Here is a 68,047-nt window from a genome sequence, read left to right as displayed (position 1 = left end):
ATAAGCAATGGCACTGGATTCACCACTGACACCAGGTGAACTCCAGGAAGCCCTGATAAGTATGCCCAATAATAAGGCTCCAGGTCCAGATGGCTTTCCTGCAGAATTCCACAAAGAATTCTGGACGATTCTAGCACCAGTTTTTTACAGAACGTTGTTGGAAATCAAAGAAAAGGGCAGACTTCCATCAAATATGAATTCTGCAAACATTAATCTCCTGCTAAAAGCAGGCAAAGATCCCTCAAGCTATCGTCCAATATCCCTTATAAATGTAGACCTTAAAATAATCTGCAAAGCTCTCTCAAAGAGATTAGACAAAATAACCCCCCTCTTAATTCATCCTGACCAAACTGGTTTCATAAAAGGTAGGCACTCATCAACAAATACACGTAGATTACTTAATTTGATAGACTATTCATACAGTAAAAACATCGAAACTACAATATTTTCTTTAGACGCAGAAAAAGCATTTGACAGAGTTAACTGGAAATTTCTGTTTGCAACGTCACACAAATTTGGTTTTGGAACCTCTTTCATAAACTGGTTAAAAATATTATACAATTCCCCAACAGCTTGTGTCAAAACAAATGACCAAACATCCTCCAGCTTCTGTCTCCTGAGGGGCAGGCAGGGATGCCCACTCTCCCCTTCACTATTTGCAATTTTTATTGAACCACTAGCAGCAGCAATTAGACAGAATTCAGTAATTAAGGGCATAAAATGCAAGAAAGTGGAACATAAAATCAGCCTTTATGCGGATGATGTGTTACTCTTTCTCCAAAATTCACAAACCAATATCTCTGGGGTGATTGAATTGAGAAACTCTTTTGCAAGAATATCAGATTACTCAATTAACTGGTCAAAATCTACAGTCCTCCCGATTAATTGCTCCTTCCATAATTCTTCTTCTACACCACTGCAATCGGGAAATATAAAATATTTAGGTATTAATGTTTCTCCCAAGCATACAGATCTAACTAAATTAAACCATATCCCACTTTTAAAGAAAGTAGAAGGCGATCTGGCTAGATGGAAATGTTTACCCATATCACTCATGGGAAGGGTTGCCACTATAAAAATGATGGTCTTACCAAAATAAATTATTTATTCTCAAAGATCCCAATAAACCGCCACAAGATTGGTTCAGATCTCTGGATTCATATATGTCCAAATTCCTTTGGAAAAATAAACCCCCACGTATAAGCTTAAAAACACTACAAAAGACCAAAGATAAAGGATGATTAGAACTACCTAACTTTCAGCACCACTTCTTAGCCAACAGGCTTCAATTTATCTCAGGATGGCTAAAACACACCCTCTTAGATCAACCTTGGCTAGATGTAGAACAAGCACTTTGCAATAATCTAGAGATTTCAGACCTACCATTTATCAGCTCAAACATCCAACAACATGAATGCTTCAAAAGCGTCAGCATCAGCTCTTCTCTGACAGCATGGTGGGAGTTTCTAAAATTGACGGAGTCTTCATTAATCCCATGCAAACGTACACCTATCTGGAACAACCCTGACATATTACCAGTGTTGGGACTAACGCGTTATTAAGTAACTGTCACGATCTGGTACAGGGATTCAAGCGCAGAGCGGTAAGGTATCTCCAAGGTGTGGTTTATTTACAGTGCAGTGCAATATATGTACAGTGAAGGGATCCAAAACTCCGGGGGGGAAATCACAGGGTAACTCGCTCACGTCTTCTTCTCTCACACTCACACACTTTCCCGCAGCAGGGAGGGATCTGAAGCAGACGAGAAGGCAGGTCACCAACTAATCACAAGTCACGGATATGAAGCACAAGAGCTGTGAGAACACTAACGTTAGGGGTACAATCATCCAGCGACGAGAGGATCTGTGTTCCAGCCTCAAATAGTGCTCCCGGTGATGATGGGTGAGTGTTGTCAGGTGTGTGTGTGGGCCAAGGGCGGGAGCCCACAGTGAGCTCCGCCCAGGCAGAGAGGGAGAAAACAGCAACAGCAATTGTAGCCTTGTGGGGCCGACCGGGCAGGCACGGAAACCATGACAGTACCCCCCCCTCAACGGGAGCCTCCCGGTGACCCACCAGGCTTACCTGGATGCCTGCGGTGGAAGTCCCGGAGCATGGCACCATCCAGGACAGCAGCTCGAGGCACCCAGGAGCGTTCCTCTATCCCGTAGCCCTCCCAGTCAACCAGGTACTGAAAACCCCGACCCCGGCGCCGGGAGTCCATGATGCGGGTGATATTGTAGACCAGCTGACCATCCACGAGCCGGGGGGGTGGCGGGGCCCTGGAGGGAGGGCACAACGGGCTGGAGAGCACCGGCTTGACCTGAGACACATGAAAGACATTGTGAATGCGCATGTTGCGCGGCAGCTTGAGGCGGATAGACACAGGGTTCACAATGGCCTCAACGGGAAAAGGGCCAATAAACTGAGGAGACAGCTTCTTCGACTCAGTCCGTAGCGGCACAAAACGGGTAGCCAGCCATACTCGTTGACCGATGGTGTACACGGGGGCCGGTGTCCGGTGACGGTCAGCGAGGGTCTTGTTCCGCTCCTTAGTACGGAGCAGGGCAGCCTGAGTCGCCCGCCAGGCACGACGGCACCCGCGGAGGTGAGCCTGTACAGAAGGAACGGAGTGCTCACCTTCGATGGCCGGGAGCAAAGGTGGTTGATAGCCCAGGGACGCTTCGAAGGGAGACTTGCCCGTGGCGGAGGATGTGTGGCTGTTGTGGGCGTATTCGATCCATGGAAGCTGTTCACTCCAGGTCGATTGGTTGTGCGAAGTGACACAGCGGAGGGCAGCTTCCAGCTCCTGGTTGGCCCGCTCCGATTGCCCGTTACTCTGTGGATGGAAACCGGAAGACAGACTGACCTTGGCCCCCAGTGCGGAGCAGAACTCCCTCCAAACACGGGACGTGAATTGCGGCCCCCTATCCGAGACGATGTCCTCGGGGATCCCGTGAAGACGGAACACATGGGAGGTGAGTAGCCGGGCCGTCTCCAAGGCCGAGGGGAGCTTCGGGAGGGCGACGAAGTGTGCAGCTTTGGAGAAACGATCGATAATGGTAAGTATGGCGGTGTTACCAGCGGAGGGCGGCAGGCCCGTGACAAAGTCCAAAGAAACATGGGACCATGGTCGAGCTGGTGTAGGGAGAGGCTGCAGAAGACCCGGTGGAGGGCGGTTCGAAAGCTTATTCCGGGCGCAGGTCGAACAGGCGGCTACATACTCCTTGGCATCCCTAGTCATAGCAGGCCACCAGAAGTAACGTCGGAGGAACGAGCAGGTGCGGAGGACCCCAGGATGGCATGAAAAGCGGGCGGTGTGAGCCCACTGGAGAACCTGAGAGCGGACGGCTGAAGGAACGAAGAGGCGACCAGGTGGACCAGTGCCAGGATCCGGTTCGGTCTCCTGCGCCTCTTGGATGAGCCCCTCGATCTCCCAGGAGATGGCTCCAATTACGCAGGCGGCCGGGAGGACAGGCTCAGGGTCCGAGTCCTCCCCAGTGATGGAGAATTGCCTGGACAGGGCGTCTGGCTTTACGTTCCGTGTTCCTGGCCTGTAGGTGATAGTGAAGTCAAAACGAGCGAAAAACAGTGCCCACCTGGTTTGCCGGGAATTGAGACGTCTAGCCGAGCGCAGGTACTCCAGATTCTTGTGATCCGTCCATACGATGAATGGTTGTGCTGCTCCCTCCAACCAATGTCTCCACTCCTCCAGGGCCAGCTTGACGGCCAGAAGCTCCCGGTCCCCGATGTCATAGTTACACTCTGCTGGGGAGAGACGGCGAGAATAAAAGGCACACGGGTGCAGCTTACCGTCCATCTGTTGAGACAGAACTGCCCCAACCCCGGAGTCCGACGCGTCCACTTCCACAACGAACTGCCGTGTAAGGTCCGGTTGCCGGAGTATGGGAGCGGTGGTGAACCTGTCCTTGAGCAGGGCAAAGGCTCGCTGAGCGGCAGAATCCCACTGGAAGGGAACCTTGGGAGAGGTGAGTTTAGTGAGAGGGAGAGCGATTCTGCTGAAATCACGAATGAACCGTCTGTAAAAGTTGGCGAATCCCAAAAAACGTTGCACTTGGCGGCGGTCAGGAGGAGTAGGCCATTCCACCACAGCCCGCACTTTCTCCGGATCAGTCCGCAAGTCCCCCTTCTCGATAATGTGGCCCAGAAAACTCACTGACGCCACGTGGAAATCGCACTTCTCCCCCTTCACAAAGAGCCGGTTCTCCAGAAGGCGTAGCAGGACCTGCCGGACATGGACCTTGTGCTCCTCGAGTGTCTTAGAAAAGATCAAGATGTCATCCAAGTACACAAATACACAACGGTTAACAAAATCACGAAGGACATCATTAACCATCGCCTGAAACACTGTGGGGGCGTTAGTCAGCCCAAACGGCATCACGAGATACTCAAAGTGGCCCCGATGCGTATTGAACGCGGTCTTCCACTCATCCCCCTCCCTGATGCGCACCAGGTGGTAAGCGTTGCGCAGATCCAGCTTGGTAAAGACGGTCATGCCTTGAAGCAGTTCAAAGGCGGAGGAAAGCAACGGCAAAGGGTATTTGTTCTTAACAGTGATCTGATTAAGGCCCCGAAAGTCAATACACGGCCGCAGCGAACCATCCTTCTTATCCACGAAAAAAAACCCAGCCGCGACAGGGGAAGAGGAGGGGCGAATCAACCCTGCCGCCAGCGACTCCGAGATGTAACGCTCCATAGCATCCCTCTCAGGCCGGGAGAGGCTGTACAGGCGGCTAGACGGCAGCGGAGCTCCAGGAAGAAGATCGACGGCACAATCGTACGGGCGGTGCGGGGGAAGGGACCGCGCCCGATCCTTACAAAAAACATCCCGCAGATCATGATAAACCCGCGGAACCATCGAGAGGTCCGGGGCGTCCGACGGCGAGGCCGTGGGTGGGAGCGAAACGGGGGAAGCCGCAGCCCGGAGGCAGTTCATATGGCAGGCCACACTCCAACCTAGTACGGCACCCTTCTCCCAGTCGATATGCGGGTTGTGGAGGACAAGCCAGGGGTGACCCAGAACCAGCGGAGTGAGAGGAGCCTTAAACGGAAAAAAACAAATCCTTTCTGCGTGATTGCCAGAGAGAGATAATGAAAGGAATTCAGAAACATGAGTGATGTCAGGCAGGCGCTGGCCCGACAGTGCGTGAACGCGGAGGGGGCGTGACAGAGGCTCCAAGGCGATGTTCAGTTTGGCGGCGAGTGAGGTGTCAATAAAGTTCTGCTCAGCCCCAGAGTCAATGAGAACGGAGAGAGAATGATCACTGGTGAGCGCGCCCTTTTGCCAGCGTTGGGCAGGAGGAGACAGAGTGGCCTTTACGGCTGCAATAAACGCACTCACCGGAGGCAAGACGGCGCTGGCGCTCCGCGGGCGACAGCCGTGAGCGCCCAAGCTGCATGGGCTCTTCCCCATCCCCGGTGTCGGCGTCACACGACCCATGGGCTGCAGTAGGGGTCCCACAAAAGTCCAGCGGGGCATGCCCCGAACGCGCGCGTGCGCTCCGATGTGCGCGCACCTGATCGTCCACCCGCATACACAAAACCAGAAGCGCATCCAGGGAGGAAGGCAGTTCATGGAGCATTAGTTCATTCTTTATTTCCTCATTAATATTAGTGAGCAATGCACTTTTAAGGGCCTCTTCCCCCCATTTCGCCTGTTCAGCCAAGGTAGAAAAGTCAATAGAAAAATCAGCCATGCTGCGTTTACCTTGTTTAAGCGCAAGCAAGCGCTGGCCGGCGGTGGCAGTTGTGGCTTTCCTGTCAAACACACCTTTAAACTTAGTAAGAAAGTCAGAAAAGGTGATGTCCGGCTCCGCCTGAAGCGCAGCTTGAGCCCAGGTTAGAGCACGGTCCTGGAGTAACTGGACGATATAAGCGATTTTCGCACCATCAGTAGAAAAGGTTTGCGGTTGCTGGCGAAACTGAAGGGCACACTGAGTGAGAAAACCAGCACATTTATCAATCTCTCCCATGAAAGCCCTGGGAGTAGGGAGGAATCTGTCAACGTGAACAGGTGGCGCGACACTTACAGCTGGAACTGGCGCCTCCAACGGAGGAGCGGCGACCAGAGGAGCGGCCGGTAGCGGTGTTAGCCGAGCCACGGCCTGTGTGAGGTTCGCGAGCTCTGCTCGAAGGTGAATGAACATCTGCTCGTGGCGTGCCAGCATCGCGGCCAAAGTGGCGAGGGTGGGAGTCGAGACCGCTGGGTCTGCTGAATCCATTTCCGTGGCTGGATGATTCTGTCACGATCTGGTACAGGGATTCAAGCGCAGAGCGGTAAGGTATCTCCAAGGTGTGGTTTATTTACAGTGCAGTGCAATATATGTACAGTGAAGGGATCCAAAACTCCGGGGGGGAAATCACAGGGTAACTCGCTCACGTCTTCTTCTCTCACACTCACACACTTTCCCGCAGCAGGGAGGGATCTGAAGCAGACGAGAAGGCAGGTCACCAACTAATCACAAGTCACGGATATGAAGCACAAGAGCTGTGAGAACACTAACGTTAGGGGTACAATCATCCAGCGACGAGAGGATCTGTGTTCCAGCCTCAAATAGTGCTCCCGGTGATGATGGGTGAGTGTTGTCAGGTGTGTGTGTGGGCCAAGGGCGGGAGCCCACAGTGAGCTCCGCCCAGGCAGAGAGGGAGAAAACAGCAACAGCAATTGTAGCCTTGTGGGGCCAACCGGGCAGGCACGGAGACCATGACAGTAACGCGTTACAGTAACTACGTTATTATTGCGGTAACGAGCACGGTAACTAGTTATTATGCCAAAATCAGGAACACGTTACTCGTTACTGGGATTTAGATAGGGTCGTTATTCGTTACTTCGTGTGTTGCGTTCGACTTACCTCGGAAATCGGAACACGAACCTGGGAATAATGTCACACTTGAGTAAACGGCATTCTGGTTAGCCTCGTCGGAGAAGTCTGGATTCCAATATGGCGACGCCCTCGAAAACAGTTGTTTTGCTAGCCCTCTACAAAAACAAATTACTACTAAACACATATGCAGCTCATCTGCAGTCTGACTTCCTACTGGGAAGGCAGAATTTCCGAGGCCCGAGTACAAAGGAAAGCACCACGACTGCAGTTTCCATGTTGGACATAAAAAGCGCACATCACACTGTGACGAAAGCTACAATCATGGCGGCAGTCAAAGATGGTCCAGGCATGGGTTTTCTCTCCTGGAAATATTCACATTATTTCTCCTTTCTGATGGTAAAAGACAGGAATATTGTCGTGAACTGTACTCTCTGTGGAGGTTCTAAAACTCTTTCGACATCAAAGACTAGCAATTCTAATCTGATGAAACATCTTCAGAAACAGCATGCATCTACCAAGTTAGTTGAAAAAGAACCCGAAGGCAACGTCGGTGACTTTAGCTCCGTTGACGCTATTCCAGCAAAACAACGAAAGCTTGATTTCGGACAGCCTGCTGCACAGTCCATCACCCAGCCCCAGCTACACAGGCTGATTGCCAGGTATGTTGTTGAAGACATGAAACCCATCTCAACGGTTGAGTCCCATGCTTTCAGACAACTGATTAGTCATATACCTGTGCGAGGGAGAGCTGGGAAGGCACTATCCAGAAAGACATTTTCCAGTTTCCTAGACCAAGAATATGCCAACATGGAGTCAGAGCTCAAAAATACACTTGACATGGTAGAATACATCTCCACAACAGCAGACATTTGGACTGTGCATAATAAAAGTTTTCTTGGTGTGACCGCGCATTAGATAAATGCACAAAACATGAAACGTGAGAAAGCAGCGCTGGCATGCAGGCGATTTATGGGTCGACATACGTATGACAGTATTGCATCTGAGCTGGACAACATTAACTCATCTCATGGCCTATCGTTTAAAATCACATCAACTGTAACGGATAATGGCTCCAATTTTGTCAAGGCTTTTAAAGTGTACCAGCCACCACCTGAGTCAGATGACTCTGAATATGAGGAGGATGAGGTGACTTTTGTTTCGATTGGGGATGTGCTGCAGAATGGTGCTGATAATGTTGATGATGCAATTTCTTTACCGCCACATCAGAGATGTGCATCGTACACAATGAATCTTATCTCTTGCACTGATGTGGAGAAGTGGCTATTGTCTGAAGCTGCAACAAAAACCATCTACAGAAGTGCCACCACAAAATGTGCAGGGCTGTGGAACAAGGCCAGTCGTTCCACAGTGGCTGCTGAGATTGTGGAAGACATTATTACAAAGAAGCTACTAGTACCTTGCACAACAAGGTGGAACTCGTTCTATTATACTCTGGAGAGAATTTCAAAGATACCTTTGGTGGAGCTGAACACAATCTCATCCACATTACAGTTGAAATGATTCAATGAGAGGGAGCATCAGTGTATCAGAGAGTACTGTGCAGTCATGAAACCACTTACTGTGGCACTGGACATTCTTCAAGGAGAAGACCATTGTTTTTATGACACACTCATACCCACACTGGAATCGCTGATGACCAAGACTGGCTATAAAAAATGGTCTGCAAATTATTGTTGGGCTACCAGATACAGTTGTCCAGGTAAGAGATGATATTTTCATTTGTGTTTATCTTTAATGAAATGTATTACTCAATTGCTTTTTATATTGTGCTGTGCTGTTGTGTCACATGCAAGTGAATGCTGTTACAGTTACAGATACTTAACCCCAATAAATAAATAAAATAAATACAACATAGTAAAATACACACTATTTACAAATTAAAATACATTCTATATAAAACTACAGCATGTTTTTAATGTTTAATTAATTTAATGTTGAAACAATGCATACTTTCTCATGCAAAATGTTTTTTGCACTTTTACTGTGTCATTATTACAGGCAGTCAAAACAAGGTTTGCACATGTCCTTGGAAGGGAAGATGCTTTGCTGGCTGCTGTGACACTACTAAAATTTAAGCTTCGTTGGTTACATGACCAGGCGCGGAAGGACCTCGCAAAGGCATGTCTGCTGGTAGAGTGTCGAAAACTTCTCCCTGAGCAAGATCAGCTACAACCAGGTACCAGCGTCACCAACACAACACAGCACCCGGGTTATAGCAAAGAGGATGAGTTCTTCTCCTTTGAAGAGAATGAGGACATATATGCCACTGCTGAAGGTGAGGTAGCCGAGTACCTCAAATCAGGAGCAACAGGGTTAGACTCTCTGAATCATTTCCCGATGATAAAGAAACTCTCTCTTAAACTTAATGCAGCCACTCCTTCAAGTGCCCCAGTTGAAAGGCTTTTCAGCCTGGGAAACCTGATTCTCACTCCAAAGAGGAACAAGTTGTCTGATCATAAGTTTGGGAAGCTTCTCCTCTTGAGGTACAATTGTTGGTTTGATGGAACCAAAGTTGAGTAGTGCTCATATGATGATGATGTGTTGCCTTCAGTTGTGCTCTACAAGGTAAAGTAGGTTAATATTTCCAAGTGAAACTTGGGCTTCTGAAGCACTTAAAATACCACTATATTTTATTTATCTACATGGCCTGTATGGAGGAAATATTATTTTGGTTTGACTGTTTATGAAGCTGAAAATACTTATTATTTATTTTATTTCTGTTTGTGGGGCTGAAAATACTTATAATTAATTTTATTTCTCTTCTCTTTCTCTGAAAATACTTTTATTACTGAACATGAGGTCTCCAGTTGGTGCAATTCAGCAGTTAAGTTTACAAAGTTGAGTTCAGTTAACTTTACAAAGAATGGACAAACCTCACCGTGTTTATGTTAAATCATTTTTGCACTACATTTTTTGCACTTTGATACCTACTTTGATACCTACAGCTCCTAAATGGTCTGAGGTACAGTTTAATGTTGGCACTGCTAAAAGCATACTTTCTGTCCATTTAAATGGCAAAAATAAATATCTTTCAAAAGTTTCAACACACTGTATGTTGTGTTTTGTGATCCACTGCTTCTTCCTAGTGATACTACATACAATGATTAGATTTATAACACTGCTGTAACAAACCCAAAATGATGTGATTGCATTTGTAGAGGGTTGAAACAATAGAAATTAATTAAAACAGACAGATAAAAAAGTGACACATAAAACAAACTTTGTTAATTTCTAATTTAGTTTCATTCATTTCATCATTAACTTGCACTCGCACTACTACACTGCCATTTTAACCATTTTAGGTTCAGGCCATTAGGTGGCACAGTGTACTTGTGGAAGGATAGTGCTAACATGTAAGCAAGCTAGAAGACTGGCATCCTTGCTGGGTATCCAGTTAGGGAAGCAACACATTAATAAGAAAATTCTGGGTAAAACCAAAGTTACTTTCCCTAGTAACTAGTTACTTTAAAAGTAACTAGTAACTTGAAGTAACTGAGTTACTTTTGATAGGAGTAACTAGTAATGTAACTAAGTTACTAATTTAAAGTAACTTACCCAACACTGCATATTACAAAACAATAATATGATAAACTTTCCAGATTGGAGTGGTAAAGGAATCAAATACTTAAAACATATATTAGAAGGAACAGAATTTATTCCATTTGACAGACTAGTTACACAATATGGGATCAACAAGAAAAGATTTTTAGAATATCAACAAATTAAATCCATAGTAAAAAAGAAATTTAAACCGGGTCAAGTTGAACTACAAACACCACCAAGTGTGGTTCAATTTCTTACTCTTAAAACCCCAAAATCACTTTCCAAAATATACAGAATGCTTTCTAAAAGAGATGAATCAATATCACTTCCTATTGCAAAATGGGAAGCGGATTTATCAGTTAACTTAGACCAAAACTTCTGGTCTCAGATTTGCTTAAAAACCTTTCATCTAATTAGAAATCCCAGTCTTCAATTAATTCAATACAAAATACTACATAGAGTGCACTATACAGGTCATCGGATGTTCAAGATGGGCTTTACGTCTACCAACAACTGCTCACACTGCCAAACCAATTCACCGGACAATTATATCCACGCTCTTTGGTTCTGTCCACCAGTTCAAAACTTTTGGCGCGAGATATGTGAAGACTTATCAAAGTGTCTGAAATGTAACATTCCAACTTCCCCTTTAGTGTGTTTGTTGGGCAGCTTAGATAATGTCACTACAGAAAAGAATATAGCCCATATGGTTTTCACTGCCCTATGCATAGCCAAGAAAACAGTCCTCATGAACTGGAAAAATAAAAATAATCTTAATTTTAACCAATATAGAAATTATCTATTAGATTACATTAGTCTTGATACAGCCTCTGCCACCACATCAGATCAATTGCTCTGGGCTCCTTTGATCAGCTCCATCACCTAGTGGGGGTGGGGGGGTCATAGTTTGGTCCCACCTTCACTGTTGTGATTGGTGTGGGGGTAGGGACAGGCTTGGGGCGTCGGGGGATTCCCCAGGACCATCTTCCTTGGAGGGCTCAACCCGGGGTTGCGGTCATGGCCTATTAAGGGCTCTGTTGGCTCTTAGGTGACTGTTTCCTCGTGGCTGCGTGCAGCGGGGCTAGGGGAGGGTCTGTGCTGACGGATGTGGGTTACTGACCTGGTAGCCTGGCTGCCCCTGGGTGGGTCTGGGACAGGCGTGAGGTTCTGGGGGTGCTCCGTCTCTGGGCTGGGGCCCTGGCTGGGCCTTGGGGGCTTGGGTCCTGGTTGGTGTGTTGCCGGGGTTGTGGGCGGGTGGGTGTATGGGGGCCCAGCCCTGGCATCGGGTGCCGCCAGTGCATCGAGCCACCTGGGGGGCTCTTCAACTGGTGGGGGAGGCTGTTACATCTTGCAGGTGGTCTTCTCTCTTCAGGAACTCACTCTGCAGGAGGGGGAGATAAAGGAGAGGTGGAGGAAGATCTCAGCCTGGCCGTCTATCGTCTTGTGTAGTCTGGAAGATGAGTGTATGACGGGGTGGGTGCAGTTTTCTCTGTGGTGGGGTTGGGTGGGCTGTCCCGGGCTCTGTGGGGCCAGGCGGCGCTGCTGAACTGGGCCCCGGTCTGGATGGGCCTGGGCCCCCTTTCCCTCATGGGTTGCAGAGTATGGGGGTGCCTATTGGGGTCAGCGGGGGAGCTGGCCCCAGGGAGGGGTCACTTGCCCCTCCCTTCCTTCCCTCCCCATCTCCAGCTGCCTCCCTCTTCCCGCTCCACCACAACCACCCACACATGCAGGGCCTTGGAGTAGGGGTATGTCACCAGGGTGCAGGGGAGGCATCCCCCCCCTCTGTCCCCTTCTGGCTGCCTGTGCCTCAATTTTATCCCACAACTTAGACATTACTCACACTCTCATAACACATACACATAGGACCTTGGGGGTGGGCACGCTACACGGAATCCAAAAGACCATCAGGGTGTACAACCTCACCCCTGGCGTCGTTGCCCACCTCTCAATTTTAAATACATGTAGACATTGAGGGCCATCAGGAGGGGCTATGCGCTTACCTGCTGCTCTCTGGCAGGTAGCTCCATGCCCTCCTGGGTTTTAAATGCACCTTAGAACACACATGCATCAACACTACATATGAGCGGGCGGAGGGAGGTTTGGAGTCTTCACACACCCCCGTTCTCTGCGAACTGTTGGAGCGGGGGGTCTGGGAGGAGGAGTTGGCCGTCCGATTGGGGTCTGGAATGTGGGGCCTCCCTGCTGCTGCCGAGTCGGGGCGGTCTGCTTCTCCCCACCGCAGGGAAAAGGGTAACACTACCTGGGTCTGGGTGCAGTTTCCCCCTCCAGGGACAAGGGTACCTAGACCTGGGGTATAGAGTACGCTTGGGGAGTGTGATTGTGTGTACAGCGTCTCTTCATGTCTGTCTCCACGTTGGGTGAGTGTTGAGTAATTGCATATGAGAGCATGAGGGTGGGAATGGATGTCTGTATCTGTGTGTGCCTGTATGTCTGTGTCTATATGTCAGGTTGGGTATCAGACGCCACCTCTCTGGGGACATCTCAGGCCCTCCAATGTATGGAGGACTATCTCCCCCACCACTTCCCCTGCCAGTGGCAGACGCCCTCAGACATCGGTGTGTTGGTGGTTCTTTGTGTCCGGGGGTGGGCGTCCAGGTACACACCGGCTCACTCCTTGGTGGCTGCTTGTCGGGGCCTGGAGCCTGGGGCTCGCTCGGGCCACTTCGGGGGTGGGGTGCCCTCAGCCTCTCGGCCTGGGGCTCGGTCACTCAGGCACAGCTGGCTGCCGGCCGAGCTCACGGGCACGTCACTGCAACTCCCCCTGGCTTCTGCTCCGCAGCTGCTGAGTGACCTCTCATCTGGGGCTCTCCTCAGCTCTTTCTGGGACAGTGGCGCAGCTGCCCCTCTGTTGGTCTTCCTTGGTCTCTTGTGTTCTGAGGGCCTCTGGATGTCTGGAGTTTTGATCTCCTCCATACCTGCTTCATGCCCTGGAGGACGGGGCTGTGGCCCCCCCCACACCCTCTAGCAGATCATTTAAATACAAGCGCGCTCATGCTCACAGGTGTACACACGGGTGCTCACACACACAAACTACACCCTTTTTGGCTCCTATCTCAAAGCACACTGTGCGCTGTCGATCTTACGTGCTGGACAATATTTAGTATTTACTGTTATATTCCCATAGATCATCGTGATGTTGTTTATTATGTTGCTCTTTTTTTTTCCTTCTGCTTGTTTTCTCTTTTTTCTTTCTCAACAGGTGATCCAGGTGATTGATATATGTATTTTTTGTCTGCTTATTTTGTTGGTTTTTGTTTTTTGCCCCTCTCCCCCGTCCCTCTTCCCCGCTGTTTTTCTTTCCCTCTTTTTTTCTCCCCTTTCTTTTCCCCAGTCAAGTCTGTCCCGTATTTAGCAAGTGAAAATAAAATAAAATAAACAATAAAAGGTGAATCAAATAGACCATTACGGCAAGGCTGGGATGGTCCATTTGGTAAAGTAAATCCGTTGGGCATCTTTCTTCGCCTTTAGGCAATAATTCTGATGGCAAAAGAGCCTAACGGGACAGGCAAAAACAAAAAAAAAACAACAACAACAACAAAAACAAAAAAAATAGAATAGGATTTGGACATACTGGTTTGAACACTACAGTATTCATGATAGGGAAACATTATACAGGGAAATGTGGCTACTGTGGAGAAGAGGAAACTATAGAACATGTTATATTACACTGTCAGAAGTATCAGGTGGAGAGAAGACAACTGACCCAAAACCTCAGCAGCATAAAAATGAAACTGGATCTTATTGAATTACTGCAAAAGTAGTCAAGAAGTGAAAGTTAACAGGCCTTATTACAGTTTGCAAAAGACACTAAATTGTTTGGGAGGATTTGAGGGGTTTCTTTTTAGTTTTTTTTTATCGACGTTCCAGTCCACGCTCCATACCAGTTGGTGGTGGTAATGCACCATTTTGTTGTTTGCCAACCGCCAATAAAAGTCAGAAGAAGAAGAAGAAGAAGAAGAAGAAGGAAAAAATTGCCCTGAAGTCGAATCAGGAGAAATACCACTATATATTAGAAGGCAACAGTTAATGGTTAACGATTGGATAAATTTGAAAGGTCATAATAAAAATCATCCTGTTAGGAAAGTGTTGGGAAAGAGGAAAAGATTTTAAAAATAGTTTTGGGTGGGTTGGGTGGGTTTAAGGCCTACATGGAAATACATTAAAATAGATAGATCATTATCGGATATTAAGAAGAGAAAAATGACAACAGATATTTGTCAAGAATTTTATAATCAAGTGCAGAACAAGTACAGTGACTATTTACAGATGGATTGAAAGATCCAAAAACTGAAGCAACTAGTGTGGCAGTTATCATTCTGGAATATATATGCAGTAGAGTTATGCACAATATTATTTGGCTTTAGAATGGGTGGAAGACAGTAGAATTTCAAAAATAATAATTTGTAGTGATTCATCGTCAGCATTGTTAAGCATTAAAAATGGAAACACAAGTAGCCACCAGCAAATTCTGTATGAAGTTCTTTTTGCTCATCATAGATTGTGTGAAAAAAATATATATTAATAATGTGGACTCTGGCTCATATAGGTATTGTGTGTAATGAATGATCAGATAGGTTGACTAAAGAAGCTATTAAAAAAGTAGATGTTGATATTCAGATTCCGTTGTCGAAATCTGAAGGGACAAGTATAGTTTGGAAAGAAAGTAAGAATTTATGGAAAATGCAGTAAAAGGGAGACATTCATATAGAGTGCAAAACACAGTAGAAGTTACAAGAAATAGAGGAATAAATAGGCAGGAGATAATTATAAGTAGAATAAGAACAGGTCATTGTTGTCTGAATGGCACTCTTTTTAGGCTGGGGAAACCGACTGAAACCAACTGTCCTTTTGATTTGCCCTTGATTACACATCATTATGTTAATTGTGACAGATTTAATTATAAAAATCTGCACACAGAAACCAAGAACAGGTTAATCTTGTCATTTAGATTTAAAGCCAATTTACTGGATACCTTACCACAAGTACAGAAACACACCTCAAGAAAAAAAAAAAACACTTAGATGAAAAATACCAGTGAAAAGTAACTGAATAATGAATAATTACAAAAAAAAATATGGATAATTTTTGATCTTCAGAGTTTTGGTTTGTTTCTATACCAGAGTTTTAGGAGCAAGCTGTTTGACCAGCAGGGTTACCAGCATGTTGGCTAGGATCAAACTGGCTAGCAGGGCCAGCAGAGGTGTCAACTGACTTTGACCACTGCTTAACTGGATCACTGGGTCAGTAAGAGAAGAACCAAAGGTTACATTTAATGTGTCCATAAACTTTATGTCATCTACAAGAGTACAGTTGAGGAGACATGAGAGCTTCAATGTACCTCTGCTCCCTGGAATTGGAACAAGCGGTCCAAGTGAGATGGATGAAGTGTCATGAAAAGATGTGTCCCTCCGGACTCACCTGTGGTAGCCCAGGTAACAGCGCTGAGGGGGAAAAAAAATGTTTATAGGCTTCTGCTGATTTAACAGTTTCAAATTTGTACACAAGAATGAAAACCAATAAAAATGAAAACAATACGAATTAAAAACATTGGTACATACAGCTGTACAATTGTATCTCAAAAGACACAGGTGGACCCGGCAATGAAGGTAAATGGATGAATAGTTGGTAAAAGTGAACATCCTGAAGGAGAATCAGGCCTCAGTGGAGATGCCGTTCTGAATCAGCTCTACTGTTCCATCAGCTTCATTGGGACCCCTGGAAGACATTTAAATATCCCAGATTATAAAGCAAAGTAGCAGAATTCATTATGAGGAAGAATTGGTGGAGAAACCGAGGAGAGGTCTGTCTGGGGCTGACTCTTTCAAGTTTTTAATAAAGTATACTAAGACAAGGTGAACTTCTCTTACTCTGCAGTAACAAGATGGGCAGATGGGGTAGTTTGGCATGTTGACTGGTGTGGCCCAGCAGGAGTCCCGAATGGTGGAGATCTGGCTTTGATCCACTCCTTCTGTTTGCACCTCCACATTTAACCTCTGATCTATTTCCATTTCTATGTTTGTGTTACTCCTGAAGGGGAAGCGGAAGCCAGGGTCCTGGAAGGGGATCATTCTCATGCTGTACTGTCCTTGACCGGTTGCAATCTTCTTCCTAATGATGGTATAAAACACATAATAATGCTAAAAATGGGTTGATTACCAAATGATTGTAAATATGTTTTATCTATCATTTTATCTCAAGAGCTTCCCAAAAATAAAAATTTTACATTTTAATAGTGAATCCAGTTCACTTCCATTTTTACAGATGTAAACTATGAGCTTACAATGTAGTGCGTTTACATTTAGCTGCGAATGCTGTGCTAGCTGTAGATATTTGCAATTTAACATCCATGAACATTAAAATATGTAACACTGATGTGTGACAACCCCCACCCCTCTCAAAAAACTGTAGCTTTGACAAGTAGTAAACAGACCGGTAGTTATATTGCATCTTTCTACTCAGCGCTCAAATCTGTTTCTGTCTCATTCACCCAATCACCCACACATTAATTTGTGCATACAGCACATTTTATCAATGCCTACGTGCTTTCAAACATTCACAGGCTCACACAACAGTGGATGCATGAGGAGTAACTTGGGATTTAGTATCTTGCCCAAGGATACTTTGGGATGTGGAGTGGAGGAATCTGGAGTTAAACAACCTTCCAAGTGTTGGAAAACCCATGCTACCACTTGAGCCACACCCTCCCTGTAGATGTAAACTCCTTGCTGGTGGTCTCGCCCCTTCTGCGTCCAGCTGTTAACAGGGGTCGGACTCACCGCAGGGAAAAGGGTAACACCACCTGGGTCTGGGTGCAATTCCCCCCTCCAGGGGCAAGGGTACCTAGACCCGGTTTGTAGAGTACGCTTGGGGAGTGTGATTGTGCGTACAGCGTCTCTTTATGTCTGTCTCCACGTTGGTTGAGTGTGGAGTGAGTGCATATGAGAGCATGAGGGTGGGAATGGATGTTTGTGTCTGTGTGTGCCTGTATGTCTGTGTCTATATGTCAGGTTGGGTATCAGACGCCACCTCTCTGGGGACACCTCAGGCCCTCCAAGGTTTGGAGGCCTATCTCCACCCACCACCACTTCCCCTGCCGGTGGCGGACTCCCTCAGGTGTCGGTGTGTTGGTGGTTCTTTGTGTCTGGGGGTGGGCGTCCGGGTACACACCGGCTCACTCCTTGGCGGCCGCTTGTCGGGGCCTGGGGCCTGGGGCTCGCTCGGGCCCCTTTGGAGGTGGGGTGCCCCCGGCCTCTCGGCCTAGGGCTCGGTCACTCAGGCGCAGCTGGGGGCCGGCGGAGCTCACGGGCGCGTCACTGCAACTCCCCCTGATTTCTGCTCCGCGGCTGCTGGGCGAGCCCTCATCTGGGACTCTCCTCAGCTCTTACTGGAACAGTGGCGCGGCTGCCCCTCTGTTGGTCTTCCATGGTCTCTTGTGTTCTGGGGGCCTCTGGATGTCTGGAGTTTTGATCTCCTCCATACCCGCTTCACACCCTGGAGGACGGGGCTGTGGCCCCCCCACACTCCCTAGCAGATCATTACATGGAGAAACCTTTGGAATGCAAGCATGCTGATCCACACAGGTATGCACACATGGGTATTCACAGACGCGGACTAAAGCTTCTTTGGCTGCTGCCTCAAAGCACACTGTGCGCTGTCTATCTTGCGTGCTGCACAATATCGTTTATTACTTAGTAAATACTGATATCTATGACTAGCTAGTTTATTGTGATGGTGCTTTGTTTTCTCTATTATTATGTTGCTCTTTGTTGTTTGCTGTCTCCTCTGTTTGTTTTTGTTTGTTTGTTTGTTTGTTTGTTTTTTTTTCTCCATACAGGTGACCCAGGAGTTTTTTTTTTTTTTTCTCTCTCTTCCCCCCCCTTCTCACCGTCTCTTCTCCCCTTTGGTTTTCTTTCTTTCTCTCCCCCTCTCTCTCTCATTCATTCCCCCTGTCCTATTTATTAAAAAAAAAAAAAAAAAAATGACAAAGGATGAACTGAAGCTCTGCCATCACGTAATGTCGCATACTGCTGTTTCTGATGTCATTTAAAAAAAAAAAAAAAAAAAACAGGGGTCGGACTCCTCTACAGAGGCATAGGGACAAGAATCAAATAAAAGAAAGCCAATCTTTCAAAGAAAACTGACAAGCTCTATGATGAAGACATTACTTAATTGTTCAGCACAAACTTACTTCACAGCAAACCAGAGCGCCATTCAGGGATGTCTAGCCCAAAAACAGAGCGGGTTTTCTCATAGGCTGAGACAGCAGAACACAACATGCCATTAGCTGGAGTGTAGAGGCAGAGGTCATAGACACAGGAAGTGAAAAATGGCTCAGGGTGAGAGTGCAGGTGGCAGGCACCAAATAGTGTTAGTGCTTAGTGTTTACCGTTACTGTTTTATTGGGTCCAATCCTGATGTACACACTTTCTGGATGATTTGACAGGTATATGTCCACTGCAGACACAAATGACACACGGTTGTTTCCACGGTGATTGTTGGTGGCTATCACCTGTAACTGGGTTTCATTAGAGCCATGGCTCGTGCTCTTAGTGATGATGTAGGAGCAAGTTCCCTGGAAATGAGCCACTGCTCCATCAAAGGTGATGTAGTGTGGATCCCCCCACACTGTGCAGGTGGACATGGCATCGTAACAGCCCAGCTGGCCGTCTCTGATGGAGCACTGCTGTTCAGGAGTGCAAGATGCAGCAGAACATCACAGGTCATTTGGAGCGTGACATTCACATCTCTGGGAGCAACCGTCTGTCCAGAAGGACTCGCCAGCCTGTGTGAGAAAATTTAACTTAACCCTCCTGCCATCCTTTAAAAAACTCACACCCATCACCCTAGGGACCATTCTCAGCCACGCCATAAAAAGACCATATATCCATATTTTATTCCACTTTAAATTAGCCAACCTTGTAAAACTACTTCTCCCTGAAATATTCATGTAAAGTTTTAATTATATTTTCGTTGTTTTAACCCTTCAAATCCCAGTGTTATTACATGAGCGCCCTGTGTTATAAGCCCCAAAAACCAAAAAACGAAACTAAATATTTCCACAAAAAACCAGTTGAAGTAATATGTGATTGTCATTATAAGTAGGCCTTTAGATGGACCAAAGATTGGCACCAACATACATTTTGACCTGCCATTATTTTTTTTGCATTTTTTTTGCAATTTAAAAATTAAAACTTCAAGGCCCTGAGTCTTCATTGACATCCAAGAAAAGAAGAAAAAATAAAATCATATGATGATAATTTGGGGTTGAAAAATAGCGTTTATAATGGAAGTCAATGGGCAGAAAATGGTCCCCAGGGTGATGGGTGTGGGGATTTCTGCTGCTCAGCCATTTTAGGCTGATTTAAGGAATTCACACTGGAATATTAACATTGACAGGTAAAAACTATCCTGTGGCAAGTTTGGTTATATTCCACTGAACACAGTGGAAATGGCAGCCATTTAACACATAGCAGTGGCACAAAAAGGTCCCAAGAAGGCAGGAAGGTTAAGGAGAAAGAATGATCAAAGTTAATAGCAAAGTACACCATGTATTTATTGTTACCAAGCCATTATAGTAGAATTCATCATATTGGCAGCCACAGCCTTCCACTGGGACACACCTGGTTCCAGATGACATTGAAAGATGACATTAAAACTTGTTCACTTTATGACTACTAAAAACAGTTTCTCTATTATTGCTAAAAGATGACAAAATGAATGTTTCATTGTTGTCACATTGTTTTTTTTTAATCATTACTAAAGCTAGACATTGACAAAAATGAAAATTTTCCTTTTATTGCTAAAAGATGCAACATTAATATTTTATTTATGCTAAAATTTGTAAATAAATAGACATTCCTCAATTAAATTAGGTTGTCATATTGTTTTTATTATCATTGTCATTTAACATCATCATCCACAGTAGTATCCACACTCGTAGTCCAAGAGTACTTGTCTCGCGTTTGGTAAAGTGGTATAGTTGGTAAAGGTGAACATCCTGAATGAGAAACGGGCTAGGGTGGCCGTTTTGAAGCAGCTCTACTGTGCCATCTGCTGGACACCTAGTTAACAGCATAATGTGAACGTTACAGTGTTAATGTGCAAACAACTTAGTTATGATAAGAAGATGATTAAAGTTCACCCATCACAAAAGACAAGAAAAGAAAAGAAAAGTTAAGACAATGTCTTTACTGTGTGGTGATCAGATCCCAGCGCACGGGGTAGCTGGCATGATTAACAGGTGTTGCCCAGCAAGAGTCCAGAATAGTGGAGATCTGCCGCTCATCAATTCCCTGCGTCTGAACTAGAGCAGGGCGATATGGCCAAAAATATATATATCACGATATATATTTGAAAATTTGCGATAACAATATAACTGACGATATAATTTCTGCGAGACAAAATACAACTCCAAAACTTTAGTAGCACAAAAAAACCCCATCCATTTATTTTCACTTAAATAAGCAGCTGTTTTTATGTGCATTAAAGCTATATAAACATTTAACAATGCAAATGCAAATTTCTTGCTGAAAGTGTAACCAAAAGGCATTTCCAGTAGAAATGGGCTGACATATCATGAGCATAACTATTTATAATATCCACTAAGTTAAAAAGAGGAGCTTTGCAACATTAAACTGCAATGTGCCAAATAAAAAAGTCAAATACGTATTTTTCGGACCATAAAGTGCACGGGATTATAAGGCACAATAAGCGGAACAAAGCAGTCAGATAAACTTTGTTCAACTCATTCTTCTTGCTTCCTCCACTTCTGTACCATTCATTCATTAATGCTGTATTCTATCACAGCTGCTCTATTCCCATGTTGTTGCAGTATATTAATGTTAAGAGATATATTCTAAAACACTTCTTCAGCAGAGAATCAGAGAGGAGAAACACACAGATTTTCTTGCTAGCAAGGGCAGTCACCAGAGCGCACGCACAAGAGTGAGGCTCAGAGACTCGCACTGAGAGACTGCCCTTGTCTTTATTTATACTTCAGTGGGCGTTTCTTCCTTACATTGGAATGTGGAGGTGTATATGTATGTGTGTGTGCGTGTGTGTGTGTCAGAGTGTGACCCCATAAACGACTTCCCTTAACCTGCTGGTCTGGAAAATCCAACAGTTGATCTATATGTAAAAAAGGGCATTTAGACTAAAACCGACATAGCTACGTTAATCCTACCGCAAAACAATAAGACAAGGTACGACCTTTCCCAAGCGCCCAGGATGTGGGTGTGAATGCCAGAGCACTCTGGAATGCACGCAAAGCTTTTGCAGACTATTAAGGATCGCACATCCTATCACTACCATATGTAAACTTATATTATTAAAAGATTATACTGACTACTAAGTACAATTTTCCATTGACAATTAATGACTAACTTCGTATTGTGGATGGATTATCTCAGTTGTTCTCCTGGCTGAAGTTTGGTCCGTTTACAACATCCTACCATGCAACTGCATTTGTCTCTAACCATCAGGAACCTTCACGTTAACTTTTATGTGGAAAAGTGAGACAAGTTTGTGGGTTTTTTGTGCAGCTTCGGCTGTCCTTTTAACTGCTCGCTGGTTAGCTAGCGTGAGCTATAAGCTAACAGCTAGCCTGGTTAATGACGCTGGAGTTCAACACGCATGCAAACAGCTCGTCTCTACTGCTTTAACTGTTAAAACAGAAGTCAATACTGGGGCTGGCAGGATTTATTATGTGAAAAAGCAGCTTGTTTAGTTTAAACAGTCTGCATTAAGCTGGGCAAACACTGTGTGATTTTTTTTTGAGTCGCGTTATTCAGCTCCTGCTCAAACTGTACAATTTAATCGCAAGGGTTAGAAGTTCATAGGTCACGATGCAGGGTCTCACACTATACGGCCTGATGCTCTGATGCGACCTGAGTGCTCAAACTGTGCATCCATAACATGAAGCTTATCATACAAAATCTGTCTCTCGCTCTCCCTCTCTCTGTCTTACAGACGCACACACACCACCACCATCAACTTTGCTAAATTACTAATGAAAAACATTGACCAGACAGCTGCAATTGAGCAGCAATGTCCATCCAACTCTTTTCATGGTTGTTGTAGTCGTCACAATTTTGTGAGGACACATTGAAAAGCCTCGTATACGGAAGCGTAGAGCTGCCACCCAGCCAAAAGAAAAATAGAAAAGTATATTGTTCTAACAATATACCTTTCACGTTTGAACAATATAATATCACGTCATTACATAATTATCACGTTCGTACAATATAAATATTATATAGGCTACATCGCAGCTCCAGTCATGGCTTCCATCAATGTCTTTCTCGTCTTTTCCCAGAGTAACAGCCAAACAGGAGGATCTATTGGCTAGCACTGCTTAGCCTTCCACGCATTCTTATTTTAAACTTAATCTGGAATTCATTGCAAACCGTTTGTGCGGGATATGAATGACAGGATTTTGTTTTTCTACAAGAGTTAGTAAAAAACATCTCCAGTGTGATCAAATCTTCTTGCCAAACATCTGCAGCTTGCCAGTGTATACAGCACTATAATGACCAGACCTAATTCTTTTGAAAACCATACATCTTTCCACGGATCTCAACTTCATCAGACATCACCTAGACTCAGAGCTGGATGAGGCCAGCACAAACAGCAGCCTAACAGACTAAGATGATGGATCCATGGGGTCAGGAAAGCCAGAAGCAGGGGAACTGGAGAGGTACCTTTCATGTCCATTCACTGGAGGTGTGGATATATTGCATGGCGTTCCTCACATCAAGAAGCTGTTGATCAAAATCAATACAGCTCTTCATGCATCTGGAGCTTGTGAAGGACTTCTCAGTCATGCAGGACTCCTGTTCACTGCTAAACCGTTACAGCTTCACAGAAAGAACCTTGAGAGCAAACTGCTGCTGAAGCTTAACCATCACTTCACTGAGTGAAGAAATTGCACATTTTTGCTAAATATGCAGAAATAAATGCACACCCATACAATTTATGGTAAACTGAGCTGCCTTGTATGAACATATGTTGAAGTTGCCTTGTTCTAATTTTTTCTCTGAGGCTGCTGTGCCATTTGAAGCAAAAATGAATATAAAGTTTACAGCATATCTTGTCACTGGAAATTGTTTGCACTGTTTATATTAGTGATGGGTCGTTCGCGAACGAAATGGCTCTTACGGTGTGTTCACACCGAACGCGATGGACGCGAATAGAGCGTCAGGTTTACATGTAAAGTCAATGGAAAGGCGCGATGACGCGCGATTGCGGGTCCCGCGAAAATTCGGAAGCAGATTTGCGTCGCGAAAACGCCAAAACGCGTGAAACGCGCGTCAGTGTAGCGCGTCTGGCGCGTTTGACTCGCGAATAAAACCACGCGCGTGAGTTTTTGTGTTGCATTTTGTGCATACGCGCGTTTCGCGTCTACCGCTCGAGTTGGAAAAATCTGAACTCCAGCGTCAAATCGCGCCGCGACAACCAATCAGGAGCCTGGTGACGTGGCTGTTACCTAGGTCAAAGGGGCAGATCCAGCCAAAGCCTTTCATACTTCAATGGAGGGGAAGGCTAATCAATGCGGTAGCAAACAACTCGGAGCTGTACAACACCAGCTGCTTTCAGTACCGAGACAGGAATAAAAAGGACCGAGCTTGGAGGAAGATATGTGAAGAGATCGGGCAACCTGGTAAGTTCATTCATTTCTCTTTTGAAAGTTTTCACTGACCCGGGAAGCCGCACAAAAGCTAGCAAGCCACCGCTATTTTCCCACTGACGTACAAATACCGTTCTGCTTTTATGCATGTTGTCATTTAGGAATATATTTTATTGTTTATTAATAAACAGTACACAGTGGTCCCGCTGTTCATCCGTCACTGCTTTGCTTTTTCGCTGATTTTTTATTGCACAGTACAGCATTGCATTCTGCAGCCTGATTGACAAATCTCCTGCGCTTGCCAAATTTATCACGTTTGGTTTTGATAACCATCGCGTCCAATAGAAAAAACAGCACAAAAACACCCATAACTATGAGCCTCATTCGGAAATAGACACCTGCACCGTGAGGGAAAAAGGCGCACGAAAGTGGCGGGCAGATGAAGACAAACCGCGGCATAATAATACTTTTACGTTTTGCAATCTACAAAGGTTTGCACTTTGAGAATCAATTGTGAGAACTGTGACCAGGGGCTAGTTATTCTGAGAACCCCTGCAATAAATGAGGGACCACTGTCTACTCTACGATTATTATATCGAACCTGTTAACATTTAATACTGTATTGATAGAACCAACTGATTCTGCAGCAGAGCATCCCCAGTCCCTGAGCTCCTGCTGCTGCACCCACAGATATGTACAGCAAGCACTGATACCTTTTTAGTCGGTGGGATTCCCTTGTGATCACCTTTACTAAATATCTACAACCAATCTGATTATATCCTGTTTTTGTTCTTTTTTCAATGTTGAAATTAAAATCTAGTAGCAGCCTTCTCATTTCTTTGTGTTTTGTGCTGTTTTACAGGCCCACAGAGGAGGACGGCTCCGAGGCAGATGAGGGACGGGTCCCAGGACGGTCCATCGGCGGTGGAGCTGGCCATCCTGGAGTCCCTGAAGAGGCCACACCAGTCTCCAATGGAGCATTTCCTCCTCAGCCTTGTTCCTGCTCTGGAGAGCAGCTGGTCCTTTTTATTCCTGTCTCTCTGTAAATTCTTATATTTTATATATTTATGTTTAATGTTTTTCTGTTTAAGACTTTTAATATTATTTCAAATAAATGTTTATAATGACTAATGTCTCAGTTCTACTACACAGCAAATGTTGGCACACAACTTGACACATGTAGAATTTATTTCATATTATACTAATGACAAAATATACTGATACAGTGGGATGCAGAAGTTTGGGCAACCTTGTTAATAGACATTATTTTCCTGTATAAATCGTTGGTTGTTACAATAAAAAATGTCAGTTAAATATCATACAGGAGACACACACAGTGATATTTGAGAAGTGAAAAGAAGTTTACTGGATTTACAGAAAGTGTGCAATAATTGTTTAAACAAAATCAAGCAGGTGCATCAATTTGGGCACCACAAAAAAGAAATGAAATGAATATTTAGTGTATATCAATGTGTGTGTCTCCTATATGATATATGGGGTGCCTTTGTCTGGACGTGCTTCCCATCCAGAGCTGCACAGCACAGAGGAAAGTTCCAGCGCTCCTGGAATCCCTCTGTGATGGACCGCCAGTCTCCAGGTGAAGGCACAGCCATGAAGTCGTCCACTAGACAGTCCCAGATGGACGTCGCTGCCTGGGGGGTGATCTGGCTCACCGTGGACACACCGACTCTGAAACTGAACGCGATGGTCCTGAAGGAGTCCCCGGTGACAAGGAACCTGGACAAAATTGTTCAAAATCAGTATTATGTGTACTGCAGTTACAAAATACATTATTCAAATTCCAAAATACTTTTGTGATGTCAGATATAAATCACAAAACTTAAATCTTACATAAAACATTTTGTAATTATAAGGATAATTACAAAATGTATATTAGATAATATCTAAAACAGTTGTGTTTTGTTTTAACTTTAACATATCATAATTTGATTGGTAGCAACTTTCACAACTACAGTGAGCCAATCACTCATAATTCCTAAACATGTCAATCAGGTAGGAATGAAGTGAGACATTAATAGAAATAAAGAGTTGTATGTTGACATGTAGCCCTTTCCTTGCTTAAATCATTAATATTTTTGAGAAATTAATCTGTGATAAGACAGCTTATCAAGATAGAACCATGTAACTAGAGATGAACCAAACTGTTCAGTTTTATCTAACTCTGTTTTAATAAAGGCTGTGACCCCTGCTATAGAGTCTGACAGCTGCAGGGATTATATACAAATATTCAACTATCCCAGAATTAAACCAGGTCTAAATAAAAAGGAGTGAGTATCACTACAAAGGTTAACTCAGTGGTGCTAATGCTACAGTTTGATATCAGCAAACACCGAGCGCATACATTGATGTGACACCACAGCCATGCTATCATTCAAACACTGATAACAGCATAAATCGAATTAAATCGGGACTTGATGAGAGCTTCTGAGTATCACTAGAAATATTATAAACAGTCGTCTTTGTACCACAGTTTGCTTTCAGTAAACACCGAGAGCATTCACTGTTAGCATAGCACATCCATGTTAGCAGTGTATAACTGGATGGATTAGCATATTAGCACAGATATCAATAAAGGACTACCGTATTAAATAGTTTTACTAACCTCAGGCAGACGGACAGGCGCTCTGCAGGTGGGATTGAGCGTCTGTAGTTGGTGTTTAAGCGGGCGATGCTGGGACCGACGAGGGAAAGCAGGTCCTCAAACTGGCCGACGGTGATAGCGCTGGAATCGGCCGTCATCCAGGCGCAGCTCCTGGAGCAAGTGGTGAAACTCACCAAACTGCTCATGCCTCTGGAGGACCTGATGGACCCAGGTACGGCGAGGACGTCTTTTACGCCGCTGCTCTGCTCTCCACAGTACATAGAGAAGGGAGACTCTCTCTTCAAGCGCTAGCTCGATAGCTGCCATCTTGCAAAGATACCAGTCTGGCACAACTCCCTCCCACATTTCCGGTTCACGCGCGTCAAAATATCATATTTTGACGCGCGATGGATTTTTCTTGGACACGCGTTGAGACGCGAATGTACACGCGTCAAATTAGGGGCGTTTGGGGCGTTTTATTCGCGTCCATCGCGTTCGGTGTGAACACAGCGTTAGAGCCGGCTCTTTGACGTGAACGACGCGAGCCGGCTCCTTATCGCGAGCCGTCACGTGGGTTTTTTTTTTTTTTTCTTTCTCTCAGCCTCTCTCTCGCACTTTTTTTCCGCTTCACTCTGCACGCGAGCCTTGTGCTTTACGCTGGGCAGAGGGGGGAGGGGCGGTAGTTACACTCAGTAGCACAGGAACAGAGCCAGAGAGAGAGAAAGAGAGGCAGGGACAACAACATTAGAAAGGTATAGTAATCATCCACAACTATTTTCGGTTGCAGATGATAAAGGATTGAGAAAGTTTATTCATGCAGGTCCATATGACAGAGAATGTGCATGTTCTTTTAGTTTTCATATTATAATTTATATTTAATTGTGTTGTGGTTTGCAGTGTTTTGTGTTCTTTTCACTTTAAATTTGTGAAAGGAAAAAGCTGAAAATTTAAATAGTTAAAACTTGAAATGTGAATAGTTGATTTTTGTATTATATGATTTATTTATTAAATTTTATGTGGAGTGAATAAATAAAAGTATATTTACGGTGGCCCCTAGAGACAAAGCACATACAAACTTCAAATCACGTACGAACTCTGAAGCATGTACAAACTCCAAAACACGTAAAAACACGTACAAACTCCAAAACACGTAAAAACTCCAAAACACGTACAAACTCCGAAGCACGTAAAAATTCAGAAGCATATAAAAACTCAGAAGCACATAAAAACTCAAAACACGTACAAAAGACAACAGAAGTGCTCCAGGATGCTGGGCACAGTGTTGAGCCTTTGTTATCTTGTGGCTACACAAGCCAGCAAGTACCAACGACCGGATTTGGTGTGTGGTAATAACAGGTAAATGAACTTTTTTTTAAATTATTTGAATATATATATGAGTGCCTGTGTATAAATACACAAACAATACACACATGCTTTCAATTGTGTGATTTAAGTGATCTAGTAGCTCTGCTTTGGAAGTTCAGTTCATGCTAGAAATGTGTTTTGGAGTTTATACGTGTTTTGTCTCTAGGGGCCACCGCATATATTTATATATAAACATATATAAATAAAACCACTTGTTTTTACGTTAGTAATTCCTTTTGTGCATAATTTTATATTATTGTTAATAATAAATTAATTAAAGCAACAAAACAACCTGAAGAGCCGGTTCGGAGCCGAAAGAGCCGGCTCTTTTTAGTGAGCCGAACCGAAAGAGCCGGATCTCTAAAAAGAGCCGGAAATCCCATCACTAGTTTATATTATTTACTGTAGGCATTGGTGAAAAAAGCTTGATGTTGCGAAAAACTGAAATTTGGAAAAAATTTTGTTTCCTGTTGAAAATACTAAAATTTGTATATTTATTTATTTTTGTTTGTCTGATAGCATTTATTTATAAAATAAATCAGACATTTACTCGCTACTTGAGTAGTCTTTTCACCAAGTACTTTTTTACTCTTACTTGAGTAATGTTTTTGAAGACTACTTTTCACTTTTACTTGAGTAATAATATTTTAAAGTAATGCTACTCTTGAGTACAATTTTTGGATGCTCGACCGACCTCTGGTCAGAACATGCTATATCATGCTTGTGTAACTAGCGAAACTAGCGAGCTAACTTCCGCTAACTTCCTGCTAACTTCTAACTCCGTTAAATGTAATAAATTCTGTTTTCATGGATGCCTGTATGTTAAACTTCATAGTTACACCTGATAAAGCAGCAATGCTGATCGTTTTATTAAAGATGAAAGAATTTAGACAGCTTTTAACTCTCAGTGATGCTGCAGTGTTTGTTTGACTTTGGGACCTGAAGAGCCGGAGTTTAGGACCCAGATTACTCCCAGATTTACGAGCACCTTAGTCTGACAAATACAGCAATAATGATGGCCCCCTTGAATGTTCTACAAAAAAATGTTCTTTGCTGTGTATCTGACGGACAAACACCAAACCAGTGAAGCTGCACCATTTTTAAAAAAAAAATTCTGGTTCATCCATTTCACTCAACAATCCGCTTTCCACCTCTTCATTCTCCGTTGCGGCCGTGCTTTTTTGGCCATGTGTGTATGAAAAACAAAGGCACCGCGCATGCGCGTTTTACCCATATTCTATCGTGATATTTCATCTATTTCCATTTCTAAATTTCTGTTTCTGGTCAAAGGGAAGTGGAAGCCAGGGTCCCAGTAGGGTATCATCCTTAAATGATAATGGCCCAGACCAGATACAAGTCTCTTGTTTACAATGCTACAGGAAAACATGATAAAACAAGATGTTTTCAGGATTTGGAATTCATAAAGTGGTCAGGTGTGTGTGCAATCTGTAGCAAAATATATACAAAAATATGTAACACAAATGAGGGGAATACACAGTTAATGCATTAATAGAAAAGCACTCTAACTCTTAAGTAAACAGCAGTACAAAGATAGGGTGATACAGCCTAGAAGAAATTACATATAAAAGCATTCAACCACCAATTAGAACATATTGCAGATAGCAATTGGAAATGATCAAAACAAATTGAGGTGACAGAGTCGGTGTACAAAAAGCACAATAGAACAATGTTTTTATTAAACAAAGACAGGGTAAAATGATAATGATTCACATGGTCATTTAGTAGTGAAGACAAACACTGAGATTTCTATAAAGTTCAGCGAGCTATGTACCTTTGGAAAAGTAGCAACCACAATGTCATATAACCAACATCCATAGACAGTGCCTGGGTCAAAGGATAGTCACAGGAGAAATGCAGGTGGATGCTCTTCTCACGACTTACGAGGCCATCATGAGGGTCCACATCCCCGCTGATGGTGTTCTCATAACTGAAGTGGGTCCCGTTGCTCTTAAGAGTAAGAAGACAAAACATTTTAGGCATACATTCAAAAATTAAAAATGCTGCCCAGAAGCTTCCTTCAATGTACTAATTTCACCCTCAGCATTGTCCCACAAAGCTGGTCATCATTGTTGAAGTGGAAAACCAGTCGACCCTCCTCAAGAGTCCCGTTGCAGGATTCATCTCGAAGATGGAGGGCATCAGAGTGGAAGCCGGCCTCAAACAGCTGACAGCGGGACAGAGATATGGTGCCAGACCTACCGACACAAGTGATGGACGAGTCTAAGAAGGAGAGAGAAACACAATCTGACTCGTTATAGCATGATATTTTCTTTAAAGCTGAGTCATCAATACTAATTTGGCTGATAAGACCTTTGGTGACTTGACTGCTTAATATAAAGGCTGACTAATGCAATAAATACACTACAGATACTGCTGAAGGTTTTAGTTAGCCCGCACCGTAGCTCTCATTGTTTGGCCGATGGTGGTGCTCATTACAGAAGCAGCCATAGACACCGTCCTTCTCACCACACCACTCGTGCTCTGTGCAGTCCAGCTTTTCACAGGGGTCTGACTCCTCTGCAGACACAGAGAAAGGATCATCAGTGATGAATGGCAATGATTTAAATTTGTATTAAATGTCTTATTTGAGCAGTACAAACATACCACAATGCAAAGCAGAGCGCCAGTCAAGGATGTCTAGCCCCAGAACAGAGCAGGTTTTCTCATAGGCGGAGACAGCGGAACACAGCATGCCATTGGCTGGAGTGTAGAGGCAGAGGTCGTAGACACAGGAAGAGAAAAATGGCTCGGGGTCAGAGTGCAGGTGGCAGGTGCTGAATGGGCCAGTAGTGTTGGTGATGACACTGCAGAGTTGGGAATATTCTTCTCTAAAGGTACAGTCATTCAGTCCATCATCATCTTCATCAGTGGAGCCACATCTGGAAAAGACAAATCATACTGCCATCAGCTACTGCCTTGTTGAAGCATCAATAGTGATTTCCATTGCAACTCACCCTGGTTGGCTGGTGGGTGACTTCCAGCTGTGCCCAAAATAATTATCGTTTTGTGCCAGTGTGCCATTGGGTAAGACTTTGTCATCTGAAGGATCATTGTTAGAGTTTCCACACATCCCTGTGACTCTGTCATGACGGTTTTGGCCCAGTCTGACCAGTAAAGTGCTCTGACCATCAAACTGGACTAGCAAGTCAGAGGCATCAACCACTATGTAGCTTCCCTGCCTTACCACCTGAGCTAAGATTCCCACTGTGGTGGGAAGAGAAGCATCATTTCCATTTACCTGAGAGGACAAGAGATGCAATAAGTGTGTGTTGTTACTTTTGTGCAAATTAGACAAAGTAGAATGCTGTTCATCTTAAAAGTGATAGATAGTTTACCGTTACTCTTTTATTGGGTCCAATCCTGATGTGCACACTTTCTGGATGATTTGAGAGGTATATGTCCACTGCAGACACAAATGATACACGATTGTTTCCACGGTGATTGTTGGTGGCTATCACCTGAAACTGTGTTTCGTTAGTGCCATGGTTTGTGCTCTCAGCAATGATGTAGGAGCAAGTTCCCTGGAAATGAGCCACTGCTCCATCAAAGGTGATGTAGTGTGGATCCCCCCACACAGTGCAGGTGGACATGGCATCGTAACAGCCCAGCTGGCCGTCTCTGATGGAGCACTGCTGTTCAGGAGTGCAAGACGAGGCAGAACATCGCAGGTCATTTGGAGCGTGACATTCACATCTCTGGGAGCAACCGTCTGTCCAGAAGGACTCGCCAGCCTGTGAATCACACAGAGGTGGGTCGCTTATCCAAAAATTGTACTCAAGTAAGAGTATCATTACTTTAAAATATTATTACTCAAGTAAAAGTGAAAAGTAGTCGTCAAAAAAGTTACTCGAGTAAGAGTAAAAAAGTACTTGGTGAAAAGGCTACTCAAGTACTGAGTAAGTAGCGAGTAACTAGGGCTGGGTCTCGTCACTGATTTCTAGAATCGATTCAATTCCGATTCACAAGGTCCCGAATCGATTCGATCCACGATTCGATTTAATTCGATTCGATTTGATTTAAATCTGGGAAACTTTGACAGTCAGAAATATTATAATTCAGATCAGTACATTTACATATTTTTGTATCAATAAAAAGGAAGCTGACACACGCAAGACTTTATCAAAGGTGTGAGTGCCACAGCAGATGCCTTTGTGTCAAAGTAACTGAAGATAAAACACAGAAAAACATGAAGGTGATTTTCCTGGCCTGGGATTTTATAAAAATATTCTGCAGTACATCAAAAACGAAAGAAAACCATTAATCAACATATGAACATTACCTCTGACATTACAGCGGTTTTATTAGAGACACGGCTAAGCGTTTTGCATTTTGAATAATTTTAAAAAGTTTAAATTTGTTCAGTATTGAACAGCAGAAATGAGGTTTTCTTTTTGGAAGAATGTAAAAGGGAAAAAAACAGCGGCCGACAGCGCTGTAAACAACAGTAGACTTGTGCGTAACAAGCAAGCGAATAATGAAGAAAGGGAAACTGTTCTTGAAGAGAGAGAGAGAGGGAGAGAGAGAGCTGCGCATCGCGATGGAAGCAAAACAGTAAAAGTCAGAGTGAATTCATGACGATGTTTATGTGAAGCGTTTGGATCTTTTTTTGCTGCTGGTTCGATCAATATTGTTTGGAGAGAGATCAAACTAACAGCTTTAGAATCAGCGCATAAAGGGCGTGAACACAAAGCGCGGACCCGCCCACAGATCAGAATCAGCGAGCTGTCGGCTCTCAGCCCCGACCGTGAGAAAGGCAACATCTAACTAATTCTGATCCGCAGGTCGCGCTGTGTGTTTAAGTCTATGTGCAGAATCCCTGTACCTGCTCTCATTTACTGTCTTAACTGTTTGGTGGTTCTTGAAATTTTGTGAGATGTCAGCTGAGATTCTGGCATTTTGGGCAAAATAAATTTATATTAAAAAATCGATTCAGGATTTTAATGAATCGATTTTACGTTATCCAAGCCAGAATCAATTTTAATCGATGAATCGATTATAAAAACCCACCCCTACGAGTAACTGTTTGTCTGATTTATTTTATACATAAATGCTATGAGACAAACAAAAATAAATAAATATACAAATTTTAGTATTTTCAAAGGGAATATATGTAAAAAGATCCACAAAATAAGGCACAACAATTCTAATTTCAAGATTTCAGTTTTTCACAATGTAAATCTTTTTCAAGCAAAACCCACAGTAAATATATTCGCATTTACAGCAGCCTCAGAGAAAACATTAGAACGAGGCAACTTCAACATAACAGACTACAGCTGATGCGCCAGAATGTCATACTAGGGGTGGTTCTTTTAAATACAAGAAGGGATTAAGTAAATCAGAAACAAATGACACAGAGATGCAACAGATATAATCAGGAAGTTTATTCCCAAGGCGGACAGCAGGAATAAAAAAAAAAACAAAAAAACACACACACACACACAACACATCTGTGCTAAAATTCCACAGGAATAGACATTCTAACAAAACTATAAAATGTTCTTTGTATACTAAAATACCCTGAAGTATAGACAGTGGATTAACACAATGTAATATGTAAAAACGTAAAAACTACACTCACAAATAAACATTGAAATCAGAGTAAAACTAATTATAAAAGACAAATACAAATTTCCACTATGTGGATGTACATATGTGTATGGCTCACTTTACCATAAATTGTTTCTTCAGTAAGTGAAATGATGGTTCAGCTTCAGCAGCAGTTGGCTCTCAAGGTTCTTGCTGTGAAGCTGTGACCGTTTGGCAGTGAACAGGAGTCCTGCATGACTAAAAAGTCTCTCACAGGCTGCAGATGCAGGAAGAGCTGTATTGACTTTGATCAACAGCTTCTTGATCTGAGGAAAGCCATGCAATACATCCATACCTCCAGTGAATGGACATGAAAGGTACCTCTCCAGCTCCACTGCTTCTGGATTTCCTGACCTTATGGATCCATCATCTTTGTCGGTTAGGCTGCTGTTTGTGCTGGCCTCACCCAGCTCTGTGTCTAGGTGACGTCTGATGAAGTGGAGACCTGTGGAAAGATGTATGGTTTTCAAAAAAATTTGGTCTGGTCATTATAGTGCTGTATACACTGCCAAGCTGCAGATGTTTGTTTGGAGCTAGCCTCCAAAAGCTGGCCGTACACTGTGCGATTTTTGGCACATTTTGAGACGATTTTTCAGCCGTGCAACCGTTTTGGGGATCGGCCCGTGTCTTGCCCTTAATCGTGTGTCCATCGTGTAGTATACATGGGGTAACGAAAAGCAGTTAACACCTCACGACCAGCTCCCAATCATCAATCGTATGGTCGCATGATAATCAAACCAGTTTGAAATCCTGTCGCCTATCACACTGCGCACGCACAAACACAGAAATGAAAGAGAAAAGGTGGAGCAGCACGGCAGTGCAGCGTGTGATCTGGACACAAGAGATGGAGGCAAGCTCATCCCAGTACATAAGCGTAGAGATGCCACCCAGGCAAAAGAAAAATAGAGCTATATCATGTTATAACGTAAAACGTTTATTGTTCTAACAATATACTTTTCATGTTCGTGCAATATACCTTTCATGTTTGAACAATATAATATCACGTTCATACAATATAATATTTATATTGTACGAACGTGATAATTATGTATATTGTAATAACGTGATATTATATTGTTCAAACATGAAAGGTATATTGTTAGAACAATAAACCTTTCATGTTATAACGTGATATAGCTCTATTTTTCTTTTGCCCCGGTGGCAGCTCTACGCTTCTGTATCCGAGGCTTTTCAATGTGGCCTCACAAAATTATTGTGTCTGTAAGACAGAGAGAGGGAGAGCGAAGGACAGATTTTGTATGATAAGCTTCATGTTATGGACGCACAGGTCAGGTCGCATCAGAGCATCAGGCCGTATAGTGTGAGACCCTGCATCGTGACCTATGAACTTCTAACCTCTGCGACTTATTTGTACAGTTTGAGCAGGAGCAGAATAACGAGACTGAAAAAAAATTGCACAGTGTTTGCCCAGCTTAATGCAAACTGTTTAAACTAAACAAGCTGCTGTTTCACATAATAAACCCCGTCAGTCGCAGTATTGCTTTCTGTTTTAACAGTTAAAGCAGTAGAGACGAGCTGTTTGCATGTGCGTTGAACTCCAGCGTCATTAACCAGGCTAGCTGTTAGCTTATAGCTCACGCTAGCTAACCAGCGAGCAGTTAAAAGGACAGCTGATGCTGCACAAAACACCCACAAACTTATCTCACTACAACGTAGCGCCGAAAATATGACTCGCAGCTCGAGCTAGACACAGCTGCTGTAACATAAGACTGACATCCAGCTAACCACAGCTAAAAAGATATTTAGAGAAAACTTACCGATTCCTCAGGTTACACGAATTGAGTTGTTTCACGCTGAAAAGTTGTTGTTTCGGCTCTCACTGAAGACATAGCTGTTCTTTTGTGCTGCTTTTAAGCGAAACATTCTTTGTATGTGAGGCCAAGGGTGTTCATCCTCTTCAGCTCTAGCGTAGACTCTGCCATCATATTTCTTCTTTCCGTGTGTCGCTACTTTGAAACGCTTCGACCGCCACGGTTTCAAACTGGTCATGTGACTGCATGGCCACATCTGATTGGTGAAAAAGTTACCGGAAACTCCACTGACGGCATGTTATCTAATGTGTTAAACTAATTTTTTTTTTAAAGTAACGAGTCGAATTTTGCAAATGTAGCGGAGTAAAAGTACCGTTTCTTCTTCATAAATGTACTCAAGTAAAAGTAAAAAGTATCGTGAAAAAAAGGTACTTAAAAAGTACCTTTTTTTCAAAAACTTACTCAAGTAAATGTAACGGAGTAAATGTAGCTCGTTACTACCCACCTCTGGAATCACACCACACCAAATCATAGCCAAAATGATACAACAAATATAGATCTTAAAATACCATTTTGAATTTTTTTTTCATTAATTGTAGGTGATTTAGTGTAGTAATTGCTAGATCACTGCAAACTGCAATTAATAATATACTAAATATTGCGACAGAGCAACCAGTTGTAACTGTTAATCTTTCTCCCACAGAGAAGACAGATGCTAAATGCTGAAATTTCAATAAATATGTGGAACAGAGTTGCATGAAAAATGTATTTAATCACGCTGATGTAGCTGTATAATCTTCAACTGATTGTTTAATGCATTCATTTATTTAGCAATAGCATTTTATTTTATTTTATTTTAAACTGCAGTTTAAAGAGTTAGAGCATCGTTCTGCCTTCAAACAAAGAAGAAGAATGCTGGTGGTTGAGGCAGGAAAGATTCCAGCATTATGGCAATATGGGAATGGTATCCTAATAAATTAAATCCTAAAATCATATTAGTGGGTTATTACCCTATTATTATCAGGTTAGTATATATGAAATGTACTCACTAGATCACAATTATTTGCTATGTCTCTATTTATATCTTCTTATCTCCACCTTGTTACCTCAATATTGTCATATTATTATTGACTTTAATATGTCTTACATCATAGTAGAATCCATCATACTGGCAGCCACAGCTTTCCACTGGGACACACCTGGTCCCACTCTTGATGAAGCCTTCATCACAGAAACATCCCTCAGAGCAGAACTGCTCACAGGTTTCATCAATGCTACTGGCACAGGTGTGGCCACAGTCAGTACCGCACAACTCATAATGGCTGTTGGCTGGACAGTCCAATGCTTAATAATGAGAAAAGCAAAAAATGGCAATAGTGAGACATACCACTTTTAATGTAATACAATCTGGATATAATGAGTGTTGTCAAATTAGTTAAGTGGTTAGCAAATTTCTTGTAAATTTAGATATAAATATAATAAAACAACATGTTGACTCACTGCAGGTGGTGTTCTCCCTCCACGGATAGATACGAACATTAGCAGACTGACAGGCACTGACATATGATTCAATGGCACTGCACATGAGATCGTGGCCTTGATTTCCTGACAAACATACGTCAAACAGACAGTCGTTGAAATATGGTGCCGGGTCCACCTCCTCGTGACAGAAACTGAAGGGCCCATCAGCTGCCTGTATCACGTCACACTGATCTCTAGCAGGCTGTTCATTGGCACACTGTGGACAGGAGGAGCCACAGCCATCATTGCACGTGTAGTTGCCTGGCACCTTCCAGGCTCTCCCAAACTCATCTGGAGATGTGACTATCGTTCCAGATGGTGTGTGAAAGTCATCATTTGGATTTCCATTGAAATTTCCACAAAGTCCACATATTTTTTCTCTGTTGATGACAATAGTTAACAATAGACCTTGTGTTAGTTTCATAAGGATAAATTATTAGTAAATAAATTATTTATATAGCTGGGATTATCCTGTTTTTTAAAGCATGTCAAACAATAAATACTGTAGCTTTGATGGGTGGGAAGTGTACCTGTAATTTGGTGGTACGGAGATAAACACTGCACTATATCCATTATAGGTAACACTCAAGCCGAAATTAGTGCTGGCAACTATACGAGATCCTGTTGCGTAGATAGAAACGTTACCTTCATTCAAGACAATAGGTAAATTTCTAGTTACTCCATTCACCTAGAAGAGATACGCAAAGAAAATCAGTGGGTAGTTTTTCTACTTTTTAATTGTTATTTTTTCTTTGACAGTAGTAAAAATATCCCTAAAACATGTAGCAGCCGTTTACTTCATGAATCTGAAATTATTCATTGCAGTCATCTAATCTGTAATATCATATCTACTTACTTGTACCAAACCTCTTCTGTCCCTTGACATATGCACGTCATAGCCCCACACATTCACAAAAACTTCAGCTACTGTTGAAAGTGGACGCCCATTCAATGCCTCATTCTTAGCTTCCACTGAAAACTGATTGAGCTCATCAGTGGCATTACAGAGGGTCACCAGAACATAGCGGCAGGTTCCTTGGAAGTCATAGGCTTTACGATCAAAGGTGATGTAGTGAGGGTCTCCAGAGGCAGAGCATGTGCCATGGGGGTTGGGATGGCAGCCCAACTCACCCTCCACCACACGGCAGGACTCCTGGGGCCCACAGGAGTTGGGAGTACAGTGGACGTTCCCTGTATTTCCGTTACAGGTACACAAGCTCTGACATTCTTCACCATCCCAGAACTGCTCACCACCTTGGTGATAGCGTCCTTGATGATAGCATCCACAAGATGTTGGTGGAACGCACTGGTCACCATTGAGGATAAAACCACTGTTACACTGACAGCCCTCCTGGCACACAGTATCACAGGTGAAGGGGAAAGAGAGGCTGGGGCAAGCAGAAGGACAAGAGGTTCCACAGAGTTCATAATGGCTGTTTGACAGGCAGGTTAGTGCTGGAGAAAAACAAAAAGTTTAATATTAAAAAAAGAATTTTTAAATATTTGGAAATCATGGCTACAATTAACTGAAAAACAAGTGAATGCTTACCACAGCCAGTTGCATTTCTCCATTGTCCTAAGGCAACACCCTTCTGTTGACACATTAGTGCATAATCTCGTAGGACGTCACACAGAGTTGATGCTGGATTGTTAGAGCCCCTCATGATCTCCACACATACATCCACCTGCTGCCTTGGGTCAACCTCAGACCAACAGGGTACAAATGGCCCATCTGGTGAGCTGAGAATGCCACAGTACTGACTAGAATTGTAATTAGTTGTAGAATTTTGGTTCATGCTTTCGATGCAGTGAGCAGCCAGAGAGCCATCTCGCCAACTGTCTCCAAAGTCCTGAGAGCTGTTGACCAGGACACCGTTGGGTGTGCGGAAATCATCGTGTGGATGACCATTGTAGTCACCACAGAGTCCACCCAGGGAACCATTGTAGACACCAGGAGCAGTGACACGGACAAAGTGAGGCCAGACTATCTGCACAGTTACAGCAAAGGAGGTGCGAATGATAACACTGTAAATGCTGCTGTGGAAGATTTGGATGCGGTTGGATGGAGTGCTGAAAGGTAGCCTGATCAGCTGACCGTTAACCTGCAGGATCATCCAGTTTTTTGCAGTTAACAAGACTTAAACAGTATTATGTCCGTGTACACATAAATAAATATTAAAGGAAGAACATAATTTTAAGCAAGTGTTCCATTCACTTACCTTCACTTTACTGTTCCTTGCCATCTCAATAGATACGTGTATCCCCTCTGCTTCAAAATGCAGAATTCGTGCAAAACCATGCTGGCCTCTTGGCACTTTTTCTGCTGTCACCATGAAGTGTGGGTGACTGGACAGTCCCATAACTTTGGCAAGTGTCAATCGACACGCCCCAGGATATTGGTATGTCAGTCCATCAAATGTCTGATATGACCCTGGGCCTCTGATCCAGCATGTTTCATAGCTATTTGGTCTGCATCCTCTTTCTCCATCCTCCACCCTGCATGATTCAAGTGGGCCACAACCATGAGAGTGGCAAGTCATGGAGCCATAACTGCAGCTACAACGTCTCCCACAGTTTTCGTCTAGTATTACAGTTTGTCCAGAGCGGTAGTAACGGCCCTCAAAGCTGCAGCCACACTCAGCATGAGGGACGCAGACCCCACCACTGAGGATGTAGCCTGAATCACAGATGCAGCTTTCCTGGGGAGGTAGAGGGCAGTTATGGGTAGAGTTGGGATTAACACAGGTAGGTGGACATCCTGTGCCTTCAGACTCAAAGTGGCTGTTGGCTGGACATGGGATTTCTAGGCATAAGAGAACAACATCGATATTTACATCAGTGGAATTTTAATACAATAATATTTTGAAATAATGTAAAAACTAAAGTGATTAACATACCACAAAAGCCAGGTCTCCTCCAACTTGGTAGCTGAATACCACTTTGTTGACACTGACTTGCGTACACAGTTAAGGCTTGACAGAGAATGGGTTGGTACCCTTCTCCTACACAGAGATCATACACACAACTGTCCACAATGGACTGTGGAGGAAGTTGTTCATGGCAAGCAGCGAAAGGTCCAGAACTACTGCTGAGGATACCACAGTGGTCAGTGTTGCTGTACAGTGCTGTCTCTTCTACAGAGCAAACAGCACAGTCCAGCCCTCCGCACTGTGGCCCACAGCCAGGCTCATCATCTCCAGATGCTTGCCAGCTGTTAGCAAAAACCACATCAGAGCTCACAACCTCACCGTCACGAGTTTGAAAGTCATCTCTACGAATGCCATTGAAGTTTCCACAAAGACCGCATGTACCATTCTGGTAAGCGTAGGGCAAGCTGATCTGGACATAATGATTTGTGTCATAAGACACCACTAAACCAAAGTCAGTGCTGACAAACACAGAAAAACCTGACTCATAAACCTGCACGGTGCCATTGCTAAGGGAGAATGGAGTGGATGCAAAGTTCCCGTTAACCTGTAAAAAACCAGCAAATATATCAAGTGAGAAAAGTATATCTGGTCATAAAGTGTAGAATTTATCCAGAATCAAAATGACCAACCTTAGCCTGACCACGACGTCCTTTGACAAGTTCAATTGTGTCATTGTAGACATACACTTTCACCAGTCGTGTCAAAGAGACTCGAGTACTTCCTCTGTGCTCATTTTTGCCTTCTACTCTGTAGTAGGGCAGCCCACTATTACATTGCTCAGAGAGAACATAGGTGCAAGTGCCTTGGAAGTGAAACATTGTGTCATCAAAGGTGTAGTAATGGGGATCACCGCTTATGGTGCAGGTTCCTCTTGGCACTGTCTGACAGGAGAACTGGAAGGAAGCTGGCTTGCAGATCTGTGAAAAGGAGCATGGCTGGTTGCGGCACTGCAGGCCTGTTGAGGTACATGTGCACTTCTGGGCACAGGTACTGTCACTCCAGAATGAACCACCCAGCTGCACTAATTCACCTTAAAAAGAGTAAAAGGAAATGTCCCTTATGCCAAGTGTAAAATTTCCAGATATTTACATTCATAAAACCTTAGGAAAAAACTTTCACACCTCACATTTTTTCATATTGTATCAAATAACAACAGTAATTGCCTCAAGGCACTTTATATGAGTAAAGTTCCCAAAATAACAGCAGGTAAATCCCAACTGTTTTACAGCCCCTACCTTCATTAAGAAAAGATGGGCCCTGATTATACACGAGGAGAAGAATTTTAAGTTTGATTCTGAGAATTCTGCTCTGTCCTTTTAGTCCCTGCCAGTACAGCAGCATTCTGGAACAACTTAAGGCATTTCAGTGGGTTTTGGGGACAACCTGATAATAGCAAATCACAGTAGTCCATTCTTCAAGTAACAAATGCATGAACTAATTTTCTAGCATCACTCTGAAATAGAATTTTTCTAATTTTAGAGATACTGCATAAATGCAAAAAAAGCAATCCTGAATATGTGTTAAATATAAGCAGTGAAGGACATAACCTGGTCAAAAACAAAATTTCTGTTAGTGTTAAGGCCAAGGTAATCCCATCCAGAGTATGCATCTGGTTACACATCATGTTTGTAAGATTTTCATGGCTGAGTGCAATCAACTTAGTTTGATCTGAATTTAGAAGCAGGAAGTTGAAGGTTACCTGTGTTTTTATGTCTTTAAGACGTTCCCACAGTTTTGTCTTTTGGCTTCATTGACAGAGCTGGAGATCATCTGCATAGCAGTGAAAATATACGCAATGCCTTTGAAAGATACTGCCTAGGAGAACCATGTATAATGTACACAGAACTGGTCCTAGCACAGAAACTGTGGAACTCCATAATTAACCTTAGTGTGAAGACAACTCCCCATTTACATGAGCCAACTGGAGTCTATTAGATAGACATGATTCAAACAAGAGCTTAATTGCTATGGCCTGCTCTAATCTCTGCAATAAAATACTGTTGTTATTGATCGCGCCGCTGAGGTCTAGCAGCACAAGTACAGAGATGAGACCACTGTCAGAGGCCATCTGCAACTTTCACTAAAGCTGTTTCCATACTGTGATGAGCTGTAAATCCTCAATGAAATATATGACAATGCACTTTGATTAAGCAGACTAAACACATGCAATAACAATAATATGTGTAAAATGGGAATGGGCAATAAAAGTGTAAATTATTATTCTGTGAAATAACTATTCAAAAAATGTTCCAGGAGCAGTGGTGTGTGATGTGCATCACAATTGTGTCTCTTCTGTATATAGGTCAGCTCTCATTGCACAACATCAACCTACTTAGATAAAGAACAGGTATGTAGCTTACTGGTGTAGTGCCAAGTCACTCTTTATTGCTTCAACAACAAGTTGACCTTCACCTAACCCAATGATTCCTGGCCACCAAAGTACAACTGGTGCAGGATTCATATTTACATATTTAAGGTAATGTGCAATGTACTGAGAAACCTCATCCACTTCATTTTTCATTGTCTGCTTAGCATGCAATGCTTGTATTGAAATATGGAACTTTTCAAACACCAGTGCAGACGCCACTAAATCAGTTATCAGTGGACATATCCTGAGCGTGGGAGATAGTTCCTTATGTCATGGAACGGACATATTATAGTGGTTTAAGAAGAGTTACTAACCACCTAGTGCTAAGTAAGCAGAATGTCTTTTTGTAGAGGAAGTGGTCTACAGGAAGTAGTGTGCTCTTTAGCTGCTGCAGTGAAAAAAATTGTAATCTGATGGCAATCTCTGCAATCCTGGTGTTAAAGTCCACAATATCAGCTTCATCCGTAAGTTCCTATATATTTAATGTGTATTAGTAAGTTTTGACACTATTTTGAGTTAAATCATATGGAAGCAGGTAGATGCTTGTATTTTTCAGCAGATGCTTCATTTGTGGTCATGTATCTTTCATTAGAGCAATGTTATTCTCCCAGTGTAATGGAACATGTCTTCATTGTGTATTTTGCATTCCTTTTCTTTGTACAATCTTACAAAAAAGAGAGAGAGAGAATTTATTTTCATCATTAAATCCTGCCAAACACAACAAGGGGCCTGTTTCTTGGAGGATGAAGTGCTTGGAATAAAGAATGTTAAGCTAGCTGTATAGCTAAAATTCCATTGCCTGCAACAAACTTTAGTGAGGACAGCATAGTAAAAGGATGACCACTCAACGTGGAAGTTAAAAAGAGTGAAGTATTGTCAGTCTGCATCACACTGCAATGGAGGCCACAAGCGCCTCAACACTAGCTTCAAAGGAAGACAGAGCTGAAGGCTCACGAGATGAAGTTGAATCGGGGTCTATTTATTCTCGCCACAGCTCAAAGAGGTCACACTCATCAGCAAGCTCCAGAGTAAGCTATGAAGCAGCCAGGGCGCAAGCCAAAGCAGATGCAACGAAAACCAGAATAGCATTCACGGAAAAGGAAGGTGAACTGAGAGTTGAAAAGGCCAGACTAGAAGCCAAGAAAGATTACATTAATCTACAGAAAGAGGCTGAGGCTGCCCAAGCTGAAACTGAGGTGTTGGAGGCAGATGCAGGAGATGTGAACGAATTCAACAACAAAGAATTTGACTTTCTGCCCTTGCCAGAGTGTGCATTGAAAAGGACTGATCACTATGTTACACAGCACACACAAGAACAATTCCCACAAGAACCCAAAGTAGAGAATGATTCAACTTTACCGCCAACATCCACTCCGTTTCCAAGCTACAATCAGAATGCACAGCCCCAGCTCGTCGACAACGGAGCCAGCTTCTCTCAAAATAATGCTCAGCCACTCCATATGAACTTTCCACAGCAAGAAGATGAGCGCTACCAGCGCAGGGTACTGACCGACAACCGACCACATCCAAACAGCTCCCACAATAATGACTCATCTACAGATCTTGCCAAGTACCTTGCTAAATCCCAGCTGGTTTCTTCACGCCTAACGAAGTTTGATGACTTACCCGAACATTATGAAGCCTGGAGAGAAGCGTTCATCAACACAATCGAAAGTCTGAGTCTATCAGCGAGTGAAGAAATGGATCTGCTTTTCAAATGGCTGGGTAAAGAATCTGGTGAGCATGCAATCAGAATAGAGTCTGTGAATACCGGACAGCCTAAGGTGGGACTTAGAATGATCTGGGAAAGACTAAATAAAAAATATGGTGCTCCAGAGGTGATAGAAAGAGTTCTCTTTTGTAAACTTGAGAGTTTTCCGAAGATCCACAACAGAGAGTGTCAAAAACTACAAGAACTGGCTGACTTGCTTACTGAACTTGACGTTGCTAAACGAGAGGGTTACCTGCCAGGTTTAGCCTATCTTGATACATCAAGAGGTGTGCAGACAATTGTGGAAAAGCTCCCTTTAAATCTCCAAGACAAGTGGCTGTCACATGGGTGCAAATACAAGAGAGATCATCATGTTGCCTTTCCTCCTTTCTCCTACTTACTACTTAAAAAATTCATCTGCAGAGAGGCTGAAGAGAGAAATGATCCCAGTTTTAACTATCCAGATCTTTTCACAAATTCTTACAGAAAAGAAAAGTAAAATCAAGTGAGATCTGTCTCCGTGCACAAGACAAACATATCTATGGCTTTGGAGCGCAAAATAGGAAATCCAGAGAAGCTATGCCCCATGCACCACAAGCCTCATTCTCTTCAAAAATGCAGAGGTTTTCGAAAAATGCTCCTGGAAGAGAGGAAAAGGTTCTTAAAGGAAAACAACATATGTTTTTGCTGCTGCGTCTCTACGACTCATCAAGCCAAATCTTGTGAGGCTACCGTTAAATGCGGAGAATGTGACAGTGATAAACACATTTCCACTCTGCACCCCAGACCAGCTTCACGCTACTTCCTCGACAGAGAATGGGGGGGAGAGGTCGGACACAGAGGCACAGAGTGTCACATCCAGATGTACCCAGGTATGTGGGGATGGGTTTCAAGGCAAATCCTGCTCAAAGATCTGTCTGGTGAATGTGTACCCAAATGGCCACCAAGAGCAATGGCAGAAGATGTATGTCATTTTAGATGACCAAAGTAATGTTTCACTGGCCAGATCTGAGTTTTTTGACATGTTTGGTCTCATACACAGTGTGCCATACACACTGAAAACCTGTCCAGGCATCACAGAAGCATCTGGGAGAAGAGCCCACAGTTTTATGATAGAATCGTTGGATGGGAAAACTTACCATTCCCTTGCCTGCACTTATAGAGTGTAATGATATCCCAAACAACAGGTCAGAGATACCCACACCCAAAGCTGCATGTCACCACCATTATCTTAAAAGAGTGGCAAATAAGATTCCAGCGCTTGACCCAGATGCAGACATTCTTCTTGCATAGAAGATGCTCACAACACGCCTACAGTAAGTGCTATGAAAACCTGCATCCTGGAAAATGGCAGACCAAGTCACTTTGCCACGTGTGAGAATAAGATAAAGGTGAAAGAAAATCCTAATGGCAAAGATGAGAGAAAGAGAACCCCATCCAATGGAGACATCCAAAATGCATCGACAGTGACTAAACTTGGAGAAACAGTTTTCAATGCCACAGAAAATGACAACCTGCTAGCACACTCCATTGAGGATTCAGTCTTCCTACAGATCATGGAAGATGAAGTCTTCCAGGATGAGACAAAAAGCTGGGTTGTGTTAAGAAATAAATATATATTCTTAATGCTTATTTGCTGATTAGATTGTTTTATGAGAGGCCCAGACTTGACTAGGTCACAGGCTGACAGGAAACTGCATGTTTTTGCAGTATATGAGGAGCAGACAGAGAGTGAAACTAAGTTCAGACGAGGGGTGACAGGTTGCCCTGGCAACAGACCTCAGAAAGGGGAAGTTATTGCAAGCTGCACAGGAAGTAAGACACAAGGAAAAGAGGAACTGAGTAGAAGGAGTTGGGTGTATTGAAACTGTGTGTGGCGTCTGAAGTACTAAAATAACACCTATATGAGACTCATCTTGAGCTTCTAATGTTAGAGATTCTGCAACTGGCTTTGGGCTGTGCAGGGCTCTCTCTTCCGGAAGATGATTGAATAAAAAATATACAAATGTTTTGACCACTCTGAGTCGGGTTTTCTCTGTTCTATCATGGGGATCAAAGAATCAGGTTTAATAGTTGCCCCTCTTCCCTTTCGGCACTAGTGATGGGTCGTTCGCGAACGAAATGGCTCTTAGAGCCGGCTCTTTGACGTGAACGACGAGAGCCGGCTCCTTATCGCGAGCCGTTGCGGCTCGTGGGTTTTTTTTTTTTTTTCTTTCTCTCACCCTCTGTCTCGCACTTTTTTTCCGCTTCACTCTGCATGCGAGCCTTGTGCTTTACGCTGGGCAGAGGGGGGAGGGGCGGTAGTTACACTCAGTAGCACAGGAACAGAGCCAGAGGGAGAGAGAGAGAAAGAGAGCCAGGGACAACAACTTCACATTAGAAAGGTATAGTAATCATCCACAACTATTTTCGGTTGCAGATGATAAAGGATTCAGAAAGTGCGGATTCATGCGGGCCCATATGACAGAGAATGTGCATGTTCTTTTTCTTTTCATATTATAATTTATATTTAATTATATTTAATTGTGTTTTGCAGTGTTTTGTGTTGTTTTCACTTTAAATTTGTAAAAGGAAACAGCTGAAAATTTAAATAGTTAAAAGTTGAAATGTGAATAGTTGATTTTTGTATTATATGATTTATTTATTACATTTTATGTGGCGTGAATAAATAAAAGTATATTTACAGTGGTCCCTAGAGACAAAGCACATACAAACTTCAAATCACGTACGAACTCTGAAGCATGTACAAACTCCAAAACACGTAAAAACACGTACAAACTCCAAAACACGTAAAAACTCCAAAACACGTACAAACTCCGAAGCACGTAAAAACTCAGAAGCACATAAAAACTCAAAACACGTACAAAAGACAACAGAAGTGCTCCAGGATGCTGGGCGCAGTGTTGAGCTTTTGTTATCTTGTGGCTACACAATCCAGCAAGTACCAACGACCGGATTTGGTGTGTGATAGTAACAGGTAGATGAACTTTTTTTTTAAATTATTTGAATATATTTGAGTGCCTGTGTATAAATACACAAACAATACACACATGCTTTCAATTGTGTAATTTAAGTGATCTAGTAGCTCTGCTTTGGAAGTTCAGTTCATGCTAGAAATGTGTTTTGGAGTTTGTACGTGTTTTGTCTCTAGGGGCCACCGCATATATTTATATATAAACATATATAAATAAAACCACTTTTTTACGTTAGTAATTCCTTTTGTGCATAATTTTATATTATTGTGAATAATAAATTAATTAAAGCAACAAAACAACCTGAAGAGCCGGTTCGGAGCCGAAAGAGCCGGCTCTTTTTAGTGAGCCGAGCCGAAAGAGCCGGCTCTCTAAAAAGAGCCGGAAATCCCATCACTATTCGGCACCCACGTAAACGTCTACCAAATAACAGATGCTATGTTCATCACGTCTGATGTCACTGCAGAAGACTTTAGATAAGAAGCCTGAAATGAAAATGCATTTCACAGACTTCATGCAAAATATGTTAGACAAGGGACATGCTGAACTTGCTCCACCACTCCAGGAGGGGGCAGAATGCTGGTATTTGCCCACGTTTGGTGTTTACCATCCCAAAAAAACAACCAAGATTCATGTGGTACTTGATTCCAGTGCTCAGCATGATGGAATCTCGCTAAATGAGGTGCTGCTGTCTGGACCAGATCTTAACAACAGTCTCGTTGGTGTCCTCAGATTCAGAAAAGATCCTGTGGCCATAACTGCAGATATTCAGCAGATGTTTTGCTGTTTCATTGTTCGTGAGGACTGCAGGGATTTCCTTAGATTCCTGTGGTACCAGGATAACGATCTGAGTAAGGATGTGGTGGATTATCACATGCGTGTTAATGTTTTCGGAAACAGCCCATCACCTGCAGTGGCAATCTTTGGTCTGAGGAAAGCAGCAGAGCACCAAGAAGTTGAATATGGCAGTGATGCAAGGTGCTGCGTAGAAAGAGACTTTTATGTAGATGACAGCCTCCGATCTTTTGCTACAGCAGCAGAGGCCATTGATGTTCTGCGTCGAACACAGAAGATGTTGGCAGCATCTAACATCACTCTGCACAAAATAGCTCCAAATCGAGCTGAAGTAATGAACGCATTTCCTGCAGATCAAAGAGCAGACAATGTAAAAGACCATAACCTCTTCGTGGATGACTTACCAGTCCAATGCAGTCTTGGAGTCAGCTGGAACATAATGACTGACACTTTCGGATTCAATATTCCTGAGAATCAAAAGCCATTTACACGCCGTGGTGTCCTGTCAACAGTAAACAGTCTGTTCGATCCTTTGGGGTATAGCTCCTGTTGTGGTGACAGGGAGACTGATTCTAAGAGAGCTAACAACCGAGAATGCAGACTGGGATGCAGAACTCACTGAGGCTAAAAAAGAAAGTTGGAGAAGATAGAATGAATCATTGTCAGCACTAAAAAACCTTGATGTTCCACAAGCATATGCCTCTTTCTCTGTTTCCAAAGCACAGCACGCTGAATTATCGATTTTCTGTGATGCCTCTGTCAAAGCAATATCTGCAGTTGCTTATCTTAAGTCAACAAATGAACAAGGTCTTCAAGAGGTGGGTTTTTGGGAAATCCAAGCTCGCTCCCAACCCAGGCTTTACAATCCCAAGACTGGAGTTCTGTGCTGCTGTCATGGCCGTTGAGATAGCCGATCTTGTAATCAGGGAGCTTGATCTGGATCTCAAGGCAGTGAAATTCTACACTGACAGCAGAGTTGTATTGGGATACATACACAACGAGACTAGGGGGTTGTATGTGTGCAGCGCATCCGGCAGTCAACACGACCAGAGCAGTGGAACTACATTCCTTCAGAACTAAATCCAGCTGATCATGGGTCACGTTCTGTTCCAGCCGCCGAGCTTGCTGACACCACGTGGCTAACAGGATCAGCATTCCTAATGAAACAACCAAAGGTAGCTGCCAGTGGCGATAATGGATCAACATTTGACCTTGTGAACCCAGATGCTGATGCTGATGTACGTCCTGAGGTAACCTCGCTCGCCACACAAGTTAGTAGAGACAAGCTTGGCTCAAAACGCTTCCAGCATTTTTCTAGCTGGACCACACTCAGTAAGACTGTGGCACGTCTGTGTCATATTGCTCAGTGTTTCTCCCACTCCTCAAAGAATCAAAGGTGTGTTGGATGGCATATCTGCAAAAGTGGCCTGTCAGTCGTTGACATTGTCAGAGCAGAACAGATCATCATAAAATGCGTGCAAGAAGAAATGTATTCAGAAGAACTGAAATGCATCAAAATGAAACATGACCTTCCGAAAACCAGCACTCTGTACAAACTCCGACCCATTCTTGACAACGAAGGTATGTTAAGAATAGGTGGACACATTGGCCGAGGACACCTTGAAAGGGGTGAAGTCCATCCGCTAATAATACCAAGCCGCAGCCATGTAGCAAGCTTGCTTGTTTGTCATCATCATCAGGCTGTGAAGCACCAGGGCAGGCATTTCACTGAAGGTGCAATTCGCAACAGTGGTCAGTGGATTGTTGGAGGGAAACATCTCATCAGCAGCATCATTCACAAGTGTGTTACATGCAGGAAACTAAGAGGAAGAACCGAGCAGGAACAAATGTCAGACCTACCCACAGAGCGCCTTCAGGTTGACCCTCCATTTTCCTACGCTGGCCTTGATGTTTTTGGACCATGGGAAGTGGTGATAAGCCGTACCAGAGGCGGTCAAGCACAAGACAAAAGGCGGGCTGTCCTTTTCACATGTATGTCCACACGAGCCATACATTTTGAGGTTATTGAAACAATGACGTCCTCAAACTTTATAAATGCGCTCTGAAGATTTTTCTACATCAGGGGTCATATCAAACAGCTTTGCTCGGACTGTGGGACCAATTTCACTGGAGCGTTCAAAGAGCTGAAGATGGATCCTGGCAATAAGAGCGTAGAGGATTATCTTCTTCAACAAAAATGCACTTGGGTTTTCAACCCACCTCAATCCTCTCATATGGGCGGCGCTTGGGGGCGCATGATTGGAGTGGCAAGACGGATTTTAGATTCTATGCTTCTTCAGGTTGGACATGTAAAACTCACTCATGAGGTCTTAACCACTTTCATGGCTGAGGTGAGTGCCATTGTCAATGCAAGGCCGTTAATACCAGTTTCTACTGATCCTGAGGCGCCTCTGGTAGAGGACCCGAGCTTGAAGGATAAACCGCCCGCAGGGGCGTGCTGGGTGTTTTTTTATATATATATATGTACTTCTATATACATATGCAGGACACCTTAAACTAGTTTTTTAATTAAGCAGCAAGGCAGAACAAAGTCGGGCCTGTATCAAGACACGAGGACTAAACCCCAATTCAACCAGACGCAGAACTGATCCGGAATTAAAACAGGACTACAACAGTAACCAAGACAGAATCAGAACTAGATGATAGTAGCACTAAAAATCATCATAGACCTGCACTACACTTATTTTTTAATTCTACCAAAGTACAATATTTAGATTGAGAAAAGTTTATATAATTATTTAGCCTTGTTGTGCAAACAAGCCAGCATAACTTAATAAATATAGAATTTGAAAAGTAACAAATGGTATCTAAAAAGAAACACTAGGTACTAGATACATGTTCTGATGAGTTTTGGCAAACAACCATTTGACTAACATGTGTGTCTCACCTGCTCTTGTTCATCTCTGTTCTGTCGTCATTCTCTCTCTCCCTCTCTGTTCCTCTCTCTCCCTCTTTGTGCTGACAATCAAGCCAAACACCAACATCATCAACTATACAGTTGAAACCAGATATTTATGTACTCTTTAGATAAAAACACAAACACTTTTTTAATTGTAATATCAAATCAGACTAAATGTTTATTTTTTTAGATTGATAAATATAAAAAACATATTTGTTAACTTTAAGAGTAAAGAGAGAAACTATCTGTATTTCTCAATTATAAATGGCACCAAATTGTATTCAAATTGAGCCACACTTATGGAGGTCCACAATTCTTTTCCTGGTGTTTTGGTTGATATCTCTTGATTTTCCCATGTCAAAGAAACAGGCTCTGTGTTTTGCCTTATATGCATCCACAGGTGTGCCACCAATTCACTCACATGGACTCTACTAACCTATCAGAAGCTTCTTCAGCTCAGAATGGAATTGTCTGGAGTTTTCTTATTAATTAACAATAAACTTAGTGTATATGTACTCCTAAATTTGATGAAAGTGATTAAAATAGACAGCTCCCTCTTTTTATTCTGACATTTAACTAATTCAAAAGATATTTCAACATTTATTTATCTAAAACAAAACAAGTTTACTCTAAATTGATGTTTAACAGTAAAAAAAGGTTTTTATGTATTCTCCCTAAAGTGTATGTAAATATCTGGTTTCAACTGTGAATATACTGCTGTGTATTGAAATTCCTCTTGTTTTGCATAGATATACTGAACAACATCCAAAGCATAATATAAAAAATAACATCTACCTGAGTTTTTTGCGCTCTGTGCTTCGTGTGTTGTTTTTGTTTTATACAGTTGTCAGTCAGGCATCTAACTAACAAATTACACTCCAAAAGACCCCATGCTTCTGAAAAAATGACCCGGGCTTAAGCCCAGTAAGCCACCCCCCGCTCCGCTGATGGTTGACTCCAAATCTCCCGAACACTACGTCGATTTGAGAACGCAAGACCGAAACAGCGAGACCAAGACCGAGACCAAGACAAAAGTCCGTCGAGACCAAGACGAGACCACCCATATGGAAAAGATATATATAAATCTTATAAAGTTTGTATCTGTCTTGTGTGAAACTTGTATGAAAAGCATGTAAGTGTGAAAACAGATATAAGATCCCTTGAAAAATTATATAATGAAACTTGTATGTTTCTGATACTTACTAAAACAATGTATGAAAGTAATGCGAAAGTGGCCACTTTCATGAGTAAATCATGTAAGCCTTATATCACATATAAGTTTTTACTATTTCTTTTCCGTATGGGCAAGACCATGTAAAAGTGGTCTCGAGACATCCAACTCTACTACCACACACCAAATCCGGTCATTGGTACTTGCTGGCTAGTGTGGCCACTAGGTAACAAAAGCTCAACACTGCGCCTAGCATTCTGGAGCACTTCTATTGTGTTTTGTACGAGCTTCGAAGTTTGTACGTGCTATGGAGTTTTTACGTGTGTTGGAGTTTTTACGTGCTTCGGAGTTTGTACGTGCTTCAGAGTTCTTACGTGTTTTGAAGTTTGTACGTGCTTTGTCTCTAGGGGCCACCGTAAATATACTTTTATTTATTCACTCAACATAAAATGTAATAAATAAATCATATAATACAAAAACCAGTTCAACTTTTAACTATTTAAATTTTCAGCTTTTTCCTTTTAAACATATTTAAAGTGTAACAACACAAAACACTGCAAACCACAACACAATTCAACATAAATTAAAATATGAAAACAAAAAGTACATGCATATTCTCTGTCATATGGGCCTGCATGAATAAACTTTCTGAATCCTTTATCATCCAACTGAAAATAGCTGTGGATGATTACTATACCTTTCTAATGTGACGTTGTTGTCTCTGTCTCTCCATCCCGCTCTGTTCCTGTGCTACTGTGTGTGTAACTACCGGCCCTCCCCCCTCTACCCAGCGCAAAGCACAAGGCTCGCATGCGGAGTGAAGCGGAAAAAAAGTGCGAGACAGAGGGTGAGAGAAAGAAAAAAAAAAAACCCCAAAGCTCGCGATAAGGAGCTGGCTCTCGTCGTTCACCAGTGGCGGCTGGCCCATAGGGGGCGCTCGGGCTCCGCCCCCCCAAATGTGGAGGAGTAAAAATATATATTTTTAAAAAATTCATCAATGATAGTTTTACTATGTGTGTGCCCATATACAGCCAGGCGTATTTTAACATTTTCACCAGCTGACTCATTAAAGTTCAACCAACAAACGGTGTTTTTCTTCTTCTGGGGCGCTCGTCAAAGCGCCCTTGATATGCAGCGAAATAGCCTATCATTAAATGGTTGCCAGGGGAAAATAATAAATATTTGACCTATCAGCGTCGCTGAATTAAATGGTTTGGGGGCGCTTAAAATTGCGCCCCTGCAGAAAACGCGCGAAGATTTGCTGTTCTAGAATTTTACCTCAGTCAGTAGCCTAAGTGAGCTATAAGGTCAGAGAGAGACGATGGCAGCGGTATTGTTAACGGTTGAGGCACAGCCTCCCCCAAATTCGGTTAGATCGCTTCTAACCTACCCTTTTGCCAGAAGGACAATGGCAGAAAAACTGCAAGTTAAAGAGTTGGGACCTGACAAGCCCGAAATTCAACTAACCCAGGCAACGAAGGAGAAGTCAAAAGCATACAACAGGACTTTTTGTCGGAGTTGGTTCCAGCGCAAGTCGTGGCTGACAGGCTGTGGAACAGCTAATGCACTTTTTTGTTTCCCGTGCATACTGTTCAAAAGTGACAAGTGTGATTTGACGTGGACACAATCTGGACAAACCGACTTAAAGCACCTCTCCGAACGAATCAAGAAACATGAAAGCTCACGAGTTCATATGGACAACAGTGTAAAGCTAGCTGTGCTAGGGAAAACTAGCATAGCGGCGCAGCTAGATGATGGACATCGGATTGCTTTAAGAAGGCACAACGAAGAGGTAGATAAAAACCGTCATATTTTATCTAAAATCATCGATTGTATTAAGTTTTGTGGTGCTTTTGAGCTAGCAATGCGGGGACATGATGAAAGTGATTCCTCAGACAATCCAGGGATTTTTAGAGGTTTAGTCGACTTGATGGCATCAATTGATCACGACTTGAGGCAACACCTTGAAAATGCTACTGTATTTAAAGGCACCTCGAAAACAGTCCAGAACGAGATCCTGGATTGCATGTTGGCAGTTCTGAGAGAAAGGATCGTGGAAGAAGTAAAGGCAGCGAAGTTTTTAGCCATTCAAGCTGATGAAACCACTGACATTTCTACACACTGTCAGTTAGTCATGGTGCTAAGATACATTGACCAACGAAACCGTATTCAAGAGCGTTTTTTTGAATTCATCAAGCTACCCAATGCTTGTGCAGATGCAATAGCCAGTGCCTTATCGGAGAGGCTGCGCTTCATCCTCCCCCAGGGACAAGAGAGAAAGTTGATCGCCCAGGCCTACGATGGGGCCGCTGTAATGAGGGGTACCACTGGAGGAGTGCAGCGTAAGATACAGGACATTTATGCTAACGCTCACTACGTACATTGTTATGCCCATCAGTTAAACCTGGTAATGCAACAAGCAACCTCCCACATCCCTCAAATCAGTCACTTTTTTTCCGACATAGCAGGATTCGCTTCTTTTTTTACTAAATCGAGCAAGAGGACTGCAGTGCTTGACGAGGTGGTGGCGCACCGACTTCCAAGTGCATCGGCAACCCGTTGGAACTTCAACAGTCGTGCTGTGAATACAGTGTATGAACATAAAGACGATCTGGTGAGGTGTTTTCAGACCATCCGTAACAGTGAAGGATTTGATGCCCCTACAAAGAGAGATGCCGGTGGTTTCGTGAGAATGCTGGAAGACGAAGCTTTCTGTTTTTTCCTGGCCTTGTTTCACAAGATAATGCCACATGTAGACATGCTGTATAACCACCTACAGAAGAGAAACATCGATTCTGTCACCATCGCAGGGATCACCCAGACATTCATCAGCCGCATGCAGGCTATCAGGTAGGCATAAAAGCATAAATATGTAACCTAGAATAAATGTTAATTATCTATGCATAGATTCTATCAAATTCTCTGCATATATTCTGTGTTCTGTGACTTAAATGTTTAATGGAATTCAGATAATTTTGATTTATATCAGCCTTTGAAGTAATTTTATGAAAAATATTTGATTAAGTATATTTGATGAAGTATATTCCCAGTAATGATTTGATGTAGCCTATACCATAGGCTATTTCCTGAAATTATGGCCAGGGCCTTTATTTACTTGCACTGGTTTTCCCCCAGCCATTAAACCAGGTCCGGTTATTAATTAAATCCGGTAATTCCCGGTAATTAGAACACAACCTTTGTTTGGTTTGTGTTTGGTTAATATATCCCTATTCAGTTTTCAGAAGCCATTAATGAAACTTATGTATTGGATCAGGGAGGCACTTCCTAATCTGGTTGTGGATGAGGAGTACAGGGGACCTGTTCAAGACCCACCCACAAAGAGACGGAGAACATTGGGGGAAGACAGGCAACACCATTTGGCACTGGAGGTAAGCACTAGCTGCTTGGTCTGATTTAAATCGGATCATCAGATAAAATCTAATGACGATGCTGTCAGATGTCATTTGATATAGTGGTCGTGACTGTTTTGTTTTGTTATGGACAGATTTTTTTTTTCAGAATAATGATTAACATGAGACATGTGCCAAAGTCTTACCACTGAATCTAACTCTTACCAATTATATATTATTGGATAGGTGTGCGACACCATTATGAGCCATGCCAAGGAGAGGTTTTCTTTCACCAAGCACCTTGTCAGCGCCACTCTGTTGCAAGGAGACTTGTTCCAACAACACAGCAAAAATTTTCCAGATGCAGCACTACAAACCACAGTGGAAGCCTATCCCTCATTGGACAAAGCCAGACTTAAAACAGAACTGTCCCTGATCTACGACAACGAGGAGTTTCAGAGTTGTAGTGGTGCGCTGGCGCTCTATCAGGTTCTGATGGAAAACAACCTTCAAGACACATTCACCGAAACTGTAAGTCTTCTTAACATCCTCATCACCACACCAATGACAACATCAGAATCGGAGAGGTGTTTCTCTACTTTAAAGAGGATAAAAACTTTCCTGAGAAACAATATGGCTCAGGATCGGCTCAACGCTCTGGCTATGCTGTCCATAGAGAAAAAACTCACACAAGAACTTCCTGATTTCAACACCAGGGTCATCGAGAAATTTGCCACTCAGAAAGACAGACGAGCAAAGTTCTTGTACAAATAAGAACCCTTAACCATATTTACTCTCTTTCTCCATCCCTCTCTCTTTCTCTCTTTAGCCCACCCCCCCAATCAGTTTACAGTTGTTGTTTTCAATAGTTATTTTTCATTCATTCAAAAAAAAAAAAAAAAATCTGTTCATGTTCATTTTTACAAATCTATACAAATGGCCAGAATATGGTTGTTCATTTTTACAAATCTATACAAATGGCCAGAATATGGTTGTTCATTTTAAATTTAAATTAAAATTGTGTTGTTTGATGTACTCATTAAATGGGTCATTTTAGTCGATATCATAAAAATTGCCCCCCCTGAGATTTTTTTCAGGAGCCGCCACTGTCGTTCACGTCAAAGAACCGGCTCTAAGAGCCATTTCGTTCGTGACGACACGTCACTACAAACACAACAAGCGGCCTATTTCTTGGAGGATGAAGAGCTGGGAATAAAGAATGTTAAGCTGTATAGCTGAAATTACGTTGCCTGCAACAAACTTTAGTGAGGACAGCATACCTTATGCAGTTAAGGACCAAAATGAAGAAGTGAATCCTGCCTTAGGATAAGTCACTTTGTTGGGAACAGCTTCTCTCTCTCTAGCATTTTTTATTCTTTGCTTGCCATATGTTGCCATTCAAAATCTTTCAAAACCTCTGAATTCATGGCTAAACATCCTTTAAGCAGGTAGGAAGAATGTTTTTAAGCCTCCAACTAATAATTTGAAATTCCTTCATTAGTTCTTGATTCCAACAACAGTCAGAGACTTTAATGTTAATAACCTCAACCTCATTGCTTTACTGTACTCTTAATGCACTGTGATTAGAATTCTTGCCTTGCCTTTCACAGATGCACATCACTATAATGTTATATAACACAAAGGCTACAGAAGCAGTTGCCTCCTGTATCCTGCAGTCTTACCATTAAAAGTGCAGCCTGTTGATCCATGGTCTGTCCGGAAGGCCCAGCGACCTGGTTCATTGACGTTGCTGCCAAGGCGAAAATTTGAGTTACTCCCTGATGCAGCACTGGTGAATGATCCAGGGAGGACATAATAGTGAGTGGAGTCGATTGTATCATAACCAGCCTGCAAATGTGAGTCACAAAATTATGATTATTACATTTAGAAATAATGAATGTTTTTTCATTAGTAAATATGCAGAGTATTGACTATAGTAGGTCTGACCTGAATGCTCCGTGTTCTTGAGGCTATTATACCGTAATTCATCAGCACAAATGAATATTGGCCTCCAGAGATCAGCACAGCTTGGACAGTAGTGCGCTGGAAAATATGAATTCAGTTATTATATGTTCTGTTTGATCAGTGTTCTGCTGGATTTACACCTAATTTGGTTATGATACACTTTTCATGTATGCTTTAGGTCATCTTCAGGTATCACTTAAAAAAAAAAAAAAAAAGTTCAATATTGAAAAATAATCTTTGTATGAAATATATCACAGGAATTTATGTCTTTATGTCTGGAAGGTGACACTAGATTACACTAATCTACTGTTCCTGAATTAGTAAAGTAGGCAACAGACTTTCACGTACACATCACACATAAGCACATAATTTGATTCCAAATTTTGGAAGCTGACTTACTGTTCCACTTGTGGGATAATAGGCCACCTCAAACCAAGTTGCAACAAAGACCCAGTTGGCATTAAAGTTCAGTCCTGGAAAGTATTGATTGATGTCTTGTGTAGCTTGCTGGAGAACACTGCCGCTGGTGTATTGTTTGTAGTAGATCTGACCATTTACTCTGTTGTCTAAATCTGTCCAGAATGGAGCGATGATGTCTCTGGATCCATACATTGGAAACAGTTGCGGGGTGTAGCTAGACCATGATGCATCAAAGGTCAGATGCCCATTGTGGTTTACCTAGAAAATAAAAACATTCTTGTAAGTCAAAACCAGTATAAATTAGGTATCTTCAGACACAGGTGTTGATCACTTGTTATTAAAATGATGGATCTGATATCACTGTGTTGGTCTTGTTCCTGCATCATCATAGTAATTATAGTCCAGGATCAATATTACAACTGACCAGTCACATTGTTATAATATTGTGTCTTTGTAAGGAAATGTAAGGATGTGTATGTAATGTAAGGAAAAAACATTTTAATAAATACATTGTCTTTCTCATGAAAGAATAAAGTTATGTTGAAACCAAGCACACCATTGTTTTTCTTGTGACATTACCAATAAGTTTGATGTGTCACATGGCCCTCTTCCTATTGAAAAAACAAAAGTTGTATCCAAGATTGCTGACTTCTAATTGGTCACCATGGTCACCACTCATCTTGAGGAGTTTGCCCCCTCACATATACTAATGTGCCACAAACAGGACTTTAATATCACCAACCATTCCCATGTTATTACGGTGTATCCATATAAATGGCCCACCCTGTAGTTCTGCTATACGTCACACACACAGTTCCGATCAAAACAACTCTGCTTAGTTTCACTTTCTGTCTGCCACGCTTCCTGTGCTCTGCAAAAGCATGCGGTTTCCTGTAAGTACTCTGACATTGTACTCAAACTGGCTTTCTCCTACTCTGGCCTCTATAAAACAAAATAAACAGAATATAAGCACTAAGAATATATATTTATCCTGTAACAATGTTTTATATTGTAATTAGTGGCAGTACGTTTAATTAGACAGCAAAATATTTTAATGGTACAAATGTAGTAAATGAATTGTTAATGTTAATTTTACATACATAAATGCTGTTATATGTCCTCCCAAAATAGAAAAAAGGTCTTAGCAGGGTAATCTGTGGAGAACTTCCATCATCTATCTTGAAGCATTTAGTTCCAGATGTTGGGTAAAGAGGTCCTAAGAAGCAATTAGGTAGATCATGACAAAAAGATAGAAAAGGCCTATATGGTTAATATTCTGCAAACATAAATATGAAACATATTTCTCACAGGCTTTCAGTCTTTACTCTTCTATGAAATGTGAGGCTGATATAAACTGAGGATAAAGCAATAAAAGTCAAATCTTTAGAGTTTTGAAAAGATACTTACTGACAGCCTGAGCAGTCACTACACCTGTACATGAAACAAAACACGGATAAATAAAATTATGACAAGTTTTCTAAGATTGTAAGATGTTATTTCTGATCCAAAAAATTTGAGTCATCACTTAGATAAAAATAAAAAAAACAATAAAATGGATTAAAGGAACATAAGTACAATTACTTACCTGTCATTCCCAAAAGCAGCACAAAAAACATTATTTGACCCACCATTCTGTCAAATCGGTTCTCTAGCATATCGACACTATCTCTCCACACAACGACCCTCCTTGGTCGTGGCATGTGGATATTTCTTTAAGACACTCCGGCACGCCCGGCTACACTCCACAGCTTACGTATAAAACAGATGACCGGTGACCGTTTGATCTCCACTTCTGTTGGAGTGCCTTGAGAGTGCTGTATGCATGTGCGTCTGTCAGGAGCGTGCTGCGTCTGTCAGGAGCGTGCTCCCCTGATACTAGTGATGTGTTGTCGCGAACGAAACGGCTCTTAGAGCCGGTTCTTTGACGTGAACGACATGAGCCGTGGGTTTTGTTATTTTCTCTCACCCTCTCTTTCACACTTTTTTCCCGCTTCACTCCGCATGCGGGCCTTGTGCTTTGCACTGGGAAGAGGGGGGAGGGGCGGTAGTTACACACGCAGTAGCACAGGAACAGAGTGGGACGGAGAGAGAGAGAAAGAGAGCCAGGGACAACAACGTCACATTAGAAAGGTATAGTAATCATCCACAACTATTTTCAGTTGCGGATGATAAAGGATTCAGAAAGTTTATTCATGCAGGCCTATATGACAGAGAATATGCATGTACTTTTTGTTTTCATACTTTAATTTACATTTAATTGTGTTGTGGTTTGCAGCGTTTTGTGTTGTTTCATTTTAAATTTGTTTAAAAGGAAAAAGCTGAAAATTTAAATAGTTAAAAGCTAAACTGTGACTAGTTGGTTTTTGTAATATATGATTTATTTATTACATTTTATGTGGAGTGAATAAATAAAAGTATATTTACGGTGGCCCCTAGAGACAAAGCACATACAAACTCCAAAACACGTAAAAACTCTAAAACACATAAAAACTCAGAAACACGTACAAAACACAACAGAAGTGCTCCAGGATGCTAGGCGCAGTGTTGAGCTTTTGTTACCTAGAGGCTACACAAGCCAGCAAGTGCCAACGACCGAATTTGGTGTGTGGTAGTAACAGGTAAACGAACATTTCTTTTTTAAATTATTTGAACATATATGAGTGCTTGTGTGTAAATACACAAACAATACATGTATGCTTTCAATCGTATAATTTAAGTGATCTAGGTAGCTCTGTTTTGGAAGTTCAGTTAACGCTAGAAATGTGTTTTGGAGTTTGTACGTGCTTTGTCTCTAGGGGCCACTGTATATATTTATGTATAAACATATATATATATATAAAACCACTTTTTTAACATTAGTAATTCCTTTTGTGCATAATTTTATATTATTATTAATAATAAATTAATTAAAGCAACAAAACAACCTGAAGAGCCGGTTCGGAGCCGAAAGAGCCGACTCTTTTTAGTGAGTCGAGCCGAAAGAGGCGGTTTTCTAAAAATGAGCCGGAAATCCCATCACTACCTGGTAGCCCCGGTATTCCCCCAATATTCCCTGGTGTTCCCCGGTATCCCCCCAATATGCCCTGGTGTTCCCCCGGTATCCCCTAGCTTGTTGCTTCCCCTTTGTTGGTCTCCCTTCCCCGGCTTATCGCCTCGAAAAATAGGCTTATGCGCCGGTTGGATCACGCCGTGCGGCTGCTGGCTAGCGAGTAGCTCGGCTACAAGTGAGGAAACACAGCAGGGACACGGCTTCGGCGTTAGGCATACGCTGTCGCCTGGGCACTGTGCAGCTCGGCTGCTATGTGTGTTCACACAGCGGGGATACGGCTTCAAGGTTCCAAGCGTTCGCTGTCGGCGTGGGGAATAAACATAATAAACACGCTACGGTTTGTGCCGGCTAATCGTTAGCCGGCTCGTAGCATTCCAACCGGTTAGCCTGTCTGGCGTGTCGCCCGCAGCTCGCGGGTTAACGCGACCAGCAGGACTCAGCTCGGCTACATTGGGGAGATGTGTCAGAGTTCCAAGCATATGCTTTTACCTGTTAGCATTGTGAAGCGGGAGCTTAAAAACATTGAAGGGGGAATTCAGGTTGCGGCTAGTGCCGGCTACCTGTTAGCACTTCCTGGTTAGCGTGCGGCCCCGCCCCCTTGCTTGGTAGCAGAAGTATGGCAGCCCACACGTCCCAAACATGTCATGTCTTCATTTTTGCCTTTTTACGATAGGCACGAGCAGTGGGGCTATGCCTGGGCGAAAAATATGGGCTCAAAATGTGGTCATAAATATTTTGTACTTGTAAAAAAGATTTGTATGTGTAAAAAAGACTTGTGTGTGCGTAAAAAAGATTTGTGTGTGCGTAAAAAAGATTTGTATGTGTAAAAAAGATTTGTGCGTGCGTACCCCAACCCAGCGTTTTCCTTCATCACCACGAAGGAAAACAGTCTGTGGTTGTCCGAGTTTGGTGATTTTTGTGTCACAGGTGTTTAATACAGGGACTTCCACAGCCTTTTCAACAGCGCTGCGGACGGCGGGGTGGGGGCGGGCAGTGTTTTGGAAATGACAGTCTTCATTACAAAGCTTTCTTCGTTATGAATTAGCATACATGTTTTTATTGAACATTTGAAGAACCAGCAAAAAAAACAAACTCTTGTAGAGGACATAAAGTCAGAGATAGAAAAGACAAGGAGCAGGTGCATCTAGTACAGGTAGAGCTGCTGCAAAAACCCACAGAGCCCAGCAGCCAGCATAACAAATTCTGGATCCTTTGCTTTTAGTTAGCATTAGCAGCACATCCTGCGGACTTTTATGATGCGCACTGTGACTCACAGCAATGGTCCTGGGTCAGCCCTGACTTTGTGTTAAACTAATCCTAAAGTAATAATGGTATTTCTAACCACTGATATACCACAACTTTTTCCTTTCAACAGATACTGAAAGTTAGGGGACCTAGCTGCTATCGGATATTTATATAGTGATCCTCCAGCTTCAAACTGTATCACTAGTGATGGCCCGCTTGAAGCTGACGCTCCGGAGCGTGTGTCGAAAAAAACAACACACTGGTTCAGAAGCACTGTGTCGAGGCTTGCTTCGTTTGGCAAAAGTCACGTGACCAGTGACGTCCGAAGCTTCATTACGCACGTAACTGCTTCGGTACCTGATTCAAACGGATATAAGGAAGTGAATCATCCACGGGATTCGTGGAGTGTGTTGATGGTGACAGAGAGCGAAGAGGTGATCATTCCACTGACAGATATGGAGCCAGCGAGGAAGAGAGGACGTTCTGGCATGTGGAGATATTTTGAGTTGATTTTGCTCAATTCATTTTATCTGCCGAAGTGAAAAACTTGAAATGTCCAAAATCATGTTTTCATAATGTAAATATCATTACAGCATATGACTTTAGGAACACTTCCATGTGAATTAAAGCTGATGAAGACTACAAAAATGTATTTGACACTATACGTACATTACATTGCTACACAGTTTAGAAAATCATTTTGTTTATTGTTTTTAGGTGATAGTCTGCAGGACCCAGGAATACCTGCATATCTACCAGCTTGCAGTGTGGTTCCTGCACTCCACAGCCTCTTCTGTTCCATGCAAGTGGATTTTCTCCAGGGCAGGAGAAACTATTTCTAAGAAAAGAAACAGACTCAGCCAGCGCACAGTAACACTAATCCTCTTTTTAAATGTAAATAACAAAAGGGCTACCTGACATAGATCATGTTTTTACTTTGCAAGTTCTTGATTAGGTTTGATTATCGCCTTTCTGATTACAATCCATGCTAAATTGAATAAAGTGATATTGATTCATTACAATCCTGTGTCGATTTGTAAATTAACGTTATTATGCCTGAAACGCCAGCATATCAGGTTAAACCTCACAACATGTCGTCAAACACCATACAGCTAAAACAGTACCTGGGAGCAGGTTTACGGATTCTGCATACAAACGTGAACACAGAGCGCGGACCCGACGCGTCAGAATCAGATTTTGGTGTGTCGTCAGGTCCGCGCTAGCTGTGTTTGCCTCTGTTTTTGCGCTGGCTTCTGCAGCTGCAAGTTTCATAACTCTCTGTTTACATCTCTAATTAAGTCTCACATGTGTCAGCTTTCTTTTAATAGATACAAAATTATGGATATATACTGATACATGACCAGAATTGTAATATTTCTGACTGAGGCAAAACTTTCCAGATTCCAATCAAATTGAATCGGATCCTGTATCGAATCACAATGATTCTACAAATCAGTAACGATGCAGCCATACTCAGCCCCCTAAGCATTTTCCCTTTCCAGTTCACAATCAATCCCACCCCTAGGTCAAAAATATGTATAGGACAATTGGCCTCATCTAATATTTTGTATGAACCTGTCCAGCTGTCCAGTGATTAAATGACAAGTAGATGGAGGCAGGACTCCACAGCAGGGGCATACTCCATAATGTGCTGTGCATTCTCATATGTATATTATATATATTGCTCACTTATTGTATTTACCAACATCAAGGAGTTATGAGCAGAGAAAGGCCACACCATAGTGCATGTTTAAATAGGGAAAGTTTATTGATCAAAATGTATTACGCAAATACGCATTACATTTTTTCAGCCCCCCAATCGAGAAAACAAAACCAATTACATGTTCAAAGCAACGGAACGGTGGCCCAATATCGGAGAGAACTCCACTCTTGAGTGAGCAGTGATGATTGAGCAGTCCGTTTTATTTTGCAGATTCAAGCTGCTCTTCAAAATATTCGCCACCAGATGTCACCGGAGAGGACTGTGTTGAAAAGCTTCGAGTAATGAACCATTTTTCAATACAAGCTTCAGTGCTTTGGAAAGCTTCATTTGGCCATCACTATGTATCACCCTTCAAGGACCTGCAGTTCAAAAAAGCGCCCCTCCGACAGCCAAACCCATCTGTTCTCTGATTGGATTGTTACATTTGTGATTGACATGACATTGACCAATCAGATGAAAGGAAGAAAAATAGGGTCAAAATCCGTAGTTGTAACTTGCAGGGTTTTTTTTTTCTAAGTCCACACACAAATCTTTTTTACGCACGCACAAATCTTTTTTACACACACACAAATCTTTCTTACACACACACAAATCTTTTTTACAAGTACAAAATATTTATGACCACATTTTGAGCCCATAAATGTCCACCTACTGTTACTCATTTATATTAAGATTTTAACATCTAGTTGGTATTGGTATGGCGAGTACAGAGTAGCCTTCAGTAATAGTAATAAATCACACAGCAATAGTACATTCATGTAGTTGTAAAGTATTCAGAATACATTACTTCTATAATCTTTGGTGGAATACATTTTAAAATTAACCTTTCCAACACTGTCAACAGGTTAGCACCTCATACCACAGTGCAGCAAAGCAATCTCATGAGCGCTGGGAAGGACAAGCCCAGAGCCCAAAACAGACAGTGCAGGAGATGACAAGGTTAGTAATTGTATAGTGAAAATTATACTTTGTTATCTTGATTGGCAAAAGAAAAGTAAATACAAAATCTGCTTCTCAAATTTAGGGCATTTCCAAGATTTTTTTTTTCCAAAACTTCTTCAATTTCTTTTATTACAGCTGTCCTGTGCCAGAAGTTCTGTTGACCCACAGTGAGAGGCATCATTTCAGAAACACCAGGAAGACTGAAACTCGTCGCCAGGATCAAGCAGGGCTCGTGATCTTCACCAGCAGCTCCCTCACAAGGATAAACCCAGCATTTCATGAACACTGATGGAGACCTTTGCTTTGTGTAATGTTAGAAGTACTCAGATAATCCTCAGAGGGTCTGGACTTTTACATAATATAATAGAATAGAATTCAACTTTGTTGTCATTGCACATGCACAGGTACAGGGCAACGAAATTCAGTTTGCATCCATCCAGAAGTGCTTTAGCCATGATATAGATATATTACAATATATATTAGCAATAATATAGATATGTAAGTATATTACAGAAATGGGTCTATTATGGTATGTTACAATGTACATGGTATGAAGTATGTTAAGAATATTCTATAACTATAAGTATGTACAGGCTGTAGTGAGTACAAACTATGTACAGGCTATGAACAGGATATAAATATGAAAAACTATACAGAAATCTGAGATATACAGTTATACAGAAATGTGAACTATGCAAGTTATAAAGTTGTAGGATTAAAAATTATCATATGTACAGAATGATTATTTACACAGAACTATACAGTAGTGCAGTTTAGGGCTGCCACAAACGATTATTTTGATAGTCGACTAGTCACCGATTATTTTTGCGATTAGTCGACTAATCAGATCATCATCCATTGGACGTAAAACGTACAGCTTATTGCACCAGCAGCATCTGCTCTCATATAACTATCATTAGCTTACAGCTTTAAGTGTTTAAGGTATGTGCTAACTAAAGATAAAGACAAGATGATAGTTTATTAAATTTTAATGAAGTTTGCAGATTGTTTCAGTTTAATAAACTCCTTGCTATCTAAAATATAACAGGACACCGGAGTAAATTCTCAGCATCTCACACTTCTGATAATCAGCTGTCTGCTTGACGTTTATTCAGCTGTGTAAAAACTAAAACTTTAATCTCAGCCAAACCGATTTACTCAGGAACAAATAAAATACTGAAAAAAGCCAAACAATAACATTTTAAGTTATCTAAGTGACTCATATATCATGTTTAACCTGAGTAGCGAAAGACGGCGGTGGGTTTGAAAACGATTTGCTGGGAGTCCGGTGTTCTCACAGCTCTAGTTAGCCTTGCCCCCGGCTCGCTATCGAGCTAGTGGGTAACAGACGTCTCCGAAAACGTCGGAGCGCTTTCGAAAATATGTGGTGTCTTGATAAACTGAGCAGATATTTGAGGTTTACACAGCTACATTCCCGCCTGAAAATATGTTAAACGTTTATTTTGTGACCCAGAAAGAATAATAAGAGTAATATAAAAAGTAACTAGCTGACGCCATTGTTGGAAACTGAGCTGGGCCGCGCTATGAATTCTGGGAAAGAGCTTCTTCTTCTTCAGGGTTTAACGGCAGCTGGCATCCTTGTACATGCAGTGCTGCCATCTTCTGTTTCAGTCCGTTATTACACTCTTAAATCCTGCTACTTATTCCTGCGTCTTTTGGGATCTTACAAAGCTTCAAACGACGCGTCGACTATTAAATCAGTCGTCGACGATTTTGATAGTCGACGTAATCGTGACTAGTCGACTAATCGTGGCAGCCCTAGTGCAGTTAAGTAATAGCTATAGCTATAGTAATAGCTTTAAGTCCTGTAGAAAGTTAAATATATGTTGTGCTCACTGGTTACTCTGGTATGAATGACTCTGAATTACTTTATGATAAATAACACTATTGTCAAAAAACAGTGAAAGAATTCCAGATCACAAGTTTTTAGTTCAAATACAAGTAACAACCTTTGACTTTAATCAGGTTTTATTTAATTGTGTCAGAGAAAACATCATGTGCTCTTCATGTAGCTGAGTACATTCAGTGTTTAAAACAGAAGTTGTGCAGGTCTGAGATCAGCAGTTTTGTGAAACACCAAACTGAGGCACTATTAATGCTGATGTATAGTGACACAGTTACAGGGGTGATTAATCCTTTTGACTTTTTGTCTTTAAATTTATCAATAAAACAGCTGCAGCTTTCACTGACAGCACATGTGGTACTTTAACCTTTGTACTGTTTTCTTCAGTTAATTTTGGAGTTACTACAAAGATTGAAGATATAGGATGATCTGTCTGCTGTCACTGGGTGGTGCTGAGGTCTGAATCTGACGACAGCTCCTGTAGTCACAAACAGAACAGAATCATCACAAACTGAAATATAAAGTTTCTCTCAAATCTGAAATAGAGCTGATCCTTCTCCATCCTCACACACTCGGGATCTGAAGTTGTTCAGTCCTACAGTTCTGCCGACAGCTTTTTATTTGTTTTATTTGTTTTAAAGGCCTTACTAACACATTTTCTAATATCATGTTTACCTTTGAGTTGTTGATGCTTTATAAATGGATATCTGCAAAGATGAGATGATGGAGCAGGTTTCAGTCGAGGTTCAGTCTGCTGCTGCATCCTGGTCACAACATACAGAGGTGTTATCAGCTCAGTATTGAACAAGAAATATTAATGTTTCAAATTATTTGTCCTAAAGGATGCAAGCTGTACAGAGCACTGCACATGTGACTTTGTGAACATAATTCATTAAAAATAATTTGGACAGTTTGTTAACCTGAATATTTGTAACAAACTCAGTAAAAAAAAAAAAAAAAAAAAGCTAAAAAAAATAATCAGTGGAAAATGTAACATTTTAAATTAAGCTGACAAGCGGAAGTAGTTGGTTTCAGTACATAAGTATTGGGCTTTGCTATTTAATCCGTAGCTATTGACTAATGGGGGGAATTTAAAAGTTGGCGTTAATGTCCTTCCACATGTGGAAAGCATGCTGCTGTTTGCACATATTTAATAATCAGCTCTGCACAGGAGCAGAAGCAGAGTCCAGCCTGTTGCTCTTACAGTATAATACTCATAATAAAAGTACAGTAACCGTGGTTAGTCACTGAGCAGCCCGGTGCGTTTCTCTTGATTTCTTTAGTCAGGGTAAATTCATTCACCTGCACGGGTTAGCTAAACGAACTTTACAAAACAAGTTTCCCCGACAGCCGAATGCTCATTTTAGCTAGCTAGGTCCTTAGGTAGCTAGCTAAGGACCTAAATTACGGATTAGCTTACAAACACATTTAACTTACCAAAAATAATGCGGTGGGGCCTCAGGTCCTCCTGTCCGGTAGTCCAATTTACTGAAGAACACCTCAGGCTGTCACTTTGAAATAGTCGGTAATGTAAACGCTGGACCTCTCGGCATTTGCCATTCCCGAACAGACACGTGCGAGTTTGTCCGTGACCGCAGCCGCGTCGTTTTCTCCAGTCATTGGTCAGCATTATAATATATGCAAATACATGCGGGTCGGAATCCCCCCCCCAGCAGCTTGTTTAGTTTAAACAGTCTACATTAA

At 42.5% G+C, this 68,047-nt stretch overlaps 2 protein-coding genes across 2 annotated transcripts; one reads left to right on the top strand and one right to left on the bottom strand.

Annotated features, from left to right (window-relative positions):
* Positions 1–29,693: 29,693 nt before the first annotated feature.
* LOC113019362 (alpha-tectorin-like) lies at positions 29,694–59,432 on the bottom strand. The gene is made up of 20 exons (XM_026163024.1): positions 59,106–59,432; positions 58,928–58,951; positions 58,621–58,736; positions 57,500–57,778; positions 57,083–57,178; positions 56,818–56,983; positions 40,478–40,878; positions 39,816–40,392; positions 39,138–39,721; positions 38,468–39,020; positions 37,775–38,373; positions 37,449–37,606; positions 36,898–37,298; positions 36,545–36,741; positions 31,375–31,770; positions 30,994–31,277; positions 30,644–30,918; positions 30,437–30,556; positions 30,075–30,259; positions 29,694–29,986 (listed from the first exon to the last, which is right to left on the bottom strand). The coding sequence occupies exons 1-20, from the start codon at positions 59,218–59,220 to the stop codon at positions 29,795–29,797; spliced, it is 5,718 nt and encodes a 1,905-aa protein (XP_026018809.1). The 5' UTR covers positions 59,221–59,432; the 3' UTR covers positions 29,694–29,794.
* On the top strand, positions 52,699–55,969 carry LOC113019364 (zinc finger MYM-type protein 1-like). The gene is made up of 3 exons (XM_026163026.1): positions 52,699–54,635; positions 55,060–55,174; positions 55,382–55,969. Exons 1-3 carry the CDS (start codon positions 53,107–53,109, stop codon positions 55,907–55,909), a joined length of 2,172 nt encoding a protein of 723 aa, XP_026018811.1. The 5' UTR covers positions 52,699–53,106; the 3' UTR covers positions 55,910–55,969.
* Positions 59,433–68,047: the final 8,615 nt, after the last annotated feature.

Source organism: Astatotilapia calliptera, chromosome 3 (assembly GCF_900246225.1).
Source record: "Astatotilapia calliptera chromosome 3, fAstCal1.2, whole genome shotgun sequence".
Lineage (NCBI taxonomy): Eukaryota > Metazoa > Chordata > Actinopteri > Cichliformes > Cichlidae > Astatotilapia > Astatotilapia calliptera.
Note: the sequence above shows the minus strand (reverse complement) of the source record. Positions and strands in the feature narration are given on the sequence as shown.

What these genes read in the sequence shown, in the direction of transcription:
- LOC113019364 (XM_026163026.1), top strand. Translation starts at nt 53,107, where the DNA reads ATGGCAGCGGTATTGTTAACGGTTGAGGCACAGCCTCCCCCAAATTCG. An exon ending in AGCCGCATGCAGGCTATCAG is followed by an intron (nt 54,636 to 55,059) that starts GTAGGCATAAAA and finishes GTATTGGATCAG; the next exon opens with GGAGGCACTTCCTAATCTGG. An exon ending in AACACCATTTGGCACTGGAG is followed by an intron (nt 55,175 to 55,381) that starts GTAAGCACTAGC and finishes ATTATTGGATAG; the next exon opens with GTGTGCGACACCATTATGAG.
- LOC113019362 (XM_026163024.1), bottom strand. Translation starts at nt 59,220, where the DNA reads ATGCCACGACCAAGGAGGGTCGTTGTGTGGAGAGATAGTGTCGATATG. An exon ending in AACAGGCTGCACTTTTAATG is followed by an intron (nt 40,879 to 56,817) that starts GTAAGACTGCAG and finishes ACTCTTTTTAAG; the next exon opens with GTGAATTAGTGCAGCTGGGT. An exon ending in ACAGAAGAGGTTTGGTACAA is followed by an intron (nt 37,607 to 37,774) that starts GTAAGTAGATAT and finishes TATCTCTTCTAG; the next exon opens with GTGAATGGAGTAACTAGAAA.